The 54435-nt window shown below is 34.3% G+C and overlaps 3 protein-coding genes across 4 annotated transcripts; all 3 read right to left on the bottom strand.

Annotated features, from left to right (window-relative positions):
* Positions 1–5913: 5913 nt before the first annotated feature.
* Positions 5914–8727, bottom strand: LOC104900949 (60S ribosomal protein L15). Its single transcript, XM_010688487.4, has 4 exons — positions 8568–8727; positions 8306–8472; positions 6915–7112; positions 5914–6333 (listed from the first exon to the last, which is right to left on the bottom strand). The coding sequence occupies exons 1-4, from the start codon at positions 8569–8571 to the stop codon at positions 6088–6090; spliced, it is 615 nt and encodes a 204-aa protein (XP_010686789.1). The 5' UTR covers positions 8572–8727; the 3' UTR covers positions 5914–6087.
* Positions 8728–16188: 7461 nt separating this feature from the next.
* LOC104901018 (uncharacterized) lies at positions 16189–16638 on the bottom strand. Its single transcript, XM_010688560.1, has one exon. The coding sequence runs from the start codon at positions 16636–16638 to the stop codon at positions 16189–16191; it is 450 nt and encodes a 149-aa protein (XP_010686862.1).
* A 5494-nt stretch (positions 16639–22132) lies between these two features.
* Positions 22133–33831, bottom strand: LOC104900948 (calcium permeable stress-gated cation channel 1). Of its 2 annotated transcripts, none has more exons than XM_010688485.4 (12): positions 33419–33831; positions 31981–32372; positions 31066–31212; positions 28622–28757; positions 27974–28075; positions 26829–26948; positions 26621–26701; positions 25739–26079; positions 24877–25122; positions 23964–24288; positions 23155–23388; positions 22133–22730 (listed from the first exon to the last, which is right to left on the bottom strand). In XM_010688485.4, the coding sequence occupies exons 2-12, from the start codon at positions 32292–32294 to the stop codon at positions 22482–22484; spliced, it is 2295 nt and encodes a 764-aa protein (XP_010686787.1). In that variant the 5' UTR covers positions 32295–32372; positions 33419–33831; the 3' UTR covers positions 22133–22481. The 2 variants fall into 2 exon arrangements, with proteins under 2 accessions (XP_010686787.1, XP_010686788.1); XM_010688486.4 differs by having other exon boundaries at positions 31981–32366.
* Positions 33832–54435: the final 20604 nt, after the last annotated feature.

Below are 54435 nucleotides of genomic sequence, written 5' to 3'. Positions count from 1 at the left end.
AAGCAAAACAAACAAATAAAAGAGGGTAAAATACAAAATAAAGGTTAAATATAGGGATAAATAAGAGATTTAGAGTGATATAAATATCACTCATCATGGCCCTTCCCTCATGAATAAGTGCAGGGCCGTCTTGAAGATTTTGGGGACCCGGTTTTAATATGAAAATTGGGCCCCTAGATTAATAGAAAATAAAGATGGAAGATTAGAGTTCTAAAGATGGAAAGTTGAAAATCTAAAGATAAATCATTGACAAATTTATTATAGGTGGGAAACAAGGGTAATTTCTTCAAATATAAAGTAAAATTTTCAAAATAATATATTTTGGGGCTTTTACAATTTTAGAGGCCCTGTGCTGTTGGGCTCCTTGCAGATCCTCATCTACCCCTCTAAATAAGTGTAAGTCTCGCTGATCGTGGAACAACGCCCTGCAATCATTTACAAGCCAAGAGACATTAGTAGTTAAGTTTCCCATGTGTATTATTTCTTCCCACGGCAAGAGGCTATAAAATTACCTTCTTCCCGCCTTTTCTTTTCATCTAGTATAAAGCCGTGTTAATGGCTCTAATTTTAACTTCAATCATATCAAAAGCATAAGTTGCATACTGGAGCCCTTCAACCCAAGAGCCATATAGTCCCTACAAACCACGGCTAAGTGAGCCTTTTTTGAAGAGAAAAAGAAAGTTTCATCGGTGTTTATTTTTGAAGAAAGAGGAGGAGTGGGAGACCAAGGAGGGGATGGAGAGGAAGAGAAAGTGAAAGTGTTGGAAGTTTTTCCCACCTTAGTAGATTATGTGAAATTGAGAATAGAACCATACGGTGGCGGTCGTCCAATATAAATTTTTAATACGGACAGCTGAAGTAACACTTTTCTTTTTAAACCCCAAGCATTCCTTCTAAGCCAAATGTGCCATAAAACAAATAAGAAGATAACATTGCAAGGGATCTTGCATGATTTGAAATGGGAAGTAACAATTTCTGTAAGCCACTCATTGAAGGGAAGTAACCGATTAGCACTGACTTTGAACATAACCCATATTTTTGTTAAGGATGGAAGGCTAAAATCAACTTACTCAAAAATGATGCGACCTAAATCTAAAACGATACAATTGGTTGAGTAAGCTATTTGGCAAACACTTTGTTACCGAACAGATTTTCCAACTTTATCACCTTTGTTGATTTCACTTAACAATTGTACATATATAGCAATTTTCACATCCTAAACCTGTAATTGTACATTCAAGAATTGTATTTACACATCCAAAATACCATGTTTGCGCACCAAAAATTATGTTCCACATCCAAAGCCTACATTTGCACATCCACACTGCATATTTGCACATCAAAAGATTAAATTTGAACAACATAAAATGCAAGAAGACGAGCTAGACGACAAGATGATAGTGTGACGTCTCTACATATTCAATTTGACTCACCCACCACTGGAAGACAACGTGAGACTGTGAATCAACATGATATACCTACGTCTTCGAGTACGTACAAGGATGTCAATGGTAGACATCACTAATCACCAACGTCATGTCACACATGATCATGAAAAACAGCGATGAGTATGCGTAGATTTTCTAGGAAAATTAGTTAGAGTAAAAAAAAAAATAGTAGTTAGACATGCAATTTCATTACTTATACTTATTTATTGAAGTGGCTTTAGGCACTATTTGTAAGTATTTCGATCTTTCTTATTCACGAAATGGAGATGATCAAACTTAGATACGAACTTTCGTTTTTGATTTGTTATACTACTGAGTAACAGTTATGCCCAAAATATCGCCGCATGCATCGGGTGTATAAAAAGCTAGTTTATCTCTCCCTCTCTCTCTCTCTCTCTCTCTCTCTCTCTCTCTCTCTCTCTCTCTCTATATATATATATATATATAATATATATATATATATATATATATATATCTGTGTGTGTGTGTGTGTGAGAGTGAAAAGCTATTCTATCTATATATATATATATAAAGTTGAGTGAATAAATCTTATGTGTCGTCCTCACAATTAATTCGCGAAATGGAAAATTCTCATGGCTTCTTATAATTTATATGCCACTTGTAAACTGGAGGAAATCTACTACTTATGTGTCGCTTGCATATTAATTCAAGGCGTGTGTCATATTATCTATAGCTAGGAAAAATGATTAAGTTAATCAATTACAATTCTCTTCATTAGGAAAGAGTGCTATAAACATCCTTCAATCAAGCAAATAAACATACTAAAAATTTACTTACAAGAATTAAGAAAATAAATATGGTGATTCGAAGATTTATTTTTTATCATCGTTAAATCATTTGCTCCATCAATACAAAAATCATAATACTACACGTGTTGAGTTCATTTCCCGTCAATCTTGATTGATTAGGAAATACTGTTATACCCATTTGCTGAGTTCACTGCTTCGTCAATACAAAATCATATATGTTAATACATTGCACTGAATTACATATTGTAAGTAGATAATTTGGGACTTCTGCAAGTAATTATGGTAACTTAGATTGGTTAATATATATATATATATATATATATATATACATATATATATTATAATATATATATATATATATATATATATATATATATATATGATGATGATGATGATATATTACAGACCTAATATTATGAAAATTTCCTTCTATTCTTTACCATACAATATTATCCCCTCAATATTTACGGGGTGATACAACTGATAGATTGGAACGATTTTGCATAAACAAATCAATAGATAGGTCTTTCGTAAAAATATTGGCAACTTGCAACTTAGTTGGAACCTGACGAACCAAATTTCCTCATTTGGCAACCATTTCACGAACAAGGTGATAATCGACTTCAATATACGCAGACCTAGACCGGACCCAAACCCAGACCCGTCGTGTCTAACAAGTTTGGAATGAGTCGGTGTGGGTAGGGTCCAGGACCCATTGCCATCTTTGATTGCCATAAATAGAATAACTCAAAGGGCTAGAATCTTTATTTGCAGTGCATTTCTTACCCATATTTTAAGTTGCATTGATTTCTTCTTCGATTCCAAATAGGAACAACAAAACGCGGGGAGTAATATAGATTGTGATCTAAATGATTCTACAACTTTGCACAAGATATCATTATATACGAAAAACAACCCTTTGATTTAATTAAGTAACCTTGAATAGTATTAAAACTCAAACAGTCAAACATATTGAGGAAATTACAATCATGGCTAGAGGTGGGCATGGGCCAGCCCGGGCCTGTTCACGGGCTCGGCCCGCGGGATTGAGTAAATGGCGGACCGGGCGGGGCTTGAAATTTTAAAAATTTGTCCACGGCCCGCGGGTTGGGATCGTGCTTCCCGCGGGCCGGGCCATGTTTTATGTTGTATTTTTGCATTTTTGACAGATTTAGGGTAAAAAACAAAGGGCCCACGCGGGCTCGTGTCGGTGCGGGCCAGAAATAAAATTTCATGACCGTGACAAGCCCACGGCCCATGTAGCGGACAATGGGACAGGTCTCGAGCGGGCTCGGACCGGCCCCAAATCGGGCTGGCCCGGCTCATGCCCACCTCTAATCATGGCTATGTGGTGAGTGGTCAATGGGCGGCCAAAATGTGGTGCAACGATGGTGGAAGAAGGCAAGAGAGAGGGTGAGCGGGAGTGCGCGAGTGGAAGTAGATGTATGGCTGAGTGTTAGCAATGGTATAAATTGTGATTTTATCTGAGCGTTTGAGGTAAGCAGTAGATAGAGCAAATACTATTTCAATCAATTCTTTTTCCAAAAAAATTCACCATGACATTAACTATATCAGCCACTGACCACACAAGTCGCAAATCAATTTTTAAATAATCTCAATACATGATTATAAATTTTTTATCACAAGCTAATATTCACTACTATAATTTCAGTAAAAAATTCTTAAAATCTTAAATTTATAAAACAAAAAACTTCTAGTGCAACAAAAGCTAGTATTTAGTAATCCTATATAGTAAAGGTCGTTTAAGCAAAAGATATACACCTCCTTCGTTCTTTTTTTATTGCAACGTTTTCTTTATTTTGAATTTTCATATTAATTGCAACACTTCTTCACTTGGTAATATCTTCTTTCTATCTCTCTTATCACATAGGTCATGCTACCACATGTACTTTTCCCTCCCACACACAATCAAATGAGACATTAAACAATAAAAATGTGTGCTTCTGGACTCGAACTCATGACCTCTCGTATAATATACTAATGCACTAACCAACTACACTACAATGCTCATGTTGGTATTTGTGGGTGGGGGGGGGGGAATCGTTAAAGACAAATATTTGTGTTTTTTGAAGACTTCAAATTCACATCAATAAATAATACTTCCTCCGTTTTTTTATAGATGCTACATTTCCCTTAAATGGAAATGTTATAATAGATGCTACATACCATAAATAGATTCCTTTTCACCATAAAAATCTTAAAATACTATTAAAAAGTTGGTGGTCCCCCACCTTCTCTTTTAAAATACTCATACTTTTTCCTTAACAAATGTTTTTTTATTCAAAAAGTGGTCCCCTACTTTCTCTCTCTACCTTTCTTAAAAACCCCCCACTTTCTCTATATAGCAAGAATAAAAACACGGAGAAAGTATCAGACATATGACCCAGGACAAGAACTAATTAGTGTCTATTGATTATTTGATTTACATTGATGTGAAAGGTATGTGGTACAAGTTATAGAGGACATTAATCTATATGGTACAAAGTACCAATACCATAGCGACTCTTATTACCAATCTACATATTACTTTGATACATCCAACCTATATAATTACCAAATTACCTTTGTTAAAGTCCGCTAAAAGACTCCAACAATGAGTTACCAACACTCTCACAAATCATTAAGGAGATGATCACTTCCTAGAAATGCTTCTATAATCCCTCAAAGAGAGCAGACTATACCATCTCTTAATCTTAAAAGTGTTTTAGAAATATATCCAATAAAATTATAAAATTAAGTTTCAAAAACTTCAAATAAGTTCCAAAAAAAAATCAAATGAAAAACCAACTTCCTATTTAATAATAGTCCTTAATATCTATCCTAGGATAATATTCCATGATTCACATTAAGGCTCCGTTTGGTAGGGCGTAAAACGTTTTCTCGAAAAACTGTTTTCCTCCATTTTTAGTTATACATTGTTTGGTTGGCAAAATAGTGTAAAACCATTTTCCCTTGGGGTAAAATTACTCTCCCAATGATGAAAAATCATTTTCCTTTCAAAATGAAGGGAAAACTATTTTCCTTATGTCTTTTGTCCACTTTTCACTACCTCCTTACTTTCCCTTTCATTTCATCATTTCCCTTACCTGAAACCAAACAACGGAAAACTAATTTTGGAATTGTGTTTTCCATTGTAAATTGTTTTCCATGAAAATCATTTTACACTGAAAATGTTTTACGCCCTACCAAACGGAGCCTAAGAACATGCTTGGTTCAATATTTTGTTACCTAAACAAAATTAACTTACCTTTAGTTTAACTCTTCCTAAATCCATTACACTTGCATAACTTATTCTTCTTTTAAGTGACAATGATTACCATTCTCTTTTCATCTCATGTTTAATCAAACATTCAATAAAAATAATAATAATTCTCACCATTCCCCACTATTTAATAACCTCCATTTCCATTCAATAGTTTAAACTGAAAACGAACACCACATGAAATTGACAGAAAAGTCCTCAAGGCTCTACTAATGATTCTACTGGAAAAGGTTTGTACGAGAAAAATAGCCCCATTAATGAAAACGATCACCACATGAAGGATAAAAATAGCTTGACAAACATCATTTTTCCTGATCTTTTTTCAATAAGGTGCCTCTTGTATGCATCATGATATATATAATCAGGCCACAATCTACCGGTAGGCTTACGTGAAGACAAGAACATAAGCATCTTCTACTCAAATTGAACTTTTAGATTGTAATAGTAAAACATAACATTAATAAAGCAAATCCTGAAACAAAATTTTCAAAATTGTTCCCAAATCTCAACCTTGATGACAGTAATTTCGACAAAACTAAGAAATAGTTCAAATAAAACCCGAAATCTGGTAATATGGGCATCAAATCTATCGGTAACGACGCAAAGAGAGGGTCTGGTTCCTCTTCCAGGTAGCACGGCGAGAAGGCCTTGCCTTGTGGTTAAGGTGACCTCTACCACGGAGACCTCTGTACTTCTTTCCTGCAGAGGTAAGACCACGAAGCTCTCTGTGCTTGTGGACGGGATTGCAAATCCAGTTAACTCTTGGGTCGTTCCTGATGGCGTTGTGTGCTGTATCAACGAGAATAACTTCGAAATACTTGTAAGTTGAATCCTGCAAGGGAAAGGATATTATAGAACTTTTTATGTTTACTTCGTAAGCAATTCATCAGTTCGGATCATGTAGCAGTTCAGCCTTTAACAGAAAACAAAATTTCTTGGGGAGCGTGATATCTTTCTCCAGAAATTCCAAAAGAAAATGAAATTGTAGGGAACAAGCCCCTATCTTCACTTCATCTAATATACACAGCAAAACCAAATTCACTAATAACACTTATTTTTACTGATAGAAACAATTTTTATTGATTAGAGTTAAAATTGATTTTGCTGATTCTTTATTGTATTTGTCTTATGAGGTTCACTGATTTAAACTAAATTCTAAGAGGTTTTTCAACAATATGTTGATTGTTAAGGCAAGAAATTGGAGAAATTTACAAATCAAAAAGATTGAAAAACAGGTGTTAAAACAATTCTATGGGGTGAAGGAAGAAGAAAAAACTAAAAACTAACAAAAAAGACAGAACTTAAGTGTCTAGCTTCTTGTTCATCAGAACTGGATTGAATGGTTTGTATTATATTTAACACATTAACTATCAGAGATTCAGTTAATGACAATAATCTAAAGTTAGAACAGACCTCATTGATCCAGTAAGAGTTCATAACTCTAAGACCACCCAATTTGCGACCAGCACGCTCTTCAGCAACTGACCTCTTGCTACGCTGGAACTTCAATTGAGTAACTCCCTGGTTTGTAGGCTTACCATAGACAATACCCTTGGGAACAGGCCTCTTGCGACCACCTCTCCTGACACGGACACGGTAAATGACAAATCCCTGCAGTATTGAAAACATTACTGTCATGTAAATTGATGCATACTCTGCAGACCACATATCCATTAGATCCATATAACAACCAAAAACATATTCTTGCACTACAATTAAAAAAAAGCTTACTGCTCTTTCAATTTGTCACCCAGCCACACAAAAAAGAAGTGTAAGCAACAAAATACGATGAAAAAAGGGACCCATACAACACATATCGTAACTTCAAGGCATTCATCAAAAAAAACTAAAAGACCAAACTGTCGGGTTTGAAATCGGAAGCTCCCACATAAATCACAGAATGAGCAAATTTCTGAATCAATAATCTCCTACCATGCTGAATTCAATGCATGGTGGCAAAGGAAAAACGAAATGTGCACATTGCAGGTGCCATGATTTGAACATATTCCCTTATGATGCCACAAATAGGGTTGTTGAATCAATTAATAAAATATCAAAGCAGGATTGCTACTATACCATCCACGCATTGATATATCAGGAGGTCAAATTAATTTTCAAAAAAAAAAAAAACTTCAACATACAAGACACACCAACAATGCAGCCCGAAGACAGACTATTGCCTCCATACACATCCTCAATTACACTCGAAAAACTTGCTAAAATGAAGCTTTAGGAAAAACTTCAACAAATGCAGCCATTAGGAAAAAACAAGAACCATATTTTCTCAATCCCACCTCAGTCTCCCACAAAAAGTTTGCAGAATGAAGCATTAGAACATAAACTACTAAAACCACCTCCATTAACTAATCAAAATGAACACGTAAACTTTGCGACAAATGCAGCCCCAACCATACTAGAGTGCTCTTCAACCACCTCAATCTATCTCCAACTCCTTTTAATCTAAAACCACTTCAGCTTCATTACATAAACAAAAAGTTCAACAAAAAATAAACGATATATTCCACTAACCCAAATTAATATTTCACAAAAAAAAGAAGAAAACTTTATAATTTCAAACAAATCAAAGATTATACCATCCACAAATCATTTAATATATAAAATGTATATATCCATCAAAAATAAATAACCCATTTCATGAAAGATCAATCACCGCAAGATACAAAAAAAGTGAGCAAAACCTAATCATTTCACACAAACCATTCAAAATACAAACAGATCTAAAAATATACATCAAACCACAGAAAACAAAAACCCGAATATCAAAAAAAAAAAAATGAAATTACCTGCTTGGCCTTGTAACCAAGACGACGAGCTTTATCAGGACGAGTTGGGTGAGTGACGCGAACGATGGAAGGAAGTTGACGATACTCCCAACATCTCACTCGTTGCGTAAACCTCATCACATCGGATTGCTTCCTCCTCCATAATTCTTGCATATACTTGTATGCTCCTGTAATACAATATCACAATTAAATCAAGATTTTCATAACTATAATCAACAGAAGATGAAAATTGCAAAGGTAAGAGAGAGAAGAGAGAAAGTACCCATGGCGGCAGAGATGAGGAAAGTAGGGTTGTTTGAGGTCGCCGAAAATGAAATGTATAAAGGGAGAAGGTAGGGTTTTATGTTAGAGGTATGAGGAGGGTTTATTGGGTTGGAGTGAAATGGGCCGAGTTCAGTCCAATCTTTTTTTTTTATTTTTTTTTTCTTCCTCATTAACGTTGTATAAACCTATTTTCTTTTCGTTTTCCATTTTTAAAATTTCTTCTTGAAGTTATTTCAATTTATTTTTTATTGTCTGATAGATGAATTTGGCAGATCTTATACTTATCAATAGGAACAGAAATTTAAACAAAAATAACAAGATATCTATAAGTTAAAATCTCAACTTTCACATATTAATAACACTTAAAACTATAAATGGCAACAGAAGCAATATTATTAGAAATTCCGTAATTAATCCACCTTTATTCGCAATTTATTCGGATGATATGGTGTTCAAACTCGTTATTTATCAAAATTACATCAAATGATTTTGGTTCAGATCAGGTCAGTTTTAGTCTACTTAAGAATAGTTTATTACTCAAAATATCAATAATTAAGAAAATAATTACACTATTTTTTTCTAATAATATAAACATAATTGTCCTATTTAATGTTTATATTATCTACAAGTTGATAAGGTAAAACTAATAATCAGATTCGGGTCGGATTTGTAAGATTTTATTTATGCTCTACCTCCGGTAAGATTCACACCGAATGTCACATTTTTAAATTCCCCGATAATTTTTTAAAAATGGATTGAATTCTTTTTGGATTGTTTACTCTACTGAAAACCAAGTGTTTAACGAATTAAATTTCGACATGTGTCATCAAGTTTTTTTTAAAACAGGTACATGAATTAGAGGTTAGAAATTAGGACACCCTTCTTTCAAGGGAGTAACCCAACGAATTAAGAACAACATGATTATCTGAAACTAGGGTTGAAACCAACTACAAAGTCAACCGTTGCAGCAAAAATAATGTTACTTTTTTTTTGGAGAGATAATTTGATACTTAATCGAATTCTCGAAAGATGTGATCAATTGAGCAAATAGTAAAATTGAATGAGCAACAATTGAATATCATCACCAACGAAAGTCTAAATAATCCATAGGTTGAAATACTGACCTTGGAGAAATTTTGAATCTCCAACTAATTATCTCCTTCGATATAAGGGTTTCATATACCATCTTTTTAGCCCATATGAGACCATTCCTCAAACCTAAACTTTAATAACCAGAGTAGAAGTATGACAAAGATGATAGGCATGAGTTATCACCCGCCAAAAAGTGACCACCATTTTCCAATTTTGCCCATGCTTTGTCTAATGGCATTACCCATGTGGTAACAAGAGCAGATTGTTTCGTTATCAATAAGAAAGTTAATTTCGCTTCTTTATTTTAGTTTAGAGGTGCATGGGCCAAGTAGTCGATACGACTTTGGCCTAATATGAGCCCGCTACTATCCAGGACAGGCACAAGAGGTCCGATGGTGGGTCTTGAGCCACTTATAAAAATCATCTTTAGATTTCAGCTCGAGCCCGGTACAAGCATGTGGGTCAGTACGATTGGTGCACAACCCTATTCTAATTGCTAAAGTAGTTGAAGATATTTGCTTTGTTAGGACTCATCGTGTAGATTTTGTCTTCTACATGTCAAATTGTAAAGCTAATCATACAAGTATGCAAGATACAAAGTTGAAAAATACGATGAACGTTATTTCTCCATATTCAATATAGATAATATTGTTCGCTATAAATTTAGACAGTATTCTTCAATATGATGTTGTAGGGACTCCTCTATGAGTAAGAAACTAGTATTTTGGTCAATTATCAAATATATTATTATAATTTCATAATTTATTATATTAGCTTTTCATAATATTCAGTCTACTACAAAATTGGAAAATGTTATGGCATGATAAGTTGTTCAAAAATAATTTCTAAGAAATTGGAGATAAAAATAACAATTTCAATGGAATTTGGGTAAGAAAATGTTATTATTTGATAAATAGGTTAAAGATCAAAAAGCTTGTCTACATATTTTTTTTAATTACATATAATTATAAAACTTTATTATGTTTTACATTGAAACATTAAGCATTGAAATTGTAATGGAAAAGTGGTTGAACTCTCACATTTCATTTCAAAGGTCACATGTTTGAATCCTAATAACTACATGTTGTTAATATTTTGATTGAGATTATAAACATGTGTATTAGAAGTTCCAGAAGACTGCCACTTGTCACAATTTCTTTGATAGGAACGCCTTTTAATATATTTGTATAGATTAGTAAAAAAATGCAATTCTTATTTCCTTTGAAAAGACCCCTCACATATAGAAAGAAAGCATGAATTAGAAGTTTTAGAAGACTGCCACTTGTCAAAATTTCTTTGATAGGAACGCCTTTTAATATATTTGTATAGATTAGTAAAAAAAAATGCAATTCTTATTTCCTTTGAAAAGACAGTAGCATATCGATTCTTCATATACAAATTCCCCCCAACCCCACCCCAAAGAAAAAAAATAAAGTCCATCTTTACCTGAAACATGCACAGCAAAATCAAATGGGAAGGAATATCCATTGAAAGGTTTCATACAGAGCAAACAACTTAACAAATCAATCCTAGAAGTACAAAAGCGCAGAAAAAGAATCTCAAAAATTTAGCAGGAAACTACTAGCTTGAAGAAGTAGTAGCCATGAGCCCATGACACCCATAAATCAGTAATGGCTGAGTTATGGATTGCTTCCTCTTCCATAACTCTTGCATATACATGTATGCTTCTATAACATTTTATTCATACAATATCACAATTAAACCAAGCTTTAGAAAAGAAATAAAGTACCCATGGCGGCGGCGGCAGCGAAGAGATGAAGAAAGTAGGTTTGTGTAAGGGTCGACTAGAAATGAAATGAAGAAAGGGGAGAAGGTAGGGTTTTATGAAGTCTGAGGAAGGTTTATTGGGTTGGAGTGAAATGGGCCGAGTTCATATAAACCTACTTTCTTTTCGTTTTCCATCTTTAAAATGTCTTATGAATTTGGTAGATCTTGTACTTATCAATAGGAAGCAATTTAAACAAAAATAACAAAATCTATAAGTTAAAATCTCAACTTTCACATATAAATAATACTTAAAACTATAAACGGCAACAGGAGCAATATATTACAAATTCCGTAACTAAGCCACATTTATTCGCAATTTATTCGGATTATATGGTGTTCAAACTCGGATTTTATTTATCAAAATTACATCAAATTATCCTGGCTCGGATCAGGTCGGTTTAGGACTAGTTTATCCCTCAAAAAATCAATGATTTATAAAAATAATTACACTATTTTTTTCTAATAATACAAACATAATTGTCCTATGTAATGTTTATATTATCTATGAGTTGATAAGGTAAAACTAATAATCAGATTCGTGTCGGATTTGTCAGATTTTACTTATACTCTACCTCGTAAGGTCATACCGAATGTCAACAACATGATTATCTAAAACTAAGGTTCAAACCAACTACAAAGTCAACCGTTGCAGTAGAAATAATGTTACTTTTTTTGGAGAGATAATTTGCTACTTAGGGTGCGTTATGTTCAACTTAAAAAATTAAGTTTCAGGTCCAATAAGTTCAGATAAGTTCAAATAAGTTCAGATAAGTTCAGATAAGTTGCAATAAGGTCTAATAAGTGCAATAAGTTCCAATAAGGTCCAATAAGTTCCAATCAGGTGCAATAAGTTCCAATCAGGTGCAATAAGTTCCAATCAGGTCTAATAAGGTCCAATAAGTTCCAATCAGGTCTAATAAGGTCCAATAAGGTCCATTTAATAAACATTTGTATTATTGTCCACTATTTTGTTATTCATAATTTCATATCACTATTAGCGGATTATGTTATTATTAGAATTTTAATTAAAGTACCACAATGATTATATAGTATTATACTTGTATTAGTGTATATTATTTTATTATTTATTTGTATTATGTCTATTATTTTATTATTTATTTGTATTATGTCTATTATTATATTCATATTACTATTAGCTGATTATGTTATTATTAGAATTTTTTTATTAAAGTACCACAATGTATAGTATTATACTTGATTTATTGTCTATTATTTGATTATTCATATTGCTATTGAATAATATTATAATCATGGTCAAATAATAATAATTATTATTATAATTACAATATTTTGCAATTCGTCTTTAAATAACTAGAGATAACATGTTTTCGTTACTAATAACTATGAAAGATATAAATGTTATCAATCAGGTTAACAATAATAATAATAATAATAATAATAATAATAATAATAATAATAATAACAATAATAATAATAATAATAATAATAATAATAATAATAATAATAATAATGTTTTTGTCTAATAAGGTCAAATAAGTTTCAATCAGGTTCAATAAGGTCTAATAAGTTTCATTCAGGTCCAATAAGGTCTAATAAGTTTCAATCAGGGTCAATAAGTTCCAATAAGGTCCAATAAGGTCAATCAGGTTCAATCAGGTCCAATAAGTTCCAATCAGGTTCAATCAGGTCCAATAAGTTGAATCAGGTCCAATCAGGTTTAATAAGTTCCAATAAGTTCAGTTCAGGTTCAATAAGTTTAGTTCAGATAAGTTCCAATAAGTTCAGGTCCAATAAGTTGAATAGAACGCACCCTTAATTGGATTCTCGAAAGATGTGATCAATTGAGCAAATAGTAAAATTAAATGAGCAACAAATGGATATCATCATCTACGAGAGTCTGAATAATCCATAGGTAGAAATACTAACCTTAGAGAAATATTCAATCTCCGGCTAATTATCTCCTTCAATATAAAGGTTTTATATACCATGTTTTTAGCCCAGATGAGACCATTTCTCAGACCTAAACTTCAATAACCAAAGTAGAAGTATGACAAAGATGATAGGCATGAGTCATCACCTGCCAAAAGATGACCACCATTTACCAATTTCGCCCATGCTTTGTCTAATGGCAATATGGCATCACCCATATGGTAGCAAGAGCGAATTGTTATTTAATTAGAATGCCTACTTGGTCTTATACTAAAGAAAAAGGAAATAGCTTGGCTTTTTATTTACTTTGAATCACAGAATTTGGCGAACTCTAAAAATTCACCTTAAAATCCAATTAATAATACTCCTATATGGGATCTGAATAAAAGCTACAGAAATGAAACAACGAAACCAAACAACAAATAGCAGATCTGGATTAAAACAGAAAGCAAAAATACACTATCTCAACACAATACTCTACTACTACTCTAACTGGTCATCAATCGCACTCCATAGCAGGCACCATTTTAGGCCAAGCAACACCCCCAATTTGTAACATTCACTTTTCTCATGTACTGTTATATAACCAAAAGAATCAAAGAAACAATCAGGCAAAACATTACTTCATGTTATCAGGCTCCAACGCCCCACTCCTCCTCCTTCCTCCCACTTTCCTCCTCCTTCCTCATGAAGTCATGGCTAACTGAACAACCCGAACATCGTCCCGCCCTTACCGTTAATATTAAGACCTTGATTGCTACCACATTCAAGATGAGATGTGTTCAATATTCTTCCATCAAATACTGACAAATCACTTGAAAAAAGAAATTTAACTTAGTACACCTTACGCCATCAAAAAATAAAACAAATCCCCACACCAGTTTTGCGACCGATTTAGTGGTAGCTAAGGATGTTTGCGACCGTCATAATCGGTAGCTAAATTTTTTTGCGACCAATTTGCGGTAGCTAAACTAATTTTTTTTTCAAAAAAATTTTAGGGGTAGCATGTGCTACCCCTTGTTACCAAGTGGCTCCGCCACTGGTTTCGTTATCATAAACAAAGTTAATAGTCACTTCCTTATTTTAGTTTAAAGGTGCATGGGCCAAATAGTCAATACGACTTTGGCCTAATATGAGCCCGCTACTATCCAGGACAGGCACAAGAGGTCCGATGGTGGGTCTTGAGCCACTCACAAAAATCATCTTCAGATTTTAGCTCGAGCGGATTACAAACATGTGGGTTAGGGCGTGCGAGTGTGGCGTTTTTGGAAATCTTGGCACAACCCTAGCCCGACACGTTATTTCCTTGGTCTGGCGGATGTGGCACGAGGCCCACTAGCCCTACATATGGGCCAGTACGATTGGTGCACAACCCTATTCTAATTGCTAGAGTAGTTGAAGATATTTGCTTTTTTGGGACTCATCTTGTAGATTTTGTCTTCTACATGTCAAATTGTAAAGTTAATCATACAAGTATGAAATATACAAAGTTGCAAAATACGACGAACCTTAATTCTCCATATTCAATATAGATAATGTTGTTCGCTATAAATTTATACAGTATTCTTCAATATGATGTTGTAGGGACTTCTCTTCGAGTAAGAAACTAGTATTTTGGTCAATTATCAAATACATTATTATTCACAAATTTCATAATTGATTATATTAGTTTTTCTTAATATTATGTCTACTACGAAATTGAAAAATGTTATGGCATGATAAGTTGTTCAAAAATAATTTATAAGAAATTGGAGATAAAAATAACACTTTTAATGGAATTTGGGTAAGATAATGTTATTATTTAATAAAAAGGTCAAAGATCAAAAAGTTTGTCTACATGTTTTTTTTAATTACATATAATTATAAGACTTTATTATGTTGTACTTTGAAACATTAAGCGTTGAAATTGTAATGAATTAGTGGTTGAACTCTCACATTTCATTTCAAAGGTCATGTGTTTAAATCCTAATAACTACACATTGTTAATATTTTGATTGAGATTATAAACATGTGTATTAGAAGTTTCATAATAGTGCCACGTGTCTCAATTTCTTGATAGGAACGCCTTTTAATATATTTATATAGATAGATTAGTAAAAAATGCAATTCATATTTCCTTTGAAAAGACTTCTCCCATATAGTAGCATATCGATTACCATATGCGAATCCCCCACCCCACCCCAAAAGAAAAAAATTAAAAAAGCAAAAATAAAGATTTCTCATATTTTATTCCTTGAATGGCTGAGCATAAATCACTTGAAAAAAATATCAACTTAACAAATCAATCCTAGAAGTACAAAAGCGCACAAAAAGAATCTCAAAAATTTAGCAGGAAACTACTAGCTTGAAAAAGGAGTAGGCATGACACCCATAAATCAGAGCCACCTACGGTCTCACATTAGTCCTAACGTGATACCGTTCAAGTTCAACATTGAGCTGGGGTAAAGTGATCAGATGGAGGTGCGACGTCGAGATGGGGGGAAAGAGAGGGAGGTGCGGCTCAAGGGGTTGTCAGTTGGTGGCGAAGTTACGCCGGTAATGTTGGCGTCGGCTCAAGGAGTTGTCGATTGATCCATCAATGAAAAAGTAAAACTCTAAAATGAAAAATTGCAATTTGAGAGATTATGAAGGATATGAATAATTAAACAATAACAATTTATAATCAAAGTTCAATAAAAGAGAAAACTTAAAGGACGAGAAAAACGAAGAACACGACAAATAAAGGGCGTAAGATGAAGAGAAGAAGGTAATCCCAAGAGGAGAGAATAACGAACTGCAGAAAAATAGGGCGGAGACTCCATTTTTTTTTTTTAAACAGAAACCAAACACTAGGGGGGATCCCAGGAATTGGGCCACCCTAAAGCATCCTTTCGGATGATTACAGAAAAACGATGATCAGGAGAATCAAACCAATAAGTTAAATTTGAACAAGAATGACCACGTTGAGCCATCCAATCCGCTGCAACATTCCCTTCCCGAACTCCATGATTGATATGAACCTCCGCAAAACTTTTTAAGTCTTCCCCTGTATCCAAAATAAGAGAATGAATAGCCCACGAAATTTTCCAAATACGTTTAATAGCTTGAATAATACTAAGGTTATCCCCTTCAATAATTAACTTGTCAATCCCCAACATTCTTGCACCAATAATGCCTTCTCTAAGGGCCCAAGCTTCAGCCACCAGAATAGACGGATCAGCGGTTATGGACCTAGCCCCACAAAGCCTAATCGCCTCAACCTCATTTCTAATAACAAAGCCTAATCGCCCCAACCTCATTTCTAATAACAAAGCCTAAAGAAGCCGAACCATCATTTAACTTCGACCCATCAAAATTAAGTTTATAAAAACCCGACGGAGGGGCAATCCAAATGATATTATTTCTTGGAAGCTTAGGAGACCTACGAGACAACCCTTTATTCAGCTCCGAAGGGTCAACCACTAAGGGGTCATCCGCAAGACGATCGACAAAATTTTTAATCATCCAACAAATACTAGTAGTAGAGAAAGAATCATTCCTAAAGGAGATACCATTCCTAGCATACCAGATAAACCACCAAGCTATAGAAATCTTAGAAATCTCATCCAACGACAGGACTTTAATCAATGAGCTAAGCAAATCAATGAAAGAAAGACCCACCGGCATCAAAGGAATGGAAAGCCACCCATACCAAGTCCCCAACATATCGAAAACATCGACACAAAAGGGACATTCTACAAAAAGATGAATAAGATCCTCAGAATGATGATTACAAAATACACACTCAAGTGGTAGAAAAACATGACTCATCTCTAGCCTTTTTTTTGTGGGAAGCCCATTATTACAAATCTTCCAAAGAAAGAACTTAATTTTAGGCGGAACCTGAAGTTTCCAAATCCACAAGAAAGAAACACTAGGAGAAGAAACTACCTCAGGCCTGGAACCCTGGAGAAGATCCACACCCGATTTGACTGAATAGCACCCATCAGCCGATAGGGCCCAGATAAGATTATCCTCCAGAAAATGTCTAGGAATAAAAATACTACTTATCGCATTACACACCTCAGCCGAGACCAATTCCCTCAGCCTAGGACCATTCCACTGGAAATTCTGAGTGATAAAATGCGCAACAACCAGAGACTCTGAACCCCTGATACCGGACAAACTGAACAAATTGGATACTGAAACACCGAATTGTCATACCAGAAAGAAATCTTATCCCCCACCACCCATCTGAGTCCTCTCTTAAAAGTTTTCCTTAATGACATAAGCTTTCGCCATTGCCATGAAACATTAGCTACCACTCTATAATCAAATAAGCCAGTATCTTTCAGATACTATTTCGCAACCAGGTTATCCCACAAATTACCAGGGCATACCAAAATTTTCCAAAGTAATTTAAATTGGAGGGCCATATTCATTATTTTGGCCTTTCTCAACCCTAGCCCCCCATTTTTCTTTGGTTTACATATCCTATCCCAACCAATAAGATTAGGAGATTTAGAACCTGACAGTTTATTCCAGAAGAAAAATTACTTGACACTTCTTCATTTATGAAGACATATTTATTACTAAAGTCACTTTTAACATATTTCTTACACTATTTTAACATATTTATTACATCTTTTTTCTGATTTTTTAGCAATATTATTACAACAGTGTGGGAGACAAACAATTAAATTGTATAAAGGTTTTACATGTTCATGCATTGGTGTGCTAAATTCAACACCTTCCTCAGCCTCAGCCATTGAGAAGCTTCTTCTCAGAAGTTTTTTTTTTCGCCTGTGCAACGAGTTTTTCTACTCACTCATGTTCTTTGTTTTCTTTTTACAACAACAAAACATTTTTTTGCTTTTTGTTTTGTTTTCTAAGGGCACTTTTTCTACTACTACCTTCCACCTCTTCCCCATCCATATTTTTCTTTTTTATTACAGACCAATTTTAAGAAACCCCTTTATAAATTTATTTGTGCACGTTAGTCCTTACTTTGGTCCAAATGGACCAAAAGTGCTATAGCTTTATCATTTCTCCTGAAGAGGAATGATAAAACAATATCTCTTAATAGACATCATTACACAATAGTCCTTTAGTCCTTACTTTGGTCCAAGTGGACCAAAGATGCTATAGCTTTATTATTTCTTAATAAAGAAGGGGACAAGAAGATGAAGTTTCGAGTTTACACTGTACTGTTATTTTTTAACCTGTACGGTTTAAAGTAAAGTGGACCTTTTCTTTTCTTTTTTTTGTGCGGGGGTGGGGGAGGGGGTACAATTATGAATAATCGTACAAAGTCATTATAACTTATAAGTACTGGATTTTGGTCTTGGATACTCTGTGGGTTTCGAATACTCTGTACCTTTCCCTTTTTAGTTTTTGTCAGACGTATATACTTCTATATTTTAGATAAACATTTTCGACAATTTTTAAGAGAACCATTTACATTGAAGAAAAAAAAATTAATACTCATAGATCACTATTACATTTCCCCTTTTCTTCAATTCATTTTCACAACACATTTCAATTTTTTGTTCCTCCAAAAAAATTCTTAACTACCCTGTATCACCCATAAAAAAATTTATGACTCTCTCTCTCATTCTTTTACCTACCACAGTACCACACCTCATATTCTTTTTTTCTCTTCTATGTATTTTGATTTTGTTTTAATTTGATTAACAAAAATAGACGAAGTTAACTTAATTAGTGAATCAGGGTAATTCACTCAATAAAAGCTAGCCCCAATTCAAGAGGAGGCACTCTCCCTAATGAGATAATACTCGGTATAAGTTTCACAATGATTTCTCTCACCACTCCAGTCCTCTATTTATTCACACATCCTAACATACTTCTTGCACTATTAGAAACCCATAACAACTTAACAAACTATATTTAGTTTTTTATTTAATTGCTTCATTACCTTTTTTTTCCTTAAACTTCTTCCCTATGATATGTAACCTGAATAGGGCTTGCTAGGTGGGTTCTTAGCACAGATATACAGATTATACAAATATAACAAATACCAAGTAAATTATCAAATTAACCAAATATGAAAACAGAAATAGAAAGAAGAATAATTAGTGGAAGTTCATTTTCAAGCTAAATAAAATACTCACACAAGTGATAAGACGATAAGTAACATAACCCTCACGCATAACATTCAAAGGGTTAAATATATATCAGACATTTCATTAAAAATCACTTAAGCACTCCTCATATCTTTTACTAACTCTAGCAGCAACCCTAAAGCAAGTAATTTATTTTAAAAGACAATCTCTCTCAGGCAATTCATCAAATTAATTGGCGTGTATAACCCAAATTTTCAACTTTTCAAAAATTGATCAATTAAACCATCATATACACCAAAGAACGAACAATATCTACTTCAGAATAGATAAGCAAGTAATCTATTTTAAAAGACAATCTCTCTCAGGCAATTCATTGAACAATTGGCGTGTACAACCCAAATTTTCAATTTTCAAAAATTGATCAAATAAAACATCGTATACTCCAAAGAATGAACAATATCTACTTCAGAATAGATTATAAATCTAGCATTCATATCGTGACCAGTTAACAACCTTTGAATTTTAAGATGAGCTCTTATATGTTATGAATCTAAATGGAGAAGGAAAAGAAGTTCATTAGAAAAATGGAAAAGGGGAAAAAAGGAAAAATGAACTATGTTTTGAGTACGAAGTATCAAGTATAATACTACACTCAGTAGAAACCAAGTGTGAATGAAGGGAAATAAAATAATTCCTTCCATTTTTTCTTTTTTGACACTCTTTCTACTAGTACCCATCCATATTTTTCTTTTTCATTTTAGATCAATTTTAAGAAACCCCTTTGTAAATTTTTTTTGCACTTTAGTCCTTATTTTGGTCCAAATGGACCAAAGGTGCTATAGCTTTATCATTTCTCCTGAAGAGGAATGATAAAACAATATCTCTTAAAAGACATCATTACACAGCAGTACACTTTTACCCATCCATGTTTTTCTTTTTTATTTCAGACTACTTTTAAGAAAATCCCGTTGTAAATTTATTTTTGCACTTTAGTCCTTTCTTTGGTCCAAATGGACCAAAGGTGTTATAGCTTTATCATTTCTCAATAAAGAAGGAGGCAAGAAGATGAGGTTTCGAGTTTACACTGTACTAGTACTGTTTATTTTATTTAACCTGTACTGTTTAAAGTAAAGTGGGCTTTTTCTTTTTTTTTTTTGTGTGGGGCTGGGGGATTGGGGACAATTATGAATAATCGTACAAAGTCATTATAACTTATAAGTATTGGGTTTTGGTCTTGGATACTCCGTGGGTTTTGGACACATCATGTTTTTAGTAGGGGTGTGGACAAACCGGTCCGGTCCGGACTGGAATTTGGATCGATCGGCCCACAAGAAATCCCAATTCCGAGTTTTCGATCCGATCCAAATCCGGAAAATTTCGATCCGGACCGGTTGGACCAGAATTTCTATTATTTTAGTAAAAAAAGTTTATATGTTAAAAAAAAGTTTAAAAAGGTAGAAAGTTAAAAATATAAAAACCTACTATTTATTACTTTAGGATTATTGTTATTAAAAATATTGATTTTTAGTATGTCTAATTTATAAATATATTTAAATAAAATAAAAAAAGATTTTTTTAAAAAATATAGATTTGGGTTTGGTCCCGGTCCCGGTCCAAGAAAAATGCAGATTCCGACCCACCGACCCAACCGGTTCCAGTCCGGTCCTAGACCGATCCACCCCTATTTTTTAGCCAAGAAGGAGGCCATTTCTCAGAACCAAACTTCAATAACCAAGTAGAAGTATGACATAGATGATAGCCTGCCAAAAGGCGACCACCATTTCCCAATTTCTCCCATGCTTTGTCTAATCACTAACGGCATCACCCATGTGATAGCAAGAGCGAACTGTTCCGTTATCATTAACAAAGCTAATAGCTGCTTCCTTAATTTAATTTAGAGGTGGTGGCGCAGGTAACCGATACGACTTTGGACTAATATGATCCCGCTACTTGCCCGGCCAGACACGAGAGGTCCGATGGTGGGTCCTTGAGCCACTCATGAAAAATCATCTTTCAATTTTAGCTCAAGCCCCACACAAACATGTGGTTCAAGGCGTGTGTGGGTCATGCATGCCCCGTGCATAACCCTATTCTAATTGCTAGAGTAGTTGAAAGTATTTGCTTTCTTAGGACTCATCTTGTAGATTTTGTCTTCTACATGTCAAATTGTAACGCTAATCATGCAAGTATGCAAGATACAAAGTTGTAAAATACGACGAACCTTATTTCTCCATATTCAATATAGATAATGTTCGATATAAATTTAGACAGTATTCTTCAATATGATGTTTTAGAGACTCCTTTTTGAGTAAAAAATTAGTAAAATGCAATTCTTATTTCCTTTGAAAAGACTCTTCCCATGTAGTAGCATATGGATTCTCCATTTGCAAACCCCCCTCACCCCACCCCAAAGAAAAAAAAAGAAGAAAGAAAGCAAAAATAAAGATTTCTCCTATTTTATTCCTTGAATGGCTGAGCATATATGACTTGAAAGATACATGTATATCAAATCCTTGTTGTTTTGTACTAAATTTGGCGAGATTGAACCGAACTAAATTAAGCACAAAAACTGAAAAAACAAGTCCAAAGCCTAACTGTAGTCCATCTTTACATGAAACATGCGCAGCAAAATCAAATGGGAAGGAATATCCATTGAAAGGTTCCACACGGAGCAAACAACTCAACAAATCAATCATAGAAGTACAAGAGCACACAAAAAAAATCTCACAAATTTAGCAGGAAGTGAGGAAACTACTAGTATGAAGTAGTAGCCATGACACCCATAAATTAGAATTCCCTGATATAATTTACATGCAGGAAACAGTCTGTACTTTACACATGGAAAAGAGTGAAAGAGAATGAAAAACTATAGATATCTATATGCGTAATAGAAGAATGGAGGGCCTGAAGCCCTCCAGAATGTTTCAGATATCTAAAATTTACAGAACCATATTAAACGCTCTCCCTACAAAATACATAAGACCTGCTGATTTCATCTACTTGCACAATTTGCCTACAGAGCGTGAGTCATGATTTGAACTAGCTCATTACCCCTACACAACATATCAAATCTACGCTCTTCATAGATCAATATGTTTAGTTGGAGAAGGTGAAGAAGATGCATGGCTCATTTTGCTTGGGACTGGAGTGTTTCTTCTTGACTGGCGTCTCGTTGGAACAAGCTCGGTCTCCATCTCCAACTTGTTCTGGATTATATCATCATCATCTTCACTTTTAAACACCGGATGGATATATGCATTCTGAAGGTATCCTTTCAAGTTGAAGTTTGGATCTCTTGCACGTTCTAGTGTATCTTTCATCATGGCTTCCTGAAAATCCCCATAGAAACACAAAGCATTGTTGATGATCTATATATATAAGCGTATACTGAAGATAACAAACTTGCCCTTATCAGCTAACCATTATTAAGTAATAATATTCTCAAACCCTTCCCAGAAGGTGGGGAAAAAAGAGCTTCTTTGGATTTGTTTGTCCTCGGAGACTCAGTGTTGAGCTCAACAGTTATATCTTATGGTTTTCGTAAAACATATAGTGTATTTGCCTAAACCAAAAAAAAAAAATTGAGAATTTATAACCTTTCTACCACTCCCATATCCCAAACTACTTGTCCATTCGACAAATTTAAGATTTTTCAGGGAGATATTATGAAGAGCGTCTTTACGTATATTTTACATAAGCAAATTTAGCGTAAATGCATAAATAACTATTTAGCATCCATGTCTGCAGACTGACCTGTAGAGGATAAGTCTTGAATGCTGGCTCAAATCGACCCTTGCAGAACCTATGAAACCATATAGTAAGAATTGGAAGTGCAATGAGAAATGGTGATGATGAAGCAGCTTTCTTTGTGCCAATCAGTCCCATCAAAAGCAACTGAGAGAAAACCATTGCAGAAATAATTCGTCCGTGGACAGAGGGCCAGAAAGCAGCAGCACTTTCATACTCCTGGTTGTAAACGTTTATGATCTGCAATCATGCAGAGAAGCACCTTGAGAGTCTATTACAGAAACAAAATCCCAACTGGAACTAATAACAATCTAACACATCAGAAGAAATAAGCTCAAGTCATGAGACATGTTAAGAATAACATATTAACACCAAACCTCTTGAAAGATTTCCTAAAAACCATAATAAACTAAGTCCACAACAAATGAGCAACTAGACTTGCAAAACAAATGGCTGATTTTCTTAAACCTACCAAGATAAAGCACTAAGTGACGGTATTCTTCATAGTAAAAAGTAAAATCCCATTTTCAGAAATAAACCCCTCTTCAAGATATGTTTCCTGATTAAAACCGATTTCTTCTTACTCCCTGGCATTTTTCTCATGTACCATTAGTCATTACTGGTCAAAACTGAACACATTTTTCTAATTTAAACTAAATGTTCACTAAAGCTGAATTTCCTCAAATATTCTTTTTTAAAGTTGAAAAGAACAGCGATTGCATCAAAATATGCTCCATAAGACACACAACTTTAATGTTCCTTGTTCCTCATGTTCATTCCAACTAATTTCCAGATTACAAGTTACAGTTATATACCTGATGTCGATACACAAGATAAGAAAAGCCGAAGAACACCAAAATGAATGGCAGTAGAATTGGAGTCACCACAGCATAAACAAGGCCCAACAATATATATAATTGTATCTGAGGTTCCCCAGTGTCAAACCCAATGCTTCCTGCATCCATTGCTGCCTCCCTATCCTTCTCAGTCTTCACTAAGAACCAGTTCTTCAAGTGGTATATAATCAAAGGTTTCAATCTCAGTATCTCACCGGCAACACCAGCCCATCCATCAACCATAATGTAAGTTATAAAGAAAGTTGCTTTCATTGGAATTGACATACCAATGATCTCAAATATCCTGTCAAATGATAGCATCACATGAGAATATAAGATAAGATGTCGGGGAGAAAAATTCTTAAAATAAAAATGAGGGGGATACATGTGCGCATTTTTTGAACGTGCATACTTTTTAAACTTAACATGCATATTTCAGTTTATAAACTGTACGAATTTTTTGCTGAAAATATATATGCACATTATGTTCAAAAGAAATGCACGTGAAAGAAATATGCACATTCAATTCATAAATATGCAAAAGAATACTTCTCATTGACCCTAAATCTATCTTTATCTATCTATATATATAACTCAATTGGAGGTAGTGGGCCTCCCCTATTTTACTGCTTTACGAGAAAACTTATGCCCAAGTTTCAAATTTGATGTAGTGGTGAATCTATATAAATTGAACTTCAAAATCAGGTGAGATTCGAAATAATGGGCATTATTTCAAAACACCAACTGTTAGAACCACATAAAAACTTGTATTTCCTATCATAACTCAATGCACAGCAGCGTCAGAACTCAGAGCACTTAAATCAGTCATGAATACTGCATAGTGTAACATACAAAGTGAGCAGGAAAAACAAAGAATCTCAACAAAACGTACTTATTTGGTGGCTGACTGAGGAATGTTTTTAATTGGTTGATTGCAGTCCCAGTTATAACACTTGCAAGGAAAACATTAACAAAATTGAAGATGTAGTATCTTGAAGCTGATCTCCTCTCCAATTTTGATAATGCTTCAAAGCCTTCGAATTTAGACATCATCATCAATATTGAGGGCAGGAAGATCAGGAAAAGTTTCAAAGCAAGTCCAGGCAGGAAACCTTGAAGGAATCCCTTGATCAAAGGCCTGCAAATGATTTTTGCCTAATCAGCAAGGTGTAAAAAAAAAACTCAGACAAACAACAGAAAGCAACCAACAATTATTTTAACAGTCCAAGATAAAATCATACAAAATGGCTACATTGGTACCTTTACCATGTCAGCGCCTACAATTCATTCACTATATCTGCCACTTCTATTGAATTCTAATATATCTAATATGATGTGAGCTGCAACTACCACACATAACTAATTAAGTACTCAGGAGAAAATTACTACAGAAAAACAAAGAAATGACAATTAGTACATCATTTATACTCAAGCAAGAAGTTATTCAGTACATCAAAGGACAGTTGATCCACCCATACCAGCAAGAAAAGTTGAAACATCGGCAAGAGTAATGAACACGTGGGTAAATATAGCAATGAAATTTTATTATCAAGGACAAATCTCTTCATTAGTCACTGCATCTAGAATGAGCTGGTTAGCAAATCAAGGAACTGTAAGCCTCATCTTTAGTCACGAAGGTTAGCAACCAGCAACTAAGTGTTCATTAGTCACAAAGGTTAGCCTTTCCTTTCAACATAATTTAATCACATAGATATATACACAATGAATGATTGATTTAAAGATCAAGGACTTACTTTTCTACAATAACCTTTAAAAAGGGAGCATATCTCTGAATCCCCTCAATGCTTGCCAGTGATTGTACGAAGGCAATCGGGATTATGAAGAAAAAGGTCAGAAAGAAAAATGCAACAGACATTAACAGCCTCCGGACACTGAGATGAACATATGGAATAGCCAAGTTCGGCCAATACACATCTCGTGGCTCTGGGGCCCATTCAGTCAACCAAATAGTTGGATTTCTGGTTTGCTGAGTCTGTGCACAGACAGCAGCACCCCAGCGACTCTTAAAAGAGACAAAAGCAGCTGGCATGATAGCCTTTGAATCATATTTAACTCTCTCTTTTTCATCAGCAATCTGGCATGAAGAGATTCAAATGAAATCAGAACGCCGCCATTTAAAAATCTTCTCAACATTTAAAGATGACTTACAATTTTCCTACAAAAAAAAGGCTCATAATACTTCTACATGAAGAGCTATTGGAACTTTAAACCTTCAGTAAGATTCTGCCTTTATTACAATATAAACAAACAGAAGCAGTTCCAGCACAAATTCTCCTTGTTTGGTATTCTTCTTATAGATTATTCTTTCATTAACATGGCAAGCATAAACAAATTAGATTATATCATGGCGCAATAAACATAATGTTCTACCACCATTCATTATACCATTAACCCTATTTTTTTTATCTCAGACGTCAAGGGTCTAAGTAATGTGACAGCATTTTTTTTTATCACTAATCATACAAGCTTTTATTTTTTGTGGAAACTTGTAGTAAAAAATCACTTTCTGCTTTGAAGTTAATGTTGCTGCATCCTAATCTCTTGTTTCGTATCAAACCACCAAAGATACATATCAGACAAACAGAAGAAGACAATGGCTAACAAATGGTACCCACTTCCTTTGCTAGTCTCTCAATTTCAGCAGCATAATAATCTATGGCATCAACTTGTTTTCCAAATAGACCAAGAAATCCAGTCTGCAATATCAAGAAAAGAAATATTGTTAAATGTGTGAAATACAAACCCGCGCAGGTCCCACCTCCCTTCATTTCTTCCTTCAAAGATATATTAGTCAGTGAAATAAATCTGAATGAATAACGTTACCTTCGTCATTGGCCTTTCATCTGGCTTTCTAGAAAACTTTAATTCATAGTAATCAAACCAATTTTGCTTCTTTTTTTTCTCTTCAACCAAATCTGACAGCTTATTTGCGTTGTAAACTACCTGAAAGGCATACATGTGTCCTCATGAGTCATGAGCAATGATATATCACGATTAAAGATTCTATGCCATGTTACAGAACGGCAGGATAACTATGAATAGCTACATAAGAGTTATAGAACCAAAGCACTCTTGCTAGTCTGAAACAGCTACCATATACACAAAGCTTCCGTCTCAAACACACTAGGGTCATAAATTACATCGATCATGGAATTTGAGATCTTATTCTAAGTAAGCACCACAGCAACATGCAAATATAAAGAAGCTAATTTTAGTTGGGTCAGAACCACAGCAATAGAAGAATATTAGTGCCCAAAGACTACATTAAACATTTCAAACCAAAGACTAATCTATCAATTTGAGAGGAGAACCATAGATAATCTGCTTAAATTCGTTTGCTCAATCAATCACGTAAATACCTGCACACCTCTTGGATCACTATACCATGACATGGGAAAAAATCAGAAAGGTAAACATCTAGAAACTTACTGCCCTTAATCAAAGGTGAGAGTGATTAATATATAAATCGCTAAATAAAGGGTAAATGTATGAAGCTATCAGAAAGGGGTAAATAAGGGGTAAATGTATGAAGCTATCAGAAAGTTGGCCTGATTGCAAGCAGCATTCTATAACAGTTAAAATATGAAATATTCACATGAAGAGTGTTTTTTTAAAAAACTTTGTTAGGATATGCAAATAATAGTCTTGGGCACAGAATCTGGACCCTTTCATAAAAATTGTGCCTTGGAACTGCTTGGTAGTTATTTGCTTTATATCACCTGATTGATGATAGTACACAACCCTTGTACTCCATCCAACGGGAAACAATTTATATTCCTCCAACATGATTTAGGAGTCACCATTCTAGTCTAGTGGTTAGTTTATATCCAGCTACATCTACAAATTTCAAGCCCATTTTGTCAAGTTCAGGCAACTGAACATTCAATTATCATGTCAGACTTTCGTGCTGCCAAGTAGGCATCTGCATGCATATAATAAAAGGAGTCATGCTACTGAGGATGCTAGACCTGATGTGTTAGATAATGATCGGGGTGATTGACCAGACAAAAGTGCTCCACAAGCTCGCTAATCGATTCATCAGCATCTGGGGGAACATTTCGTACAAGGACCTGATATTAACAGCAGAAAAGAAAGGTTAATAGAGATCAACGTAGTGATAGATGGTGCATGTTACAGAATTATACCTTCACCTACGTTCTTTCATCAGGAACCTATAAAATTACAGTCTAAAACTGAAATTCTAAGAGCTACCGTCCTTAATCCATGTTAGTCAAAGATCATAAAATCACTGCTAAATAGTTTTCCAGATTACAATTACAATGACTACACCAAAAGTCTCTCCAGGATGTCCTCTATTTCTTATTTATTGTGAAGTTACAGAACTACAGAAGGAGCAGCAATCGCAGGGATAAAGACTGCATACATACTGTGCAGGTGAAGGGAGTCAAATGAGAGGAACTGGGGAATTTTTAAGATATGGTAAGAGCTAAAACATGATTTGCAAGAAGCTGAAGACGCTATAATTACCTTAACATGCTAGTCAGAATCTTTATCATCATATACAATATACAATGATATCTATCCACTTCCACATCAATGTGCAAAGTCAAAATCACAACAGGTGAAATTTTAACTTAGAGAAATTATAATCTTACACTAAACTGATCAGGACGGCGTCTTTCTGATGCCATAAATTGCAACCGCATCGCTGCAACCGTCGCATACTCCTTATAAAGCAGATAGCATGCCCAAAAAGTACACGCATATTCCATCACTATATGAGCCCAAAACCTGCAACATTGACCAAGAAAAACAGCATGATGACCAAAGACATCCACGGAAATAGGCCATGATCCGAAGAAGCTAACACAAACTATTAATATTTTGAAACATAAGCATTTTAGATTAACCATTTCAGAGGTAAGAACGATGGTGCACGGATAATCTATATACGTAAGACAGTAAGTTACGTATAAAAAATGGAGTCATTGATTGACGACAAGAGGTTTATCACTTTGACATATTTTACAGTCCTAAACTCCTAACTGAAAAAAGGAAAAAATTGCTCATATTCCATATGGCGTCAAAAACAAATAGCTCCAGCCAACAAAAGGATGAGCTAAAGGCTGTAGCCTGTAGAATGAGTCCCTTTTCAGTCTAAATAAGAGCATTTTCAAGTCTTAAACCGTAGAGTCTACTGTCCACCTCCTGAGCTCATAACACCAAGTAGTCAACTATTAAACCCCCAGGAGCCCACTTGTTAGCCCCACCCACAGGTGCAATTGTACAATAAACACAACCAAGGAAGAATTATTCATCCCTGATAAGAGCAGTGATGACTAAAATAAAGAGATCTTGGAATGCTGACTTCAGAGTCTCGAACACTAAATTTGAAATTTCAAAATGCACCCTATCCTTCCTGCGATAATGGAGGATCACCATAGTGATTACTTATTACTCATAAGGTATAACATCTTAGTGATATTTGAGGTTTTTCCACTAATCACCACATGAACCAGAAAGTTGGTGCAACTAGTTCTGAAATGTGAGACTACAGTCTCATACTCCTTTCTGATCGACTGACTGTCCAACTGGGTATCTCATGCCAGAGAGAGACCTTATGCAAGGGACTCCATCCCTCTTTTTAAATTTTTCTACTGTCTACGGTGACAAACTAGTAGCGGCAAATATTAAAAAGCACAAGTAGTTGGTGATCTCCGTGGCATAGCCACCCTTTTTTTTTTTTTTTTTGGCAGAGGCAGTTATCCTTTTTGCTAAAGCAAATGGCTGAGAGGTAACAGTAATTGTTGAAAATCTTCAGGGTAAAGAATGTCTTTCAGCCCAAGTCAATCTTGACAAGAGAAAACTGTATCAAGCAAAATCTTTCAGGAACGACGGAGTCAAACAACTTATGATAGTATGAGATTTCAAGAGGACCCGTAGCATAATAATTTGGTCTTCCTACCTTAATCAAAGATGCAATTTGACGACAGCTTCAAGCACAGAAGGGAAAACTAATCAAAAGCCACATGAAGGTACTTAACAAATTTGTACTCCATTAATTTCTGCATTTTAATGAGCTATTCCGAAATCCCTAGCAGTCTTAGCCTCTTTGAGATAAGATTGAAGTACTTTAAGAGATTCTTGATGGAGAGGTCAGAAGGAAAGGAAAGCAATAACAAAGAAATTTAGTCACCTCCACTTTGGTCAGAGTGTGATAGAGGTCTAGGTCTCTAGGATTTCAGGAGCCTATCTTCTTGTGATCTTGTTCTGTGGGGACTTAACCATTAAATTCCTTGATCTAGCTAGTGATGGACATCCAACCCCACACCTAGTCCATAGTTTACTTATATACAATATACACTACAAAGGAAAGTATGAACTTGCAAGTTACTATCGTCTATGCAGCAACAAAGTGAAGTTATGAAATCAAAGAACATCCTATGCAACATAACAGCGTGTAGTCTGCATAAATCAAATTTAAAACTAGCTTCACCATTCTCAAAACTTCTTCATCATATTGCTTCCTCCATCTTAAAATAAAGTTCCTCTTTGTTAAAGATTACTCCCGCTGTATTTATTTAGTTTACTCATTCTCCCTTTGAAGATAAATTTAGTTGACCAGTTGTTGCTTTTTCCTTTTATAGACATGCAGCCCGCAACTTTATTCACAACTCTCAAAACATGAGGCCACCACTCAATCTTCTCTCCCTTACTTTTCCTCTACCTCTCTCTTCCTTTTTATATTTGGTCCAAATATAAACCAAAGTGAGTAAACTAAAAAATGGAGGGAGTATGATGACTAAATACTAAAAATTATGTTGTCACATTTATCTTCAAAAATATTTCATTAATGTATCTTCCCCAGGAATTTATAAAATGATACGTATCTAGAGAAGATAATGATTAACGTTCAACATTAGGACCATAAACTGTCCAAGAGGAAGTATGACATTGGAACGAGGGAATATACAATTGTACATATATGATAATAAACAAAAATGCAGGAAATCATAGCTTAACCATAAAAATATAGTAACTTAACAAACACATTAATCTTAATGAGCACAAGATCCAACATTTTAAGAGAGGTACGAACCTTGGTGATTCAAGCGGTATATTTGAAATTGATAGCTTATCTATATTGCTGAAAGTTGCTTTGGACAATACTAATGTATCATTTGTAAAATTGACTGGAACCAGAACCAATAAACAGAGCACCGTGACAGGGACAAAAATCTTGAGTCTGCAAAAGTCGGAAAGGTCAATTCCTTCAGGCTAGCAACATAACAGAAGTTGCCACAGAAAAAGGTTTAGATAAAGTGATACAACTAGTGTGGCATGACACAAACAAAGCAACATGTATCTGGGCTGGTATAATAAGAACAGAGATATGATCAATCAACCAGCTGTACAGTGCTCAGCATTTCAACAAAATATTCTTCCGTATAACTTTCTCAAATAAATGAACATCCACAACTCCAGAGCTGGAAGAGCGAGGCCACAAGTGCTTTGTGTCAACAGATTAATAAGAAGTCCTAATTTGGACATGCAAAACTCTCAATAGCTTCACCCACTGCTTTCCATCTATCATCTAGAAAACATTAATTAACGACACCATCTCTCTTAAGATCCTCTACAAATCCCATACACATTTGGATCTTATTCCTCACTTAGATCCTGTATATTTGAAAGAAATTTACATCTTCCATGAAAACTCCACCCGTCTAAATTCTCATTTGAAAAATAAAACAATAATAAGAAGAAAGAAACCATGATTTCTTCAGGCTTCAAAGCTGCAACGTCTCTCCTCCTCATAGAACCTCCTATCAACATTTGTCTAAAACCTATGGACAGAAAGGAAATTTAATCTAAAGCCAACTCGAAAAGTAGCTGATAAAGCTAAATTCATATGCCACCAAGTCTCTCCAGTATATTACTACAGATTTGCAACAAACAACAGAATGCAGACACAATGCAACAAGAAATTGCAGATATAAAAGTTGCTGCTTACCCTATCAGATAAATTCTTAAGTAAACCGCTGAATCCAGCCCAGCATGCTCAATGAGTTCTGATTCGGGCATTTTCATGGCATCTGGCATCCAATTTAAGAATCTCAAATATGACTTGAAGTCCAAGTTGACAACTTTGCTCACAAAAGCTCCTGTGTGAAGTGGGCTGCTTCTTAAGCCCTTAAGGTACCATTTTGGAAAATAAACTCTATCGTTGAAAGGTTGAATCCTCAGAAGGGCAAATGCCAACAAGAAGACAAATGCACTTAAAAGATTGAAGCCAGCAGAAAACGCTATATCTGAGAGAGAAGCCATCCTGTTCCTTCTGGAGTTTGTCGACTCCTAACAAACTTCCTCAATGTGAACAAGAAATGCTTCCCACAATAACTGAATCTACGTCAATAAAATTTCAATGAAGAATGTTAACATATGAACTAAGAGTACACATCAAAACCAGCAAGCCTTTCCTCAAAAACGTACAGGAGCGGGACAAACATAAGCAAGAATATATCACCATTGATAATGGTAGTTTCAAACTAAATTGCAGGGAGAATGTGAAAGTGGGTTCAAGCTAGAACCATATTGATAAACTTATCATAAATTCATAACTATATAAGCTATGAACCACCCGCGTCAAACGAAACCTCATCCCGACATATTTGAATTTTGAAGTATAAACGAGCAAATCTACTAAGCTTTCAGTCACCATGATCTAAAATTAGGGAGCAGGGAACAATCCATCTTCGAATTACAGGAATTTCTGCATCCCCTATGGCTGATATACAATATTGCATATAGCTAACTATATTACATCCAAAAAAAATGCTGCTAAAACACAATATCACATATGTTAAAAAAAACTACTATATTTGTACTCATTCAAATGACAAGCCCTGCATAAAGAGATACAGTTGACCTCATACACTGAAACTCTATAAACCATTTGCATAAATTTCATAGTATTATCAACCAACAGTACTTACCAATTTTGAATGGAAAAAAATAAAAATAAAAATTAACCCTTCTAACCAAATTGGGTAAGAGAAGAAAAAGGAAAAAACTTTCAAGCATAATTAAACAAAATATGCCTTTAGTAGCAGAAAAATGGTAAATAAAACTATTATAATTCACCATCAAGTTACATAATTTTGGAAATACACCCCCAAAACCTTTAAAAAAGACACAAAAAACCCTCTTAAAGCATAATTCAAAACAAAATAAAACAAAACTGATCCAAATATTGTTTTGAACTACAATTACAGCACATTCCAAGTAAAAGACCCAAAATTGCTGCCAAAATGTGGATAAATTGTTCAACTTTTAACAAAACAAATCCAGATTTCAGCTATAATATGATAATATCATTATACAATATACCCACCAAAATATAAATAACATATTGATTGAAAAAAAAAAAGTGGGGGTAAAAATGAACTTACTTGTGGGTAAATTCCACCTGAAATTTGGGTTCAAAACCTGCAAAAATTACCAGAAAATTCCTACAAATGAAAGGAGAGAGAATAAGGAAGACAAAGATAAGAAGCTTTGCTCACAAGGGCATGTTTGGATTGCCTTAAATGCTCAATCAAAGAAAGGAGAAATATTCCTCCTCTTATTAAAGCAAAACCCCACTTCTAAGGAATAACTCAAGTTTATGCGTTAATTCTTAATTCAATTATAATTTAACTCTAATAAAAAGTTGAAATTGTGGGGAATTAAAAAGAAAATAAATAAAGAAATTGCTCCCCTCTCTCTCTCTCATACACAGGAGAAAGACTGTGGAAAAGGATTGAGAGAGGAGAGAGAAAATTAATCTTGAGAGATCACAAGAAAGTTGCAGAAGAAAGAAATGATAACGGATTTTTAAAGGGGATGAAAAACGTATATGTGAATTAATCATGGTATTTTATTACTGCTAAAAACAGATAGATTTGCTGTAAATCCTGTAATTAAACAACGTTTCGAATTATACACGTTCTCTACACTTCAATAGTTTGGTTGTTCAACGTACCCTCTAAAAGGTAATAAACGCCTTCCATTTGACTTATGGTAATGAAGGGTTTTGACTTTTGTCTTTTTTTTATTATTATTATTCGGTAATTTATTGGTCCAAAGAGACTCAGGGGGCGTTTGATTTGGGGGAAACTGGAAAGGAAAAGGGAATAGAACCTCTTGATTCCCTTTTATGTTGTTTGTTTCCTTTCCCCTCTTTACCCCCAAATCCCTCTAATTTGATTACCCACACCCCCCAAGGTTTCACATTCCCTTTCTTTGACTCACCATAACCCACCTCCTTGACCATCCAACCACCACCACCAAACCATCACAACCTAACCCAATCATTACCACCACTAACCGGCCACCACCCAACCGCCACCATCCAACCACTTCCTTGACCACCCACCCGTCGGCAACCCTAACCCAACCACTGAAACCCTAACCCGATCACCGAAACCCTAACCCGACCACCAAAACCCTAACCCAACCACCGTTTGAAGCTCTGTTTTTACAGACATGCTGGCGGAACCCTAACTCACGACGCTACTGGATGGGCGGACGCGACAACAGGGGAGGAGAGTGGAGAAGAATACGAGGGTGGCGGGCGGGCGGATGCGACGCAGGGGAGGGGGTGCGAGAAGACGCGACGCAGGGGAGAGGGTGGCGGCGGGCGGATGCGACGCAGGGGAGGGGGTGCGGCGGCTCGCGACGCTACTAGATGGGGAGAGGGTGGCGGCAGAACTACAAGGGAGGAGGAACTGGTGGTGCTATGGTGGAAGAGAGGTAGGAGAAAGAAAAAAAATTTATACCAACCAAACAACACTTAACATCTAAGGGTTTTGCTTCCCTTTCCCTCTCTACCCCTTTCTTGATTCCATTCCCTTTACCCCATGACAACCAAACGCCCCCTCAGTTCTCATGAGTTAGGAAGTAAGAAGGAGATTCTAACACATAAGAAAACTTCCAAAGACGGAAAGTGGTGAATTTATACCTAGAAGCAAATATTCACGCCAATAAATACCCCAAATATGAGGATGATGAGAGTCGAACTCCCGACCATAAGGTTGGGAGGTGGGAGCTCCAATCATTGGGTTTCCACATGATTCTCTTGACTTTTGTCTTTGAGAAAAGGATGAATAAGTAATATGATAAATGTGAAATAGAGAAACTGATAATTCTCATTTTAAGTGGAATTACGAAATATTTCAAACACTCATATTTTGTAATTTAGATATTTCTTTGTCTTTGTGAGGGTCGATTTGTGAGGACTTTCAATTTAAAAAGGATAGCTTAATATATATGGTTAAAAAGATGCAGAAGTACTTATTTGATAACAATAGATGAAAATGACCTAAAACAATATCAATAAGTTGAAATTGAGTGGCTAAAATTTTCTTCATTTTCTCTTTTGTTATATCAAAGATGAAGACTATATAAAGGGGAAAAATGGAACTGTACGAGAATTTAGTTTTTCGATTTTTGATGTGAGAATATAGAGATCTTAAATGGATGGAAATATATTAAGAGAATCCTAATTGGGAGTTGAGAAGGTACAAATTTAAAATTATAACTTAACGGATCACATGAGTTGTTTAGCTATACAATTACATAAACTTTCGTAGAATTACAATTATTTTTGTAGTGTGCGTATCTTCAGAGAACCCTTCGATACACATCTTCAGAGAACCTAATCATGCCAACTAGCTCTATATTCTTGGACCATATGATTCGACATAATGCTAATTTAAAGGGCTGGCAATCAGGTCGGGTTGGGTCATTTTCAGTTTGACCTGATTTATATTTCAGGTCACTTACCCCTATCCCAAATCCGACATGATTCTAATTTCAGGTCGAGAATCATAATCCAAACCCGACTTTACCGATTTTCGAATTGACCTGAAACCAACCCAAAATGACCTGAAATGAAATTCAACTATACACACTAAGTTATGAAAGTATGGGTTAATAACTTGAAATGAAATTTGGTGATCCAAGAAATGAGCTTGGCCCAATACAAATAAGATTAACAAAAGATAAGTTGTATAAGTTATGAAAGTCAAGTTAATTTCAAATTAACTCGACCTAAAAATAATCAAACTTCTAAATCGGGTTATTCGGGTTCAAAAAGTCAACCTGAATCTAACCCCCATTATATTTTCAATTCTGATTGGATCGACCCATTTTTTTATTTCAAGTCAAAAATCTCAACCAAAACCCAAAATTTCAGGTTAGTTTTAGGTCGGATTATGAGATTGGGTCAACTTTTGCCAGCACTATGCAAAACTTTGATACATATTCTAATATGGATATATAATTTCTTACTAATAATATGGATGTTCTATACTACCATCTCGATAATCTAATTAAATGTCTCTTTTAACAAATTATACACCTCATTAAAGTTTTTTAAGCAATAAAGTTTAAGAATTCAATTATGTGGACATAAATGGTACTTCGATTGGATTTGGATATACACAAAAAAGAATATAAATTTTTATATTAATATATTGAGGTTTTTCACAAATGAAAAAGCCTCTGATTTGGATATAAAACTTAAATTGTGTACATAAACGTTTTTTGAGATTGATAAGATAAATAACCTTTATGCTACTATTACACGAGACCTGATTCACATGATCAAACACTTTAAAAGAGTGAAAAACAATAAGGGCAATCCTCCCTCCAAATATTCATTCTCACTTGGTGGGATTTGAACACCAATTTCGAGATCATGGGGTAAAATCCCTAATAAGCGAACAAAGTCTTTTAGTGAGGTGATTAGACAAGCTCCAAAATTGGTTTAGATGTATTAAAGTAGTAGACTAGTAGTGGTGTACTACTGAAGCAATCCAACAGTTAATATTGTCGGCAAATAAAGTCCAACGGCTATATACATCCAAGTTTGACGTGATTAAATAATATGGCCATATTTCATAATTCATATCATATGGGATGATAATCACAATTCACAACTGACTAGTGAGGGTAGTGTTTACTGCGTGTTGGATATTTATTGGCCCACCGCATTTCGGACAGGTAACATCTAGTGGGCCATGCCATCTTCTTCCCTTGTTGTTATTTGTTAGCGGCGGCTAATTTTAACTCGTAATTCCTGTCTTTTAATATTGCAACAGACAGTTGAACCACGTGGGTTCGAACTTGTTCAAACATAAAGCCAAAACTAACATTACTTATACGAAGCGTGCGGCGAATTTTAATATTAATACTTATATTCAAAGGCGCTAAAAACACTTACGCTGATTGATTGTATTCTAAAGCGACATTATTTTTCAATTTTAATCTTTCAATGAGATGAAAAAATATGTATTTGCAACTATTAATTTAAAATTAAGTATTGAAAAGGACATAATCTCATTGCATATATTAATCTTCATTTAATAACCAATGAATTAAAACTCTATTTGTTTTAACTTATATTGATAAATTTTGATGATAAGTTGTCTTTAGGTAAATAAGTGTTAGAAACTGTAAAGACTCTCACTCGTGAAACGGAAAAAAAAAATAGTATTAACAATAAAAAAAAATCTAAAATAAATAATTAACAATTCAACTACAATAAAGTTTTTGTAATGTGAAAGTATTGGGTCAGACCGTCTGACCCAATATGTTTCGTCGGACAAAACCGCGACAACGGTACCGCTGCTCCTTCTTCATCTTCTTCCTCCGCCGCCGCGCCGCTGGACAACACTTGAAAACATTCTAGAGGTAAAAAACACGAGTATAACTACCTTTGAGAGGCCATGGAGATGTTGTCAACAAGAAGGGAGAAGAAAACCTTAGCGTTAGAAAAAGATTGAGCCATTAAATGTATATAGTTTTTTTACACTTTTTTTTTGATCTAACAAAGAAGAAAGAAATCAGCTAAGAGGAATGAAGAAGAAGGAGAAAGTGAGAGGAAAGCAGAGGTTAGTGTTTTTTTTTTAATATTAGTTAGTTGTTAAATGAAAGAATAATAAAACTAAGAATCCCAAGTTACTTTCGTTTAGACCTAAGTTACTTTCAGTTAGACCTAAGTTACTTTCAGTTAGACCCAAGTTGCTTTTAGTTAGACCTAAGTTATTTTTAGTTAGACCTAAGTTACTTTCAGTTAGACCTAAGTTACTTTCAGTTAGACCTAAGTTACTTTCATTTAGAGGTAACTTACTTTCATATAGACCTAACTTACTTTCATTTAGACCTAAGTTACTTTCAGTTAGACCTAAGTTACTTTCATTTAGAGGTAACTTACTTTCATTTAGACTAACTGAAAAAAATGAAGACTAATTGAAAACAAATTAAGACTAACTGAAAAAAATGAAGACTAACTGAAAAAAATTAAAACTAACTGAAAAAAATTGAAACCAGCTGAAAGTCGTCCAACCAAAGATTATGGTCGGACGAGTCCGACACAATACGTTCTCTTTTGCAATATAGTTTGGCAAATAAATAAATGCTATCGGTAATTGATTGCTTAAGCAAGAAAAATTGGAAGAAAAGTGAAATTAGACGAGATTCATTTTCTATCTATACTAATATATTAAAAGATGTTCTTAACCAAGGAACAGCGCCACGTGGTGCTCTCCTTTAAATTGTTTTACTATAAACTAGTTAATGTTTTAGTACTAGGTGGATGGGAAAATTCTAACGAAAGAAAGCTAAAGGATTAGAAGATATTGAGAAAATAGAACCAAGAAAGTAGTAATAAAAAACAATAAGATGAGAAAAGGAAAGGGGAACAAAAAAAAACAAAGAGAGAAAAAAAAAAGGGGAACAAAAAACAAAGAGAGAGAAAAAAAAGGGAAAAACAAAATACATGCTTCTGCTGGGATTTGATCCCGCGACTACCCATATGGAACAGCGCCACGTGGTGCTCTCCTTTAAATTGTTTTACTATAAACTAGTTAATGTTTTAGTACTAGGTGGGTGGGGAAATTCTAACGAAAGAAAACTAAAGGATTAGAAGATATTGAGAAAATAGAACCAAAAAAGTAGTAATAAAAAACAATAAGATGAGAAAGAGAAAGGGAACAAGAAAAAAACAAAGAGAGAAAAAAAAGGTGAACAAAAAACAAAGAGAGAAAAAAAAAGGGAAAAACAAAATACATGCTTCTGCTGGGATTTGATCCAGCGACTACCCATACTCAAGACAATGCTTCACGCGGAAGTAACCACTGAACCATAATATATCTATTTAAGTAAATTTCAGCGCTTAAGCATATAACCCACTTTCTCTTTCTGCAGTAGTAAAATTCAGTTTTTCCCATGGATCCACGTGGGTTCAGTTGAACCCACTGAACCCACGCTGGATCCGCCCATGGCAACAGTTTTACATCATTCATATCGCAACTTTGATTAAGTTATCTATTACTTGTAACATCGAAATACAACACAAATACAATGACCTTTTAGGACAAAATTAGAGATTTGAGCTCATATTAGAGTATTTAACTAGTTAATCCTTTAATTTGAATATTTAGTAAAAAGAGATTACAATTAGCTTATTGAGCACAAACAAATATTTTTGAATAATTTGGAGGGAGGAGCTTTTTGACATTAGAGGTTTCAAAATTAGTGGAGCGATTACATTTATGTCCTAAAATTATTGAAAATTACATTAATTAATTTAGAAGTATAAAAAGTACAACAATAGATTATGTACATGTCCTTATTAGTCTTTTACACAATAATGTAGCAATCAGTTACTTACCAAACACCTTTATACAAACAACCAGCATCTAATACAATCAGCTAAACGCTAATTGCCAAACGGGGTCCTTGTTTGGTAAAAAGAGCTTTTGGGGGAAAATTAGAGGTTTTGAGCTTATATTAGAGGATTTGATTAGTTAATCCTCTAATTTAGGTGGTTTGGTAAAAAGAGGTTTCAACTAGCTTATTGAAGCCAAAAGACTCTTTTTGAAAAAGTTGGGAGAAGTTTTTTTTTTTACAGTAGAGGTTTGGGAATGAGTGGACTAATTATATTTATGTCCTAAAGTTGTTAAAAATTACATTAATAAATAATGAGAGGTGCAACAATAGATTATGTACATATCATTTGTCATTTCACACAACGATGTAGCAATAAGTTATCAGCTACTTACCAAACACTTATATACAAACAGTTAATACAATCAGCTGGTCAAAATCAGTTAATACAATTAGCTAACATATATTCACTAATTGTAAACAGGACCTATAATTTAGGAGATCATAAGGACAAAAGAAAAATACAAAGGAATCTCATGAGCTAGGAGAGAGAAAAAGAGAATATATTACTAAAAATGTCAATGTCGTTACAAGCAATATACAATTTCCAAAAATATAAAATATTATCCTAACTGAATGTATTTCTAGTTAATAGAATAGTAAACCCAAAATGATAAACCTAGTAACAAGATAAAATTTCAAATGGTTAATTAATTAAAAAAATGAAGGAAATATATATATATATATATATATATATATATATATATATATATATATATATATATTATATCGGCTAAAGAGGAAGTACTCATAAGATATCATTATCATTGTTTATATTTGTCTTAGCTTTAAGATTTCATAATTCACATAAGTTGAAGCGTAGTCATTTGCCATAAAAAAGTAGTCACATTTTTATTTATTTTGAAATTGAGAATCAAAATAACTTTTCGTAATTGTCATATTTCTAATTTAAATTCACAGAAAAAATGTATACTTTTTTTCGTTTTTTTTTCCTAATATTACACTTTGATATTTTACACTATTCACAAATTTCACTTTGACCATCGTTTGTGATTTATACGCGAATAAAAATATAGTCATATAGGATCTTGTTAAATTTGTCTTAATATGTACATTTTATAATTTTTCTAAATATATAGAGATATATATGTTCAAAATTTTGCATTGTCATGCGTGAAAAATGAGAGTATAACATGTAAAAAAACGAAAGAAGTTAATATATATATATATATATATATATATATATATATATATATATATATATATATATATATATATATATATATATATTATATTTGAGGAGTTAAAAAAATAAAAATAATTAACAAATAAGCCATTAGTGATGATAGTTTTATTTTGGGGGGGGGGGGCAATGGAATTACATAGATAACGAAATAAGTCAAATATGGGTAAATTAATATGAGAAAAGTCTTCTTTCAAAAAAAAAAAAAAAATATGAGAAAAGTCTGCTATAAGTGAGAGAAAGAGGGTGAGCAAAGAAATGTGACTTAAGAGTTGGTGGCAATACTAATAATTTGACTTGTTAAAAATCTTTGAGAAAACAGATGTGGGAATTCTATTTGTGGCTGTCCACTAAGATTCTAAGAGACGACATGTGCTTATTTGAACTTTGGATTTGTTTGACGTTGTCGCATAATTGCTATTTTAATTCTTATTCTTATCCTTTACCTGAAAAAAGCTCTCAATTTCACCAGGGATTATATCGTCTAATGGTACCTTATGTTCCCTTGGTATGCAAATAATTGTCCTATACAAGTAGTGGTGTCAAAACAGGTTCTGGGTATACGTACCTACGGCGAACCAGGTCATGCTCGGACAGGTCAGGATTCTGATTGTCAGTGTCCCAGGTCATGATTGGTCAGGTTTTGTTCAACTGGGTCGAACACATTTGAATCATTGGATTCCCGGGTGCCGAACGTACAGGTCTGAACGTTCCATTTACGAACCGATCCAATCCCGGATATGATCACCCGTTGATATTTTTTTTGCCCGGTTTGTGCATGTCGTATTTAGATTTCATGTACGATTGCCTTAAGTCCATGTACTCGGGTTGAATTAGTAATGACCTTAGTTCAATCATTGTGAACATCGGGTCCATTCGCTATTGAACGTCCATTCAACTTCGGGTAACTCATGATCGGGCCATCTTGATTTTGTTATGTATTTTGTAAACGAATAATATTAATAAAAGTATTAAGATCGACATATATATACATATGTGTGCGTGCGATGAATATATGGATGACAACGAAAAAACAATAAAAACACTATATTGATTACCGTGATGTTTAGTGTATTCTTTTAGTCAACTCTTAGTTTGAATAATCAACTGCGTAAAACTCTAATGAGTAAAGGACTAGAACGACTCTTCATATGTTTTAATATTATATATTATAACCAACGATAATAATATCGAGTAGACGATTAATTTCAAACTTTATATTGATGATTTATTACTAAGCATTATGATTGATATATAAGTTTATAAATAGCTATGATGGTAATGAGAATAATAATACTAATAAACATAAAGCGACAAAGATAATAGATAAAAATACAAATAATAATAGTAATAGTAACAAGACTAACAATAGCAATAAGAATACAAATAAGAACAGAAATACTAACAATAACAATATAAATACTAATATGTTGAATCATTTTAATATAAGATTGATATCAAAATAATTGTAAAACCAATCTAATACTATATTGATTATAAATTAGTATAACGACTCTTAATATGTTATAATACTATAACAAATGACAATCATACATTCATGTCTTTACAACGACGGTTATGTGAGGCCTAAGTGATTACAACGAGGCCGGATTCATAAGTTGCACAACCATAATAATTTAACACTTAGTCAGTTACTGGTTATTCCCTTGTCCATAAGCATTATCATTTCTTAAATCTCATATCATTGACCAAAAAAACAATACGAGTATAATGTGATCATAATTGGTGATAATGATGATTAAAGTCGACCAACACAAGCTAATACGAGTATAACGTGAGGAAGCCAATGTAGGGGTAATCACTAGGCTAAACTAAATTAGTATATAGATTAATGTATTGTACTTTCGACTATATGTCAATGTATAGATAGTGTATAGATCAATGTATTACATTTCTAGCTAGTATACATTAGTATAAACACAAAGTAATACAAATGATTAGTGTATAGATTAGTCAATGTAAGCGGGTAATCATTATGATAATCGTCCTCGAGTGTAATGCGTTTCATAAACAAAGAAATCTACTTGAATGATTCAAGTTACATATTATACTAAACGAATATGTCAATAGTAGTTGATAGGCTAATTAAGATAACAATACAATATTTGAGTTAATCGTCTTTATAAGAAATGCATTTTGAAACAAAAAACATCTACTTGAGCTATATGTCTTAACTTTGTATATAAGACTAAAACAAACTATTTTATCAGTAGACTTAAATACTTTAGTACGATATAATAATATTGGAATCATTATAACTAATATGCGATTGATTATTAATGAGTATAGACTCTTAATATGTTCTAATAGCATAACTAACGATAATAATAATGAGTATTAATATATTAACTACGAATATACGATCAATTAGTGGATATGAGATTACTATTATAAATAATTATATTATTATTTGAAAACTGTGGTTATAAGGTATGAGATTTGGGGTTTAGGAATGTGAAACATGGAGATTAGTTAGTTGTTATGAATAATAATTTGGTAGGATTATTTGTTTTCTTAAGGCAAAATCCAAAATCATCTAATGGGCAAAATCTAAACCGTTAGATCATCATAACCAAGGGAACACAAGAAAATAACACAAAGCACACGGATCATGAATATTAACCGTTGGATATATGTCATAAAACAAACTGAACCGTTAGATCCTCTCCTACCCTATCACCTTCTCCCATCTCTCCTCCAAACCTTAAAACCTAAAAAATAAAATCCTATTTCTCTATGTTCAGCCGCTGCTCCTTCCTTCCTTTGTCTGTCCTTGCCGGAATTCGTCCGCCACCACCGCCCTTCCTCCCTTTTTCGATGCTCTTTCTCTCTCATTTCTCACTCTCGTCTGCTAGCATCACTCATCCTCCACAACCAATGTGTTCGTTGGCCTCTCATCATCCTCGCTGAATCGACGCTCTTCGCTCCTCGTCTTCGCTCGTCGTCGTCGTTTGTTGTCGTCGGTCGTCGATCTTCGATCTTCGCTCGTCAATCGTGTTCGTCGAAGACTTAACCACCTTGTTCGTCTCAACCTAAAGTCACTGTGTTTTCGCACCAACACCCTCTCGTCTTCACCGTCGTTAAGCTACGATTTTTCGAAGTCGAAGCTCCGGTCAAGTTAGGGTTTTGGATCTCTAATTTCATTTTAATTCTGGAATGATTTTCGATTTTTATTTTTGTAGTTGTTTTTGTTAGATCTGTCAAATGTATAATGCTCTGAATTTTTCCTTTATTTTTGTAATTACTCATTAATGTTTCTCTTTGATGAGTTAGTTTATATATTCTTAATTTATTTCAATTTATGAACACTTTTTTTTTTTCCTTTAACTACATTCACTTGATTCAGATTGCTGTAGTTTTATGATGAATTAATTTGGTATAACAGAGACATCAATTTTTTTTTGTTGTGAGTAATGTAGGCTTACAGTCATGTAGGCTTGCAGATCTTATCAGACCAGGGACGTCATGGAAATCTAATTTTTGTTTGGAATCTGTCTGGGTAGAAGGTAGCTTGGGAAATTCTGGCTATCCATATTCCTGAGGAAGCTGTCAAGGAGCATTGTATCAAGTCTGGCTATGGATTCTTAATGAAGCATGGTGGTGATCATATCTTTGATGCAAAGTTTTGGAAAGCTTACTGGAAATAATTTTTTTGCCAAAGAGCGCTGTTTGGTTGGAAAATTTTGAATAACGCTCGTCCATCTCGTGATGATCTTAAAAAAGGGAGTCATGGTTGATGATACATGCATTAAATAACAAAGAAGCAGAATCACTTGATCACTATTGGGGGATTGCTTTATCTCTGCACACATTTGGAAGGCTAGCCAACTTGGGGTTGAGCTTTCACATGCACTGGGGATCAAGATTGAGGAATTTCATGTACTAAGTCGATGACTTGTAATATGAAAATTGAGGATAGTCTAATTGAACTTACGAGTGCTCTTTGGAGCTTTTGGCTTTATGGAATTTTGCCCAATGAAATTCTCAAAGAATTTTGCAGCTCATTGAGGAAAACAGATTAAGGGGAAAGGATGAACTCCAACAAGGTTGCAGATGGATAGGAATTTTTATTTAATTAATTATTAAATATAAGCAAATTTATAAATTAACATATTTAAATGATTTTGTAGATATAAAAAAATAATTGAAATTTATTAATATCTTGTTGATTACAGTCGGGTTCGGGTTTGAAAGCAGGACTGTCTGAACAGGTCAGGATATAATCTTGTCAGGTGCCGGTCAGGTCTGGGTAATTCTAGGTCAGGTTTCGGTCAGGTCTGGGGACTGACCCTCACAGGTCGAACCAGGTTCAAGTCAGGTCAGAATCAGGTTGACCCAGCGGTCAGATCTGTTTCTGACACCACCATATACAAGGGTGATAATGAGTTTGGTCTATTCACGGACAATTTGGGCTCGATTCAGTTAAAGCTCAGCTCGTAGTAGCTCGATTTGGATTCGGACTCGGCTTGAGAACTTAACAAGCCAAGTCGAATTAGGCCAAGCTCGGCTGGAAAAGCTCGTGAACATGCTCGATTATTATTTTGTATAAAAAATTAATATAACTGAAAGCCTTTACAAAGTTATTACAAGCTAAAACACGTTAATAAGTTATTATACGTATCCTTTTATACAATTCTTTATTACATTGAACAATTCATGTTTTTTTTCTTTTTGTATATATTTAAACCGAGTTTTTCGATTGTTTGTGTATATTAGTAAGTAATTCATTTGGTTGACATGTAAAAATGAAATTAAATATGTTTATTCCTGGTACTTTTTGAATTTAGTCTATAATTGTACAAGATCTGTCAACATCTTTTTGGAATTTTGAATATGAATTTTTTGTTTGGTTTAATATTGTTTGATTTATTCTTAATTTGTCTCAAATCGAGCTCGAACCCAAGCCTTGAGAGAAGCTCACGAGTTCGACCCAAGCCAAGCCCGAGCCTTGAGAGAAGCTCACGAGATCGAGCCGAGCTTCACTTATAGAGCTCGTCGAGCCGAGCCGGGCTAAACGATAAACGAGTCAAGTCGAGCCCAGTACAGTTCGGGCGCAACTCGTGCAATAAGCACCCCTAGTCTTAATACTATATTTTCATGTTCAGATTATGTGATCATGTAGGTTATATTAAGGCAATAACTTTTTCTTTATATGATGGTGAGGAGAAGGACCCTGTCTAAACTTCAACCTGCACGATGTTATTGGTATTTACGGGCAAGACACTTGAGAGTAGTGGTGAAAGGTAAGGGAAATCCCTATCCCCAACCAAGTACACCAAACAAGTTAAGTTCACTAAGGCATTAACTATCTCTATCTCTCAGACTCTTACTCTCTCTTTGTACTCATGTAATGTGAGGCTTTCACTAACTCTATCTCTCTCTTCCTCAGTTTTTTTTTATGACGTGAAACTATGTGAACGTTCATCGATTCAAAAAGAGCGAGTTTATTCGAGAGGACCTCATCTGACCAGATTCTCTCAATTTTTCTTCTTTTACTTTTACTCTATCTAGACATTCAATCTTAACCTAAGAGGACAATTGATTGAAAGGTAGGGAGTGGACGATTTCAATTTGTCTTTGTTAATCCATCTCTTTCTCAATTTACATCACAATTATACTCATTCTATCTATTTCAACTCTACTATTCTTACTATTCACCTATAGGTTTTTTATTCGCAACTTTCATTCATTAATACTTCCTCTGTTTTTTTATTTGCAAAATTTTTGTATTTTAGTGAGTTGCATATTACTTACAACATTTATATTTTTTGGTATCACTTACAACTTTGATATTCTTTCTCTCTCTCAGCACATGAGGTCCTATTCTTTTTCTTTTCTTTTGTCATTCTCTTTTTCTAAATTCGTATGTTATGCTCTAATGTTGCAAGCGAACAACAATGAAGGAAGTATTATATAGATTTGTTATTGTTTTACAAAAAAATCCTCTTACTTTTTAAAGGTTCATAACAGGCAGAAATGCTTCAAAATAAAGTTCTTACCCACTTTATAAGTATTTTAACTAGTTATTAGGCCCGGGCTATGCCCCGGGTAAGGAAAATTTTCATTTATTAATATTGTACTTTAATAATAACACTAAATATCATTTGGTCTAGTGGTTAAGACTTTAATATATAACCTTGAGGTCATGAGATCAAACATTGTGCTATGGAATTTCTAGTTTTTTTTAATTGTATGTGGATTACATGGAGTAAAATGCTTTAGGGAGAGCGCCATGTGGCATCATTCCATGTTTAGGAACGCCTTATAATATATTAGTATAGATTTTCTTTAAGGAATTGGGGTGGACACAAGTGATGAATTCTCTCATCTTCCATGCAAAGTCTAACGTTTAATTCCTATTAAAGCATTTTGGAATTTAGGGGGGGGGGGAGAAGAGGGGTTGGGAGTGTATGGTTTGTAATGGGACTTTGGGTGGGAGCCCTATGCAAGGACAACCCGAAAATTTCTTCTTAACTATATAATTTTTTCTCCTTATATAAACCTTTATGCGGGAAATATATAGTCTATCAACTTCAATATAAAAAAGGCCAGCTACAACTAATTTTATGATAAGTTCATAAAATAAGTTAGCTTACCAATTCCAGTTACCTTATAGGGCTACTAATTGAGCTGAGCAGCTCACGAGCAATTCGAACTCGACTCGGTCAAAACTCGGTCAAGCTCGACTCGAGTTAGCTCGAGTTCGTTAGGCTGAGCTCGAAACTTGTTAAATTAGTACGCAACTCAATTATTTTCATTTAATATCTCTTTAAAATAGAGAAATACATTGACACTAAATATAAATAAATTGATCTACCATAAAAGAATGATATATGTAAGGAAAAGAAAAATATAATAATCATATGCCTAGAAGTCAAGATGAAACATGACTTTAAATGAGCCGCTCGTGAGTAACTTGACTCGATTTGAAATTTATCGAGTATGAGTTGAGCAACCCTTACTTTGTGATCCACGATTAACATCTACCTTATCAAGTCAGTTATCTCTCTCAAGCCCTCAAAAAAAAGGTGAGTTATCTCATTAAGTTTAACTCAACTAAATTGGTGTTCGAATAACCACCCATATAAGCTCCTAGACAAAAAACAATGCCAGGCCCACTATTCCTTTGATACCGCCCCATGTAATCTCTTATACGAGCCTAAATAGAAATAATAGTAAGCCCAGTTGAGTTAGCACTTGCATCACAAACAAGGAAGTACTCCATGTCTTTTATGTAATACTTCTAGAGTTCTAGTATGTATTTTTTTTTAAATTAGGAAAGATAATTGGTCCAAAGACCAATCTCTGTTAGGATACTAACGTGCAGGCACACCAATATAGAGGTTGGGTATAAGTCTAAACAACCCATAAGTGAATGTCCCAACATATCATTGAGATAAGGATTCAAACCTTGTACAATTCCCTGGAATTCGAGGTGGTACTCAACTGAGCTACCATCTTTCTCTCGTAGTTCTATTATGTATGAATACATATCATATAACATGAGAATTTCAAACTATATGTCCCATGCTCTTTTTTTTTTGGTTTCTTTTGACATACTAAAGAAGGCAAAATTACATTCTTTTTCTAGCTTGTATTGCTAACTCATAGGCTAGGAATTTGGTTGACTCAAGTGGCGAGTTTTGGTATCTACTAGGCCCAATGACTACTTTATCCGTCAGATTAGTTATTAAACTTTTATCTTTTGTCTGTCTCAAATTACTTTTTACAATTCCTTACTTGTAAAGGGTCTACATTTACTATATCCATCTCACACACTTTGGGCCATCTCTCTCATACAATTAAAAAAAAAATACCGCATTAACTAATACTTCTATTACATCAAGCTTTTTAATATAATAATACTAATTCATAACCAAATACCACTAATCATCTAAAATTATGCGTCATGAGAAGTGTAAAAACTAACTTAGGAAAAAGGGAGTAGTGTATTATTAAAACGCGTGATAAGAATAATAAGTCACCACGTATTATCTTTCTCTTTTCCAGTAACTTTATATTCACGTTTCTCATATATAAAAAAAGAATCAAAATTAATATATATTGGGAGAAAATAATTGTAGCATACTATATGTCATCCTCTTCTCTTCCAATAACATTCGATTCACGTCATTCTCGTACATCATAAATATCCAAACATTGTCAAGTGAAATTTCAAAAGTACAAGCTCAAGTATGGAAAAAATAGATCTATTGACCACTCTACACTAATCATATTGTTACTTCTTTTATCAAGATAATTATATGTACAACTATATATAATACTCTCTCTGTTTTTTGTTTTTTATTTTTCTCACTTTCCCGCATGTGCATGCATGTCTCCCAGTGCACCTCTTTGAACTTAAATATCTTTCATTATATGTTAGTAAAACTATAACAATTGAATATCAATAAAATACTAATTGAGACGAATCAAACAATACTCTACATGACTATATTTTTTCTTATAAATTGAGAAAAATTAAGAAGATTCTCTCTAAGTATAAATAGTATCAAGATTCCAAGTGAGATAGATAAACAAAACAAAGGACGTAACCTTTTATGAATTAAAATCATATTGAATTGCTTTTATCATTAAACTTTTTTGATCGCGTTGACATTTACTCCCTCCGGTCTTTATTAATTTACTCGTATTTCTTTTTGGGATGTCCCTTATTAGTTTACCCCTTTCTATTGTTTCTATTTTTGAAATGGAACCACTAACTTTTTATCACACATACATTCAACTTTAATATAAAATAATAGTTTCTCTTTCTTTGTATAACCCACAACATTATTTTTTCTAAAACTATGTGCAAAAGAAAGGGGTAAATTAATAAAGACCAGAAGGAGTATTATACATTCATGAAATGATAACGTATAAACTTATAAAAAAATTTATAAATTGACAAAGAATATCTATAGACAAATTATAATGATGCATGTCCTGACTAAAAAGATGCATAAATTGATAAAAAAAAAATAGAAAAATTGTTTTAATTAAGTCAACCTTTGTGTGGTCTTCCAATTTCAAGTCTAACTTTTGATTATTCCTAGTCAAGTCAACTTTGTAGCACCATTAACTTTAATTAGGATAAATGAACGGTAACCTGATAAATTGGTAAACAAAAAAGTTTACCAATTAACCCACCCATTAACCCACCTAAAACCTAATAACCCACTCATTAACCCACCCAAAACTGAAAACTCACCCATTAACCCGCCCAAAAACTGAAAACCACCCATTAACCCACAACAACACCATCCCCACCCCACCCACAACAACAACAACCCAACCACTCCCTCCTCTTCCCCCTTCAGATCCTGCTCCCCCCCCTCCCCCACCGGAATATCGCTCCCCGCCCCCCTTCGAATCCCGCGCCTCCCCCCTCCCCCGCCGGAAAATCACTCCCCCTCCCTGTCCCCCTTCGAATCCCGCGCCTCCCCCTCTCCCGCCGGAAAATCGCTTCCCTCCCTACCCTCTACCGACCCGCGCCTCCCCATCCTCACCCCTTCGAATCGAATCCCTCGCCTCCCCCTCTCCTACCCTCGTTTCTTCCTAGAAAGAAACGAAGGAGGCAATTGATTTGAAGGACTACGAATGTGGGCTGCCGGCGAGAGTGAAGGAGGAGGACAGAGACGAGTGTGCCAACGAGAGTGAGGGAGGGGGAGGCGCGGAGGGGGGGGGGCTGCGTGGGGAGGAGGAAGGGGTGCTGGTGAGTGAGGCGGGGGAGGGGTGGGGGTGGGGATGTTGCTGGTGGAAATGCAGCAAGGGCAGGGGAAGGGACGAGTGGGGTGGGGGACGCTGCTGGTGGGGGTGCAGGGCAGGGGAGGGGAGGGGTGGGTGGTGGGTGTGGGGTGGTCTAAGGAAGAGGGAAGAGAAAGATGACAGGAGGAGGAGGGGATTAGAGAGAAAATAAAACAAAAAAAATAGCAAACCAATCATTTGGCGACATGTGGCACATGTAACCTACTAAATAGGTCACAAACAGGTTAAAACTCAATAGAAGAAAATAGCCCTACAAGCCTAACTTGACTAGAAGTTAGACTTGAAATTGGAAAACCACGCAAAGTTTGACTTATTTAAAATAATTTTCCTAAAAAATATATAAATTAAATGTCTATAAATTAATATAAAATATCTATAAATGGTCTCTTTGTTCTCACTTGTTCTTCCTACATTGACTTTTTTTTTTCTCTAAAACATATGCCAAATAAGAAGAACTAAAAGGAATCGATCAGAAGGAGTAATATCAATAAACTTCATAAGAAATATTTATAAACTAATTACAAAAATTATATATAAACCGCAAAACCGATATATAAATAGTTGTTTACCCGGATGATGTCTCAGATCATTTACCAATGTGAATTGAAAGTGTTAAACGAAACAATTGACAAAAGTGAAAAAAGAGTTATAGGAATTGGATTGTGCTCGTGAATTAATGGGACATTAACCCGTAAGAAAAGCCACCAAAGAGAAAAATAGAGTAAAGGGCTACCAGAGATAATTTCTCCTTTATATATATCTATCCAATATTCTTATACATGTTTTACTTTATGCAACTTAAAGTTCTGAACTTTGGCCTTTTTTATCTTATCTTTTTGCAAAATTAAAAAATATATAAAATTTAATGAATATTATCAATCTATAAATAAAGTCCTACCCTTGTAACCGTGTTCAACGTTAGGACGAAAATTGCAAAATATCAATTTGATAACCCATACGAAAATTGACAATTGTAGGCAATTAATAGATTACTTAAACAAAACTATCTTCCAGTTATATTTAAAATTTCTTAATAATAAATTATAATATAAATATAGATCAATATAACCATCGACTTCAAGAGAGTATGTATATTATATATAGTTAATTACGAATACTATAACACAATTTTTTAAAAAAAATAGGTTAATGTCTAATTCTATAACCAATGGAATTAAAAAGTGTATAGTTGTGTTAATTATGGATGTTATAGTTTGAGAGGTTTTTGTTTTAATATAAGAGTACTGAAAGGTAGGAGACATTATTAGGAGATACTATTATTAGCATTAGATTATATATTAATATATATATATATATATATATATATATATATTAATATAATTATTTTAAAAATAGAAATATTATCCTGTTTTTAAATATTTTTTTCACATTAATTAAGACTAATATGAGATTATTGTAGATTAGTTGGTTAGTATAACAACAAGAATCCGCGCTTTTAGCGTCTGAATTTACCGTCCGCCTCAATCAGACGCAAATTAGCGTCCGTTTTGGAAAATTAGCGTCCGTAATTGTGACGGACGCTAATTAGCGTCCGTTTTTAGAAAATTAGCATCCGTTTTTTGAGCGGACGCTAATTAGCGTCCGTTTTTCAAAAATTAGCATCCGTTTTTCAAAAATTAGCATCCGTTTTCAGAACGGACGCTAATTAGCGTCCGTTGTTCGAAAATTAGCATCCGTTTTTGGAACGGACGCTAATTAGCGTCCGCTATCTAAAATTTAACATCTGTCGGACGGACGCTAATTAGCGGCCTAGCGAAGCTAAATAAACTCATATATCAGAATGAAAGTCGACCCTCATTCTTTGTCTCACCTGATACTCTCTCACCTCCCTTATACTACTCTCACCTCCCTTGTCCTCTCTCTCATATCTCTCCTCCATCAGACATCACAGATCTCACCTTTCATTCTCTAATTCCTTTCATTTTCTCTCTCTTTATTCACTCTACCCACCCAGATTTTTCTCTCATCTTTCTCTCACATCTATTTACTCTCGTTTCTCTCTCATCTCTCTCTTTTTTTTCTCTATTCTAGATCTGGAAACACAACCGCCCCTGCTTTGTCCCCATACTCCGCCGCTTCGTCCCCAGCCGCTTCGATTTGAAGGTAAGTGGGTTATTTTTTTTATTTTTTTTTGTTTCCGTTTCTGGTTTTTGATTTTGGTTTTTTTTTCATTTTTCGGATTTTATTTTCATTTTTTCATTTATTTTCGTTTTTTGATTTATCTTTTTTTTCGATTTTTGATTTTCGTTTTTTGATTTTTGTCCATTTTAGTATATTTTTGGGTTTGTGGGTTATAGATCTTGGTTCATTTCTTGTTTGTTTGGGTGGGTTGGTCAGATCTGAGTGTGGGTTGTTTGGGTCTGTGGGGTGCTGGGTTGTTTGGGTTTTTTGATTTTTGATTTTTAGTTTTTAGTTTTTTGTTTTTCTCATAATGGTTTTCGTTTTCTGATTTTAAAACTTTTTATTTTCGTTTTTTTGTTTTTTTTATGCGTTCGTTTTTTCATTCTTTGGTATTCAATGTTTCGTTTTTTTTGAATCAGTTTTTCTTTTTTTCCATTTTTTGGGAATCAATTTTTCTTTTTCTTTTTCCTTTTTTCCGTTTTTTTTGGAAAACATTATGTATAAAGTTTTTAAAATCGATTTAGGGGTTATTTTTGGGAAAATATTTTGATTTTGTTCTACATGTTTGTTGCAGATAGAATATCTTCAGGGTTTGTTCCTGATTTAAAGTTGGATTTCTTCAAGATTGGAGTTGGATTTGAGCTCCAGATTATGGATTCTTGTACCTGCAATATTGAAGATGGAGTGTAATTTTTTAATAGTTTGTGTTTCAGATTGTATTATTATGGATATTTTCCAATATATTGTATAAGTATTTTTATATTTAAATAAAAATATTTCATTTCTCATTTGTTTGTACTTGTTTAGCTTATAATTGGTTTGTATTATTGGTATTTAATTACTTTTATAATAATTAAGAGTGAATTTTGAAAAGCAAAAATGGAAAAAAGCAAAAGTTAAAGTGAGTAAAAAAAAAAAAGAAAAGAGAAAACAGACTGTCATACATCATTGAAGCAGAAAAAATAAAAAGGACAAAGAAAAAACAAGAAACGGAAACAACATTAGCGTCTGGTTGTACAACTTTAGCATCCAAGATTAGCATCCGATTTTACAGACTAGCATCCGTCTTATAATCGGACGCTAATTAGCATCCGTCATCAGAATCGGACGCTAATTAGCGTCCGACATCAGAAGCGGACGCTAAATCTCAAAATGCAGACGCTAAATTTTTAGCGTCCGCTTGGGGGACGCTAACTGAAGAATTAGCGACCAAGGGTTTTGCGTCAGTCTTTTAGCGTCCGTTGACGGACGCTAATCTCTTTAGCGTCCGATCCCGCCTTTTTAGCATCCGAATTTGGCGGACGGAAAAGGGTGATATTCTTGTTGTATACATTTGTATTTGAACTAGGGCTGGCAATGAGTTGAGACAGCTCGCGAGCTACTTGAACTCGGCTCGGTCAAAGCTCGACTCGAGTGAGCTCGACTTGAGCTTGACCTCGACTCGACTCGACAGGTTAACGAGTCGAGTCGAGCAACTCAATACTCGACTCGAGAAACTCGTGAGATACTCGATAAAATTATATATATATATATATACTTTAACTTTATTTATTTCCATAA

The sequence above is a fragment of the Beta vulgaris genome, chromosome 8 (genome assembly GCF_026745355.1).
Source record: "Beta vulgaris subsp. vulgaris cultivar EL10 chromosome 8, EL10.2, whole genome shotgun sequence".
Lineage (NCBI taxonomy): Eukaryota > Viridiplantae > Streptophyta > Magnoliopsida > Caryophyllales > Amaranthaceae > Beta > Beta vulgaris.
The sequence above is the reverse complement of the archived record's forward strand: the minus strand, read 5'-3'. Positions and strand labels throughout refer to the sequence as shown.

Excerpts from the sequence above, each read along its gene's own strand:
- LOC104901018 (XM_010688560.1), bottom strand. The coding sequence starts at position 16,638 with ATGAGGTTGGGGCGATTAGGCTTTGTTATTAGAAATGAGGTTGAGGCG.
- LOC104900948 (XM_010688485.4), bottom strand. The coding sequence starts at position 32,294 with ATGGCTTCTCTCTCAGATATAGCGTTTTCTGCTGGCTTCAATCTTTTA. Across the intron at positions 28,758-31,065 it reads ATACCGCTTGAATCACCAAG|GTTTTGGGCTCATATAGTGA; the intron begins GTTCGTACCTCT and ends TCAATGTTGCAG. Across the intron at positions 25,123-25,738 it reads TTAAAGGTTATTGTAGAAAA|GCCTTTGATCAAGGGATTCC; the intron begins GTAAGTCCTTGA and ends AATCATTTGCAG.
- LOC104900949 (XM_010688487.4), bottom strand. Across the intron at positions 7,113-8,305 it reads TTGGTTACAAGGCCAAGCAG|GGATTTGTCATTTACCGTGT; the intron begins GTAATTTCATTT and ends TCAATACTGCAG. Across the intron at positions 6,334-6,914 it reads ACTCTTACTGGATCAATGAG|GATTCAACTTACAAGTATTT; the intron begins GTCTGTTCTAAC and ends TTTCCCTTGCAG.